Source organism: Apium graveolens, chromosome 3 (genome assembly GCF_009905375.1).
Source record: "Apium graveolens cultivar Ventura chromosome 3, ASM990537v1, whole genome shotgun sequence".
In the NCBI taxonomy this organism is placed as follows: Eukaryota; Viridiplantae; Streptophyta; class Magnoliopsida; order Apiales; family Apiaceae; genus Apium; species Apium graveolens.
Window position 1 is genome coordinate 82,812,838 of NC_133649.1, and position 72,089 is coordinate 82,884,926.

The 72,089-nt window shown below is 35.7% G+C and overlaps 3 protein-coding genes and 1 non-coding gene across 4 annotated transcripts; 1 reads left to right on the forward strand and 3 right to left on the reverse strand.

The window, feature by feature from the left end:
- Positions 1 to 3,891: 3,891 nt before the first annotated feature.
- Positions 3,892 to 3,998, reverse strand: LOC141715974 (small nucleolar RNA R71). Its single transcript, XR_012572712.1, has one exon. It is a non-coding gene; the product is annotated as a small nucleolar RNA R71 (small nucleolar RNA).
- Positions 3,999 to 24,045: 20,047 nt separating this feature from the next.
- LOC141712515 (S-formylglutathione hydrolase-like) lies at positions 24,046 to 29,469 on the reverse strand. Its single transcript, XM_074515485.1, has 7 exons — positions 29,150 to 29,469; positions 27,592 to 27,709; positions 27,154 to 27,201; positions 25,404 to 25,600; positions 25,074 to 25,172; positions 24,902 to 24,967; positions 24,046 to 24,387 (listed from the first exon to the last, which is right to left on the reverse strand). The coding sequence occupies exons 1-7, from the start codon at positions 29,309 to 29,311 to the stop codon at positions 24,208 to 24,210; spliced, it is 870 nt and encodes a 289-aa protein (XP_074371586.1). The 5' UTR covers positions 29,312 to 29,469; the 3' UTR covers positions 24,046 to 24,207.
- Positions 29,470 to 35,254: 5,785 nt separating this feature from the next.
- Positions 35,255 to 36,046, forward strand: LOC141714393 (zinc finger BED domain-containing protein RICESLEEPER 2-like). The gene has a single exon (XM_074517914.1). It carries the CDS (start codon positions 35,255 to 35,257, stop codon positions 36,044 to 36,046), a length of 792 nt encoding a protein of 263 aa, XP_074374015.1.
- A 1,818-nt stretch (positions 36,047 to 37,864) lies between these two features.
- On the reverse strand, positions 37,865 to 43,304 carry LOC141712516 (S-formylglutathione hydrolase-like). Its single transcript, XM_074515486.1, has 7 exons — positions 42,999 to 43,304; positions 41,441 to 41,558; positions 41,003 to 41,050; positions 39,237 to 39,433; positions 38,907 to 39,005; positions 38,721 to 38,786; positions 37,865 to 38,206 (listed from the first exon to the last, which is right to left on the reverse strand). The coding sequence occupies exons 1-7, from the start codon at positions 43,158 to 43,160 to the stop codon at positions 38,027 to 38,029; spliced, it is 870 nt and encodes a 289-aa protein (XP_074371587.1). The 5' UTR covers positions 43,161 to 43,304; the 3' UTR covers positions 37,865 to 38,026.
- Positions 43,305 to 72,089: the final 28,785 nt, after the last annotated feature.

Here is a 72,089-nt window from a genome sequence, read left to right on the forward strand (position 1 = left end):
CAGTACATCTGTGAAAAACCCTGTAAGTGGAGGATTTATGCATCTCCAAAGGGTAGGTCAACAACTTATCAGATCAAAACCTACATCAAGGAACATACTTGTATTCCAACTTTCAATCAGAAACAGATTAACTCTAAGTGGCTAGCTGATTATTATGAGCAAGATATACGCATGAATCCTACCTGGCCTATTAGTGCATTTCACAAGAAAATTGTGAATGAACTGAAATGTCATGTCAGCAAACATGCAATTTATAGGGCAAAGACAAGAGCCCTTGTGAAGATTAATGGGACTCATGCGGATCAGTACAAAATATTGTGGAAATATGCTTATGCAATAAGAAATGTGCTCCCTGAAAGTACTGTGAAGATATTGACTGAAGATCCTGAGCCTGGTGAACAAAGGGGTAGATTTTTGAGATTTTATGTATGTCTTGGACCATTATAGAAGGCATTTACTGAGAATTGTAGGAAGATTGTAAGGCTTGATGGGTGCCACCTAAAAGGACCCTATGGTGGTCAGCTTCTGGCAGCAGTGGGGGTAGATGCCAATGATGGCATGTACCCTATTTCCTGGGGGGTTGTTGAGTCTGAAATAACTGATTCTTGGACTTGTTTTCTTCAATATTTAAGTCAAGATTTAAAAATTGCTAATGATAGAGAGTGGGCCTTCATATCAGATAGACAGAAGGTATGTTCCTCTCTTTTAATATTTTTATTATTTACTTGCATTAAATTCCCAACCTACCATTATCAGATAGACAAAGGTGAAGTGTGGCACTTGTGGGAAAGAAGGTCATAATACAAGGATCTGTGGAAAGAAGGTAAAGTCATTTCAGTTTATGTTTGAGTTAAAATTGAATTATACCTGTGGAAAGAAGGTATAATTTTGCTTCACTTTAATGTTTCCAGAAGAGAAGCACCACTGCAACTCCAATAGGCCAAAGCAACCAGGGTCAGGAAGAACATCAAACTTTAACAACCACTTTAACCAGAGGAAAAGTAGCACAAAAGGAAAAAACTCCAGTAGCTGAAGATTCTGATTTTCAGGAACCAAGCTCAAAAAGGAGTAAGGCACAACACATCAAACCTCCATCTGTTCAAACAAGTAGAGGAGTAACTCCACCAAACCAAACTTCTAAGACTCTAAAGAAGTTAAAGGCTGCAGCAAAAAGGAGTAACAGAGCTGCTTCTAAACAAGGAAATGGTGTTAAGAAAGCACCTTGGAAAATCTAGACTTAAGTCATTATCAACTTGATTATCTTCAACTAGTATTATGTTCAACTAATATTATGTTCAAACTTGATTATCTAGACTTAACCTTGCATCAGTAGTAGTATTTTCAAACTTGATTATCTACTTTTGTTGAGACAGTAGTGGTATGTTGTACCACTTGGTAACTTGGACATCTTTTGAATGGTATTGCAAGGATAATTTGACATCTTTTTATTGTTATCGCACTGATTTATTAATCTTCATTTGATCATACAGAATTAATCGCAAACTCATTACAAAAGTACATAAAATAATGTAGAGCAAGTGGTCATTAGAATGAAGACATGAAAGACATTACATCGACTTTAGGAGCTATTACAATGAAGACATTACATCGACTGTCAATTCATTTTTCACGGAATACACCATAAACAAATACCAGAGCTAGACCAAAAAACAAATATTTCCACTTCATTGCTTCTTTCTTCCAAAACTTCACTTCTTCTTCATGAAGTACAAAAATTTTCTTCTCTTCATCAATTCTTCGAAGTGATAAGTGGCATTTTATACCACTTAGAACGTCTTAAAATGGCTTAAATTGGTGTCTTGAAATCAAGTATTTTGTGTATTTGATGCGTTTTTCTAGTGTTTATGCATTTTAGGGTATTAGTTGCATTTCGGAGAAGGAATCATCAAGAATAAGCCTTGGCATGTGTTCACCATTGCGAGAGGAAAAGAACGGGCAGATTACGGCGAAGAAACGGAGTAAACCTGGAAATTTTCCAGTAGGGTCCTGCGCGCCCGCGCAGCAATGCTGAGCGGCCGCGCAGCAGCCTTGCGCGCCCGCGCAGAAATGCTGAGCGGCCGCGCAGGGTCGGGGAAAAAACTGAATTATTTTAGACTTCTACTTCTGTTTGGCTTCCAACTTCTATGTAATCTGAGTTTTATGGGACTATTATATAGGTAGATTTGAGACGTTTTTCACATAGTATTAAGAGGAGATTATGTTTTAGATTGTGTTTTGCAAGAAGCGAAGGAGATAAGGAAGAAGACCGATTTAGCACACCGCAACGAAGAGGAAGCATATATTCTTGTGATTCTTGTTTCGTTGTAACGTTGGATGCTAGTTTTCTTGCTTTGACTTATTTACTCTTGTGACGTACTCTGTTTAAATATAATTAGTTTAGTTGTTATTTTCTTGTGTTTGTTTATCATGATTTCATATGAGCCCATGATGGCGATAAGTTCTATTATGGGCTAATCGTGATCATGGGGTTGCAACGGATTTATTATGGAATTCTTTAGTTAATTGTTTAATACTTTAGTATGTGATGATTGCATGATATCTAGTATTGGTTGTGCGTATTCGTCTTATGTGCGTCGCGAACATATAAGATAGGGTGTTAATCTCTTGTGAAGCGACGGTGGATCTTGAGATTTAGAACTTGCCATGCTAGCATAGGTTCATGTACGTTGTGCATGATTAGTGGGTAACTCTAACAGTTTTATTTGCCCTATATAATCAAAAAGGAATAATTTGTGCTTAAATCGTTGTGTTGTCAATTTCTGTAGACATATAGGAACTCAACATAATTGATGATTATTCAACTTCTATCTTAATTGTGGATGCTTGATAGAATGGTATTAGTACAATGAAAGTTGGCTTTTATCAGTTTCGTGTTATTCGATTAATATCATCACTGTCACATGCTAAAGGTAATAATAATGGCTATAGACGGAAGTAATAATGAAGTTGTGATCTCATGAGTGTTTTATTATTGATAAATTGAAGTGTTAGTTAAGTGGTTAATTAAGTAGTTAATTATAGTTAATATTTAATCAACAATTTTAAGTGTTATCTTAACATTGAGAAGTAATCATACATTGGTGAGTGAGTTTAATTAGACAATAACTTAGTCTGAGTCTCTGAGGGAACGAACTAGAAAGTATTCTATATTACTTGCGAACGCGTATATTTGCGTGAATATTAGTGCGTGATTTCGCCCTAACAAGTTTTTGGCGCCGCTGCCGGGGACTCGGCGTATTTGTTTAGTTTATGTACTTACCATCATTGGTCATTAGGACTCGGTGATTAGGACGTAGTAGTTAATTACTCTTTTCGGTTGTGTTTCAGGTACTTTAGCAAACGTTTATGCAAACTCGTTCTCGTGCTCGCAAGAGGACCTTAGATACAGCTGAGGAGAAAGACGAAGTTCTTGATACACCGGAGAAGTTAGATTTTGAGGATTCGGATTCAGGAACTGAGCAGAAAGAACCAGTAAACATGGAAGATCGTATTGTTCAAGCTGATCCAGCTCTTATGGATTTTTCTCGGCCTAAAATTGATGACATTCAGTCAAGCATCCTTCATCCGGCTATTCAAGCTAACACCTTTGAAATCAAGCCGGGCACTATTCAGATGGTGCAGAATTCTGTTTCTTTTGGAGGAGCGGCAACTGAAGACCCCAACATGCACATAAGGAATTTTGTCGAGATCTGCAGCACTTTTAAGTATAATGGCGTGACGGATGAGGCTATCAAGTTGAGGCTTTTCCCATTCTCACTGAGGGATAAGGCTAAAGACTGGTTACATTCTGAACCAGCTGGGTCAATCACTACGTGGCAAGATCTTGCGCAAAAGTTTATGGTGAAGTTTTATCCAATGGCAAAGACTGCTGCTATGAGGAGTGCTCTTACTCAATTTGCGCAGCAACCTACAGAATCTATGTGCGGGGCTTGGGAACGCTACAAGGAAATGTTGAGAAAATGTCCACATCATGGAATGCCGGATTGGATGGTAATCACTGGTTTTTATAATGGTTTGGGAGCCCAATCTCGGCCCATGCTCGATGCAGCAGCTGGAGGCGCCTTATGGGCTAAAAGCTATACTGAGGCGTATAATCTTATCGAGACGATGGCTGCAAATGAGCATCAAAACCTAACTTAGAGGATGACGTCAGGCAAGGTAGTAGGTATTCTGGAAGTTGTTGCAGCCACCGCTATTGCAGCCCAGCTCCAAGCGCTATCAATGAAGGGTGATTCTCTGGCTACGTATGGAGTTAATCAAATAGCTATGGTTTGTGAGCTTTGTGCAGGTTCTCATGCTACGGATCAGTATTCTCTTGTCAATGAATCTGTTCAGTATGTGAATAATTATCAGCGACAACAGCAGCCTGTGCCAGCGACCTATCATCCTAACAACAGAAATCATCCAAATTTCAACTGGGGAAATAATCAGAATGCTATTCAGCCACCATATCAGCAAGGAGTAAGTAAACAGTTTAACCCACCTGGATTCCAGCAACCACAGCAGTATGCTACAAGGCAATCATATCCTCAACAGGGAAGTGCAGCTGCACCTACTAGTGCTGATTTTGAGGAACTTAAGCTGTTGTGCAAGAGTCAGGCGGTTTCTATCAAGACCTTGGAAAATTAAATCGGTCAATTAGCCAATGCAGTGCTCAATCATCAACCTGGCACTCTTCCCAGTGACACGGAAGTACCAGGCAGGAAGGAAGCCAAAGAGCAAGTCAAGGCTATTACCTTAAGGTCTGGAAAAGTAGCTGATGCTGAAAAGGCAAAAGAAGTCAAAGTTGAAGTTAGGGATGAAGAATCTAAGCAAAAGGAGAAAGCGGTGGAACCAAGGAAGAGTACTGTTGAACACACTCTGCCTGAGGCTAATATAGGGGAGAAACAGCTCTATCCTCCACCACCTTTTCCTAAGAGATTGCAGCAACAAAAGCTGGATAGACAGTTCGGGAAGTTTCTGGAGGTGTTCAAGAAACTTCACATCAATATACCTTTCGCCGAGGCTCTGGAACAAATGCCTAGTTATGCGAAGTTTATGAAGACTATTCTTTCAAGGAAGGTGAAACTGGATGACCTTGAAACCGTTGCTCTCACGGAAGAATGCAGCGCTGTTCTGCAGCAAAAGTTACCACCAAAACTGAAAGATCCAGGAAGCTTCACCATTCCTTGCACCATTGGCAATCTAACTTTTGACAAGTGCCTTTGTGATTTGGGAGCAAGCATTAATCTGATGCCCTTGTCGATCTTTAAAAAGCTGGATCTGCCTGATCCAAAAACCACATACATGTCGCTACAATTGGCTGACCGTTCCATTACTTACCCAAGGGGCATAGTTGAGGATGTACTTGTCAAGGTGGATAAGCTCTTCTTTCCTGCAGATTTTGTAATTCTGGATTTTGAGGAAGATAAGAAGATTCCCATAATCTTGGGGAGGCCTTTCTTGGCTACTGGCCGTACCTTGATAGATGTGCAAAAAGGGGAACTTACTATGCGGGTCCAAGATCAGGATGTGACCTTCAACGTATTCAAGGTAATGAAATTCCCTACAGAAGATGAGGAGTGTTTAAAAGTGGATGTGATTGATTCCGTAGTTACTTCGGAACTCGATCACATGCTAATGTCTGATGCATTGGAAAAGGCCTTAGTGGGGGATTTTGACAGCGATGATGAAGATAGCAACGAGCAATTACAATATCTGAACGCTTCTCCATGGAAGCGAAAGCTCGACATACCATTTGAATCTCTTGGTACTTCTGACCTTAAGAATGCTGAAGGGAAGCTCAAACCATCAATAGAGGAAGCACCTACCTTGGAGCTTAAACCATTACCTGAACACTTGAGGTATACTTTTTTAGGTGATTCATCTACGTTACCTGTTATTATTTCAGCTGACCTTTCAGGTAGTGAGGAAGATAAGCTCTTAAGGATTTTGAGAGAATTCAAATCGGCTATAGGATGGACCATAGTAGACATCAAGGGGATAAGTCCTTCATATTGTATGCATAAAATTCTGCTAGAGGAAGGAAGTAAGCCAACTGTGGAACAGCAACGAAGACTGAACCCGATCATGAAGGAGGTGGTGAAGAAAGAAATTCTGAAATGGCTAGATGTAGGCATCATTTATCCTATTTCTGACAGCTCGTGGGTGAGCCCCGTGCAATGTGTACCTAAGAAAGGAGGTATCACTGTGGTCGCAAATGAAAAGAATGAGCTCATCCCTACTCGAACAGTTACAGGATGGAGAGTATGCATGGATTATAGAAAATTGAACAAAGCCACAAGGAAGGATCACTTCCCTCTCCCATTCATTGATCAAATGCTTGACAGATTGGCGGGACATGAGTATTTTTATCTTCTGGATGGTTATTCCGGGTATAATCAGATTTGTATTGCACCAGAGGATCAGGAAAAGACTACCTTCACTTGTCCATTTGGCACATTTGCTTTTCGTAGAGTTTCGTTTGGGTTATGTGGCGCCCCGGCCACCTTTCAGAGATGTATGATGGCTATATTCTCTGACATGATTGGAAATAACGTCGAAGTGTTCATGGATGACTTCTCCGTCTTTGGACACTCATATGATGAATGTTTGAATAATCTGCGCGCCGTACTCAAAAGATGCGTGGAAACTAATTCGGTACTTAATTGGGAGAAATGTCATTTTATGGTGCGTGAAGGCATTATCCTTGGGCATAAGGTCTCTAGCAAAGGTCTGGAGGTGGACAAGGCCAAGGTGGGAGTCATTGAAAATCTTCCCCCACCTAATTCGGTGAAAGGAATCCGTAGTTTTCTCGGTCATGCGGGTTTTTATCGGCGATTCATCAAGGACTTTTCAAAGATATCTAAGCCGTTGTGCAATTTACTTGAGAAAGATGTGCCTTTTAAATTTGATGATGAATGTTTGGCAGCATTCGAAACTCTCAAGGAGAGTTTGATCACGGCACCAGTTATTATAGCACCAGATTGGACAGAACCGTTTGAGATGATGTGTGATGCGAGTGATTATGCGGTAGGTGCAGTTCTGGGACAGCGCAAGAAAAATCTCTTCCATGTGGTCTACTATGCGAGTAAAACTTTAAATGGGGCCCAATTGAACTACACCACTACTGAGAAGGGGCTTTTGGCTATAGTCTTTGGCTTTGAGAAATTTCGATCTTATCTGCTTGGTACGAAAGTGACAGTATTCACTGATCATGCAGCTATTCGCTATCTGATTTCTAAGAAGGATTCGAAGCCGAGACTCATTCGTTGGGTGCTTTTACTTCAAGAATTTGAGTTAGAGATCAAAGATAGAAAAGGTACTGAGAATCAAGTAGCTGACCATCTCTCTAGGTTGGAGAATCCCGATTCTACTTCACAAGATAGAACGTTAATCAATGAATCTTTTCCGGATGAGCAGTTGTTTGCAATTCAGGAGGAAGAACCATGGTTTGCAGATATTGTAAACTATCTTGTCAGCAATATAATGCCTCCTAATTTGACATCCACGTAAAAGAAGAAGTTTCTGCATGAGGTGAAGTGGTATATGTGGGATGAACCATATTTGTTTAGACAGGGAGCTGACCAGATCATCAGGAGATGTATCCCGTTCTGTGAGACGGAGGGGATATTACGAGACTGCCATTCCACGGTTTATGGTGGACACTATGGAGGTGAGAAGACGGCAGCTCGTATTCTGCAAGCAGGTTTTTTCTGGCCTACCTTGTTCAAGGATGCTCATCAGTTTGTTTTAAGGTGTGATCGTTGCCAAAGAGTGGGAAATTTGTCAAGGAAGTATGAGATGCCATTAAATGTGATGCTTGAAGTCGAGGTCTTTGATGTATGGGGAATCGATTTCATGGGGCCTTTTATCTCGTCTTGCAATAATCAGTACATCTTGCTGGCAGTCGATTATGTCTCAAAATGGGTCGAAGTTAAAGCTTTACCGACAAATGATGCAAAGGCAGTGCTAAATTTTCTTCATAAGCAAATTTTCACAAGGTTTGGAACACCTCGGGTAATCATAAGTGATGAAGGATCGCATTTTTACAACCGTAAGTTCACTTCTATGATGCAGCGTTATAATGTGAATCATCGAGTAGCTACTGCCTATCATCCGCAAACAAATGGTCAAGCGGAAGTGTCTAACAGAGAGATAAAGCGCATTCTAGAGAAGGTTGTTTGTCCATCAAGGAAGGATTGGTCTTTAAAGCTCGATGAAGCTGTTTGGGCTTACAGAACAGCATACAAACCTCCACTTGGGATGTCACCGTTTCAGTTGGTGTACGGTAAGGGATGTCATCTACCGGCGGAGCTTGAGCATAAGGCCTACTGGGCATTGAAGAAATTGAACCTGGATTTAGATGCAGCTGGTAAGAAAAGAATGCTTCAGCTTAATGAACTTGATGAATTTCGACTTCAAGCGTACGAGAATAACAAAATGTATAAGGAAAAGGTGAAGAGGTGGCACGATAGGAAGCTACATCCTAAGTTATTTGTGCCAGGGCAACAAGTTCTGTTATTCAACTCTCGGCTCCGACTTTTTCCTGGGAAGTTGAAATCAAGGTGGTCTGGACCTTTTATTGTCAAAACTGTGTTTCCACATGGAGCGGTGGAAATTTTTGAGAATGATTCGGACCAAGCATTCAAGGTTAGCGGTCAGCGGTTGAAGGACTACTATGGGGACATGGCAAACCGAGAGGTGGTTAGTGCCATGTTGTTGATTACATGAGAAAGGTACGGAACGTCAAGCTAATGACGAAAAAGAAGCGCTGCGTGGGAGGCAACCCATGAATTGTTGTTACAGGAACCCTTAGAAGTTAATAACCTATCCAAAAACACAAAAAAATCAGAAAACAGGGGCTGAAAAAAAAAATTCCAGAGACCCTCTGCGCGCCCGCGCAGCTATGCTGAGCGGCCGCGCCTGCGCAGAAATGCTGAGCGGCCGCGCAGGGGTCGAGTTCCAGAAATTTTTTTTACAGTTCAGAAAAAAAAAACAAAAACACACAAAAAAACCCATCACAGCCCATAAACCCACGAATTTTTTTCCCATTACCCCATGATTTTATCCCTCAACCCCACTCCTAATCTAATTTAACCTACTCCACACCCTATATATACATACACCTATCCCACATATCTCCCACAAACTTCCTACACTTAAACCCTCGCATAAACATCAAAAATCAGTTCTTACACACTTTTATTCACAAATCAATGGCACCCAAGAGAGCACGCACTATTGACAGCAGCAGCACAGTTCCTACTGCTGATTCATCAAGGGGTACTGCTGCAAGGCCTCAGTTAACTGACAGAGCTGCGGAGGAGGAGTACACTAGGCTGTTGGGGAAGCCGATTCTGAAGGAGAGGGGGTTTTTACCATCAGGGAGGGATGGTGAGTTGTTGCCCATGATTGCAGAGAAGGGGTGGATAGCTTTTTGTGAGTCACCCGAAGCAGTACCGATGAGTGTTGTTAGCGAGTTCTACGTGAAGGCTGAAAAGAATGGGTTTTCTGTAGTTCGTGGGCTGACGGTTGATTATCATCCTGCGACGATTCGCCGTGTGATTGGACAGCGAGAAAGGAAGCCCAAGGAGGAGAACTGGAATGAAAAGACTGCTGAGGACTTTGACTTGAATTTGATTTGTGCGACTCTCTGTCGACCGGGCACAGTTTGGAACCGCAGTACAGCCAATAATGAGTATCGTCACTTTCCGGCGATCGCCATGAACAGGTATGCCCGTGCATGGAATGCATTTATATGTGCTAATATTTTGCCTTCTTCACATGCACACGAGGTCACAGTTGAGAGAGCACAGTTGTTGTGGGGAATTCTGAATGAGGAATACTATGTGGACCTTGGTGAGTTTATCTACCAAGGAATTCTGAAGTTTTTGAGGGGAGCAAAGCATATGAACATCCCTTATGCATCCACGGTTACAAAGCTATGCCGAGCAGTAGGAGTGAACTGGCCGGCTCATGAGCACCAGCAGCTCCGATAGATTCTGGCACTCTGAATGGGATGCAGGAGTGGACCGGTGGTGAGCCTGAGGAGCATGGGCTGGGTTATCGTCTTCCAGGAGGGCGTCCAGCACGAGGTGCTACTATGGCCAGGCCAGGGCGTGGTGAGGCTAGTTCTTCGAGAGCTCAGGAGGGTGCTGGGATGGGTGATGCCCAGTATAGGAGGCTTTCACGGCGGATGGATGCCATGTATGAGACGCAGAGCAGGTTTGCTCAGGAGCTCACCCTTGCGTTAGGGACTGCTTTTCGAGGCCTTGGAGCTGATATCCAGTGGCCAGTTTTTGGTGAGGACTCTGCATACCCGCCGCCTGATACTCCACCCACTGAGGGTGATGATGATGATGACTCCGAGTAGGTATACCCTGTGTTCCTTTCTACTACCTTCACTGGGGACAGTGAAGATTTTAAGTTTGGGGGTGGTAGTTAAGGAATATTTTGTGTGTGTCATATAGCTGCATATTCATGATAGTTAGTTCATATAGTTGCATAATTTTTGTCATATAGTTTTTTTTTATATATAGCTTTATTTGTTTGTCATATCATATAGCTCATGCATATACCATGATCCCTTTTGCAATAATTTTTCGACTGAATTGTGATATTGATACGAGTGTAGTGATAGCATTAAAGTGATATTAAGTTGTGTAGGTTGGTATGCATGCTAGAAGCACTTGTATTGTCACTAAGTCTTAGAGAATGCTTAAGGACTAGATTGTTGTTATGATCTGATTATTTTCGAGGATAATCTATTTATTATGCTTAGAATTGGATAATAGGTTCTTAGTGGTAAAGGCATGAAAAAGAAAAAAAAATGGAGTAAAAATGGAATTTGTTGCTAGTGGTGGCTAGGCGTCAAATGGCTAGTAGCCGGCTCGCATGTTATGCGAGTAGTCTAGGGTTGAGCAAGATGGAGCGAAACGCACTTGCTCAGAGTTATTAAAAAAAAAAAATTGCATAATTGATCAAGAGTGGGCTCTTTGGTATTCGAGTTATTAAGTTCTTAGGGGACTTTGTGCCTAGTGACCTAAGGCTTTTAGAGTCTGGGATCCGCTAACCTAACGCTCGTTACATGGATACCATTGTATAAGTCTTTTGTGGACCTCACTCATTGCACGGTCAAATAAGCATTTGAGTTGTAAATAAAAAGCACGATTCCGTAGTAAGCTCCAGAGTTCTTGTAGTGTTGTATACCACTTTGTGCCTAGAATTTTTATTCTTTGTATAATCGTAGGATTGTTTTGAGGATAGTCTAGTCATAGTAATTGGTCTAGTTCCAAAGCATATCTGTTAAGCATTTGCACACACCACGTTTCTGGCGGTATGTCCGTTTGCATGAGTTTATTGATCTTTAGTGTCTAACTGCATTCGTTGAGACGTGGCAATTTGGTTGGTTAATTGTAGTAAGGGGGATCGTTGCATTTTCATATAGATTGCATTCATGCATATTTTTATTTGTTTTTGAGTCTGTGACGCTTGAGGACAAGCATCGATTTAAGTTTGGGGGTGTGATAAGTGGCATTTTATACCACTTAGAATGTCTTAAAATGGCTTAAATTGGTGTCTTGAAATCAAGTATTTTGTGTATTTGATGCATTTTTCTAGTGTTTATGCATTTCAGGGTATTAGTTGCATTTCGGAGAAGGAATCATCAAGAATAAGCCTTGGCATGTGTTCACCATTGCGAGAGGAAAAGAACGGGCAGATTACGGCGAAGAAACGGAGTAAACCTGGAAATTTTCCGGTAGGGTCCTGCGCGCCCGCGCAGTAATGCTGAGCGGCCGCGCAGCAGCCTTGCGCGCCAGCGCAGAAATGCTGAGCGGCCGCGCAGGGTCGGGGAAAAAACTGAATTATTTTAGACTTCTACTTCTGTTTGGCTTCCAACTTCTATGTAATCTGAGTTTTATGGGACTATTATATAGGTAGATTTGAGACGTTTTTCACAAAGTATTAAGAGGAGATTATGTTTTAGATTGTGTTTTGCAAGAAGCGAAGGAGATAAGGAAGAAGACCGATTTAGCACACCGCAACGAAGAGGAAGCATATATTCTTGTGATTCTTGTTTCGTTGTAACGTTGGATGCTAGTTTTCTTGCTTTGACTTATTTACTCTTGTGACGTACTCTGTTTAAATATAATTAGTTTAGTTGTTATTTTCTTGTGTTTGTTTATCATGATTTCATATGAACCCATGATGGCGATAAGTTCTATTATGGGCTAATCGTGATCATGGGGTTGCAACGGATTTATTATGGAATTCTTTAGTTAATTGTTTAATACTTTAGTATGTGATGATTGCATGATATCTAGTATTGGTTGTGCGTATTCGTCTTATGTGCGTCGCGAACATATAAGATAGGGTGTTAATCTCTTGTGAAGCGACGGTGGATCTTGAGATTTAGAACTTGCCATGCTAGCATAGGTTCATGTACGTCGTGCATGATTAGTGGGTAACTCTAACAGTTTTATTTGCCCTATGTAATCAAAAAGGAATAACTTGTGCTTAAATCGTTGTGTTGTCAATTTCTGTAGACATATAGGAACTCAACATAATTGATTACTATTCAACTTCTATCTTAATTGTGGATGTTTGATAGAATGGTATTAGTACAATGAAAGTTGGCTTTTATCAGTTTCGTGTTATTCGATTAATATCATCACTGTCACATGCTAAAGGTAATAACAATGGCTATAGACGGAAGTAATAATGAAGTTGTGATCTCATGAGTGTTTTATTATTGATAAATTGAAGTGTTAGTTAAGTGGTTAATTAAGTAGTTAATTATAGTTAATATTTAATCAACAATTTTAAGTGTTATCTTAACATTGAGAAGTAATCATACATTGGTGAGTGAGTTTAATTAGACAATAACTTAGTCTGAGTCTCTGAGGGAACGAACTAGAAAGTATTCTATATTACTTGCGAACGCGTATACTTGCGTGAATATTAGTGCGTGATTTCGCCCTAACACGAAGCCTCCTTAACAACCCGACAATCACCCCTTTACTTTGATTGCAAAATGGAGCATCAACCCACCTAAAAAATCCACAACCATTTTCACCTTCAACACAACCTAAAAACCTTCTGTCAGCGTTGGCATCTGTCCAAGCTGTCCTTTCCACCGCCCATCTTCCACATAAACAGATATTTGCCATCAATATTTGAGTATTTTTCTTCAATCTTTGTTTACAATGCACCTGCTACAAGCTGTTGATTTTATACACACAATATATCCGTTCAAATATGTATAGACGGATATACCCTTGGCTCTGTTAAGACTTCACGGTGAAAGTCACGGAGAGGACGCGGAGCCCCTTCGATATAAAAAAAAATTAGCCATTAAACTGGCTAAATATTTAATTTAGACAACTCCGTGCAATTATATTATACTTCAGGTATATAATCTGCAATTAAGTCTATTTTTTTACAACTCAATCGATATTACTTTCTCTCTCATATTTTCTCTCTCTTCTCTTTAACTGCTCTCTCCTCCCTCTTCCTCTCTCCCCCTCTCCTCTCACTTCCTCTTTCTCTCCCAACTTTAACACAATAAATACAAATAAATTGAATTCTTTCTTCTATGTAATTTTTATTTTGCATGAATTTAAATTTGAAATTTTCTTAGGTAGCGTTTTTAAATATTGATTTCTTTGATTTCAATTCTAGAATTTGAAATCTGAAATTTAAATTTCAAATTTTTTGTTTGGAAATTCAAGAAATTGAATTTCAAAACTTTATTTTTAGGGTTTTTCTAAAACTTGAAATATTTTTTTTATTTTTTTCGGAGAATTGAAATATTAATTTTAATTATATATATTCCAAGATAAATTGCCGTAAAAAAATCCTTGAAAAAATTTTCGAAAAACGATCCTTGATAAAATTTTTGAAAAATTTCTTGGTGAAAAAGTTCTCGTAAAACATTTTTCCAGAAATTTTTCGTTATAGAAAAATATCCTATAAACATTTTCATCCAGAAAAAAGTTTTCACGAAATTTTTTTCTGGAAAATATTTCTCGGGAAAAAATTCTAGAGAAAAGTTTCACGGGAAAAAATTTCTAAGAAAACGTTTTTGGAAAAAAATCCACGAGAAAAAAATCCCGAGATTTGTTTATGGAGGAAAATTTTCCTAAGAAAAAGTTCTCGGGAAAAATGGCTCAAGAAAAAATTCCCGAGAAAAGTTTCTCGAGAAAAAAATTACAATTTCGGTAAAAAAGTTCTCGAAAAGTGTTAGATATATTTGTGATGTCATGTCTAATATAATTTGTGTTTAGTTTCCAGATCTTACTTAACAGGACAAATCAGGACTTAACTGGAAATCAGTACTTATACTGAATTCAGAACTTAAATTACGAGGACTTAAGTTATCAGGAGATATTTATCAGGAGATAATATCAGGACTTAAGGAGACTTTCAGATAAGGAAGGCGGCTGATTTAAAGGAAAGAAGATCAAGACAAACATAAGAAGAGATATGCATGGAGAAGAATTCTATAAATAATAGAATACTTGGAAGAAAAGATAACTAGTTGATATATATTTGGAAGCAGAATTATATTCGATATCAATTAGAAGATTATCTTGTAACTGTGTAGTATATAAACACAGACATATGATTTACACTATATGTGTTATCTTAATCGAGATTATTATTCATTGTAACCCTAGCAGCTCTCGTGATAATTTGTTCATCACTGAGAGAGAACAGTTCTTTGTAACAGAGTTTATTGAGTTGAATAAAATCTGTGTTCTGTTACTTGAGTTCTTATATTCGATTTGATTGTAGTAAACACTGTATTCAACCCCCTTCTACAGTGTATGTCACCTAACAAGTGGTATCAGAGCAATATGTTAACATACATACAGTAAAGATCCAAAAACAATCATGTCTGAAAAAGCACAAACTCCAACCAAGCCCACCAAAACTGAAGAAACTCCAAAGACTCAAATCCATAGTCGATATGAGACTATTAGGGTTCCCATACTGAAACCTTTTGAGTATCCCATATGGAAGGTGAGGATGTCTATGTTTCTGGAAGCTACAGATCCAGAATACCTTGACAGAATTAATGAAGGACCACATAAGCCAACCAAGCTCTCTGTTGTAGTTGCAGATCATTCAGCACAGACTGTACCAAAGGAGAAAAGTGAATATACAGCTGAAGATATCTCATCTATTGTAAAGGATGCAAAGGTAAGACATTTACTGCATAGTACCATTGATAATGTCATGTCAAACAGGGTAATTAACTGCAAGACTGCAAAGGAGATATGGGATGCCTTGGAGACAAGATGCCAGGGAACTGATTCAATTAAGAAGAACACGATGACTATACTCACTCAAGAGTATGAGCACTTTGACTCAAAACTTGATGAGTCATTAACTGGTTTATATGATAGATTTGTCAAACTCTTTAATGATCTGTCACTAGTGGATAAGGAATATGATCTTGAAGATACTAATCTCAAATTCCTTTTAGCTATTCCTGAAAGTTGGGATTTGAAGGCCACAACTATAAGAGATAACTATGCTCTTGATGAAACTACTCTTGATGAAATTTATGGTATGCTCAAGACTCATGAACTTGAGATGGATCAAAGAAGCAAGAGGCATGGGAGAAAGTCAAGGACAGTTGCTCTTAAGGGTGAGGAGGAATCCCCTAAAGTGGCTATCTCAAAGAAAGGCAAAGGAAAGGCTCTCATCACAAAGTCTGATACTGAGTCATCAAATCCAGATAGTGATGAGGATTCAGAAACTGAAAGTCTATCTGAGATGGACCCTGATGAAGAGATGATGAAGCTGTGTGCTCTTATGGTGAAAGGAATCACAAAGATTGCATACAGGAAATTCAGAAGGGGAAAGAAGTTTTCCAGGAAAGGTGATAAGAAAGGTTTCAGAAAATCTGAAGACAAAGGAGGAAAGTCTGACAGAGGAGATTACTCAAATGTTAAATGCTACAACTGTGGTGAGAAAGGCCACATATCTCCTGATTGTAAGAAAGGAAAAAGTGACAAAGGCAAGGCTCTTGTCACAAAAAAGAAAAGCTGGACAGATACTTCAGCATCTGAAAGTGAGGTAAACTATGCTTTGATGGCAAATGCTGATAGCAGTTCTGAAACTGCTGAGTTAAGATATCTCAAACAACTTATGATTTTCATACTGATGATATTACTGAGTTGAGAAGATATCTTAAAACCATGTTCATTAGTTATAGAGATCAAACTTTAACATGTGAAAGATTAACTTCTGAAAATCTTACTTATAAAAAGAGGAATGATTATTTAGAAAAAGAGTTAGTTATGTTCCATCAAACTCAGAAAGATAGAGATGATGCTTTCTATGTTAGAGATGGAGTGCTTAAAATGAATGAATCTCTAAAAACTGAGTTAAAAAAGGAAAGAGAGATTATCAGGACTTGGACTAACTCTGGCAGAACAATTCAGAATTTGTTAAGTAGTGGAAACTGGAAAGAGGGCTTAGGTTATGGAGATGATAAGAATAATAAAGGAACCGTAGAAATTGAGACTATAGTTGTTAAACAAAAGTCTAAGGTAAATCCTGTTAAGTTTGTAGATGTAAAGTCTGATATTGATAAATCAGAAGTTAAAGATAAATTACCTTCTGACAAACCAAAATAGGATAAGCCAACTGAAGTTAACATAGGCTTAATGACAAAGAAGCAGCTTAAGCATAAGCTGAAAGATGTTAAGAATGTAAACAAGGTAAAGCCACCTACGAAAAATAGGAATGGAAAGGAAAGTGTGAATAAAAGCAATGATTATAAGCCTGTTCCTAATGCTCCTAGAAAGATATATTATAACTGAGGAAATTCTAACCATCTGGCTTCTTTTTGCAGGAAGAATAAGAACATAAACTCCGTACCTTCAAAATCAGGAGTTAAGAGTCAGTCTATTAGATATAAGCCACAAAATCCTTGTTTTCATTGTGGTAGTTTATGGCATTTCATTTATACTTGTAAGAAATATCATAGTTTGTGCTATGATTATTATCAAATAAAACCTTCTTTAAAGAAAGTTAGCATTATTCCTTCTAGTGTAAGTTCTGATGCAAAGTCTGATATTGTAAATTCTGATAAGAAAATTTTTAACATAAACTTTTATGTTAAATCCGCTGCACATGTTAACAAACTTAATAAGGCCAAAGGATCCAAGCAAGTCTGGGTCCTTAAAACTAATCATTAGTGGTCTTTGTGATTGCAGGGCAACAGGAAAAACATGGCAATATGGGAAAAACTCTAGGATATGGAAATATCAATCTTGTGAATGTCATCATTTAAAAAGTAGCTCTCGTCTCATGACTTAAACACAATCTGCTGAGTGTTAGTCAAATCTGTGACAAAGGTTATCATGTGGATTTCTTTGAAGAACACTGTGAAGTTGTAAGCAAATCTACAGGCAAAGTTGTTCTGAAAGGATACAGGCATGGTAACATTTATGAAGCCAAGTTTCAACAAGTTCTGATAGTTCTGGAATCTGTCTGTTAAGTAGAGCATCAATTGAAGAAAGTTAGGATTGGCACAAGAAACTCTCTCATTTAAAATTTCAGCAATATAAATGAACTAGTCAAGAAAGATCTTGTGAGAGGACTGTCAAAATCAGTATTTGCTCCTGATGGCCTTTGTGACTCATGTCAAAAGGCAAAACAAAGAAAATCTTCATTCAAGAGCAAGACTGAATCTTCAATTCTTGAGCCTTATCACCTACTATATGTTGATTTATTTGGTCCAGTCAATGTCATGTCTATTGCAAAGAAGAAATATGTTATGATCATAGTGGATGAGTTCACTAGATACACATGGGTGTATTTCTTGCACACAACAAGTGAAACTGCGTCTATATTGATTGATCATGTCAAACAACTGGATAAATTGGTTAAAGACTCTGTGAAAATCATAAGAAGTGATAATGGCACTGAGTTCAAAAATTTGATCATGGAAGAGTTCTGCAAAGACCAAGGAATTAAGCAGGAATTTTCTGCTCTCGGAACTCCACAGCAAAACGGAGTTGTTGAAAGAAAGAATAGAACTCTTATTGAAGCTGCACGAACTATGCTTGATCAAGCAAAGTTACCAACCTATTTTTAGGCTGAAGCTGTGCAAACTGCTTGTTTTACTCAGAATGCAACACTTATCAACAAGCATGGAAAGACACCATATGAGATGGTGAAGAAAAAGAAGCCAAATCTGAAGTATTTTCATGTATTTGGATGCAAGTATTTTGTTCTTAAGACTCATCCTAAACAACTATCTAAATTTGATCTAAAAGCTGATGAAGGAATTCTTGTTGGATATCCACTTTCCACAAAAGCCTTCAGAGTCTCCAATTTAAGAACAAGGGTTGTCATGGAATCTATCAATGTCTCTTTTGATGATAAGAAGATTACAGGACTTGAAGATTTCAATGATCATGACCAACTGAGATTTGAGAATGAAGTTTTAAATTCTGATACTGTAAATCCTGACAGTCTAAATCCTGATACTGCAAACTCTGATGGGTTAAACTCTGATATTATTGAAACTGTGGTGACTACGCCAAAGGAAAATATACCTGTGCAAGGGGAGCATATTGAAGATCCAACCACATCTCAAGAAGCATCAGAACCAAGAACAGACTCCTCAAGTTCTGATTCAATAAGTTCTGATGGGGCAAGTTCTGATATTCTGGACACTCAAATTCTGATTCATCAAGTTCTGATGGGACAAATTCTGATAATTCTGGAAACTCAAATTCTGAAGGATCCAACTCAGAGAGCATAATTTCAGGGAGAATATCAGAAAATGTTGATGGAGATAGCATGGATCATGAGGGAGCATCCAGTTCTAGAGATAACCTTCCTTCTGCAAGGAAGTGGACTAAAACACATATACCTGACTTGATTATTGGAGATCCTGAAACAGGTATAAGAACTAGAACAACAACATCAAATGAATGTCTCTATCACTCTTTTCTTTCTCAGACTAAACCAAAGAAAATGGAAGAAGCTCTTCAAGATGCTGATTGGGTGCAAGCAATGCAGGAAGAGTTAAATGAATTTGAAAGAAATAAAGTCTGGACCCTGGTGCCAAGACCAAAGAACGGATCTGTTGTTGGTACAAAGTGGGTGTTCAGAAACAAAACTGATAGTGATGGCATAATTACAAGAAATAAAGCAAGACTGGTTGCAAAAGGATATTCTCAACAGGAGGAAATTGATTATGATGAAACATTTGTACCAGTTGCTAGATTGGAAGCCATAAGTATATTTTTGGCTTATGCTGCTCACAAAAAGTTTACAGTCTTTCAAATGGATGTAAAAAGTGTTTTTCTTAATGGAGAATAGGAAGAAGAAATATATGTTGAACAACCTCCAGGTTTTGTAGATTCAAAATTTCCTCATCATGTCTACAGACTTGATAAAGCACTTTATGGCCTTAAGCAAGCTCCAAGAGCATGGTATGAGACATTAGCTTAGTTTCTTCTGGAAAGTGGATTTAACAGAGGGACTATTGACAAAACCTTATTCTATCTCAACCATGGAAAGAACTTACTTTTGGTATAGATATATGTTGATGATATCATTTTTGGTTCTACAAATGACAGACTTTGTAAAAGGTTTGTCAAGCTAATGCAGTCAAGATATCAAATGAGTATGATGGGAGAACTTAGCTATTTTCTGGGCCTTCAAGTCAAGGAGAATGAAGAAGGAACTTTTATTTGTCAATCTAAGTACACCATAAATTTGTTGAAGAAATTTGGAATGCCAGACTGTTCAATTGCATCCACTCATATGGCCACTGCAACAAAATTGGATAAGGATACTGGTACATCAGTAGATATTACTGATTACAAGGGTATGATTGGCTCACTACTCTATCTAACTGCAAGTAGACATGATATCATGTATGCTACTTGTCTTTGTGCAAGATTTCAAGCAGATCCAAGAGAACCTCACTTAACAGCTGTGAAAAGAATTTTCAAGTACCTTAAGGGTACAGCTGATCTGGGATTGTGGTATCCTAGAGAATCAGACTTTAAGCTAATAGGTTACTCAGATGAAGATTTTGCAGGATGCAAAATTGACTGGAAAAGCACAAGTGGAAGCTGCCAATTTCTTGGAGACAGATTGGTTTCTTGGTTTAGCAACAAACAAAAGTCAATTTTCACATCAACTACAAAAGCAGAATACATTGCTGCAGGAAGCTGTTGTTCACAGATTCTTTGGATGAAGAATCAGTTACTGGATTATGGGTTAACATATTCTAAAATTCCTATTTACTGTGATAATCAAAGTGTTATTGCTATGACAGGTAATCTAGTTCAACACTCAATGACAAAGCACATCAGCATAAGGTACCACTTCATAAGGGAACATGTGGACGAAGGTACAGTGGAATTGCATTTTGTTCCGACAGATCAACAACTAGAAGATATCTTCACAAAACCACTATGTGAAGCTACTTTTACAAGATTGGTAAATAAACTTGGAATGGTTTCAGGTTCTTTCTCTAAATCTGCTTAGTTTATGTTCTGATACATCAGACTTTATGATCAGTATTTACAGATATTACCATCTTTGTGTATTTTGTGCTTAAATTGAAATTTACCTAAGTGATGATTGTTGTCTGATGTGAATTTCTAAACTATGACAGTGATATGAATGTTTCTGAGACTATTCAATCCAATGAGGATAACTGTGCTAGATGCTGACCTAGTAGTCTTTAATATACTAATAATCCCATGTTTGAAGTAATTGTTTATGTGGAAATTTTTAACACAAGCAAATTCTGATATTGAGCTTGGTTACAGTTTACTTTGTGTATCTTATTACTAGGTCAAAAACTAGAATAGTGCTTCTTATCTGTTAAGTTCTGATGTTAGTAAATCTGATGGATGTACTAAGTGCTGATAAGCCTCACTTATTAAAAGAAAAAGAAAAGAAAATACATAAATATCAGGTACTCCTTTGAGATCTAGAGTAAAAATGTGGAAGGGAAGACCCAAGTACATTGCTGATATTAAGTAATATGCATTAGAAAAGCAAAATAAAATTTTCTTGGTGACTTTTCACATTCTCTGATTACTGGAGAAATACACTGATAACAGCATAAATTCTGATAAGCAGTCGTGACTCACTTACACTGAGAAGCCACTGTAAAAAGGAATTTCAAAAGATGTATAAAATGAGCACAAAATAGTTGAGGTGGACTCATGCATGAACTCATTCTATATTAGGGTTCAGACTAATGACAAATTTTGAGCAAAATTCTTAGTTATGCCTTATTTTTAAGATGTACTGAAGTGAATCAGACTTTACTCTTTGTCTGATATTTAACTTATTACACACACATACACTACATATGAATGATAAAAAGTACTGTGGTGATAAATATTATTTTAGATGAACAGTTTAAGTGAGTTGCATAAATTCTGAGGACAAGTTCTGATGGAAGTTCTGATATACTCATATCAGTATTTGTGTGAAGAATTACAGAAATAAACATTCACTTTTCGAGTTAAGGAGTCATATTCTGATGACTTTTAAATTCTGATAATAATCAAGTTCTGATGCTGACGTGACAGTATTTATTTACTTGATTTATTTTTGATCATTACTTGAACAGTCATATTTTTACAGAATATTGGTTTATGTGAGATAAAGCAGTAATAATCATTTGTTTAGTGGGAACAGTTTTTTTTTAAAAACTGAACGTGCAATGTAATTATTACTTATTTACCGTGTCTATTAACTTTTGCCTTGACTGCTGCATGGCTGACAGGTGTAAAGGTCTGTTCCACTTCTCATTAACTGCTGTCACGTGGGGTGTCTAAGTAAAAGAGATAAAAGATTTTCAAATCTTTTATCTTCATTTTTATTCTACTCTCTCTCTCTCTCTCTTTTCTTATTCTCTCTCACATTTTATGACAGTTTTCTATAAACTCAACAGACTCAACCTTTAAAGACTACATCAAGTGGTTTTGAAGTAAAAGTTGTTACAGGAAAGGAAGTAAGAGACAAATCAGGAATGGATAGTTCTAAAGAGAAGAGAATAAACAATACTATCAATGATCCAACTTCCTTAAGTGAACCAGGAGTAGGAGCAACTCCTGAGAGATTGAATCAACTTGAATCTGTACAAATGGTTTACCACTCTGTTTTGAAAGAAGATATCATGTTATACTTTATGACAGATGGGAGGGTATTCCAGATCAAGGAGAATGCATTCTATTGAAGTATTTTGAAGAACTGGAACATGTTTTATTTCTACTTCAAGTGAAAAACAGATCAACAGATGGTGTTGCAGGTTATTTAAAATCAAATATTCAAAGACAGAAGAAGCTTTACTCTGTAAAGTCTGACAGCCCATACTGTCATAAGTGCATATCTCACAGTGGAAATATTGTTGAAATGAAGCCTAATACTGTAAAAATCATCACTACATTTTCTGGTATAAAGGGACTTGAATTCAATCTAGAGTCTGATAAAGCCTATATCATCAGACTGGATCAGGATATAAGAAAAGTTAAAATAAATGATCTCAGGGCTGCTATCTTTCAAACTGGTGAAGATACAGTTGAACTGAAAAATGCTAAAAGGAGGATGGTCAATGAACTTGAATATGCTGAGAGAAGTCTATTGAAGAATTATCTCTGAACAACTCCTGACATCAAAGAGATCAGAAACTGAAGCCAAGTCAAAGATCTACAACTGCTTAAATTCTGAAGGATCTAAAGACTGAAGCTGATATCAAACTTTAAGGATGGTAAAAGCTACAAGGACTGTAAGTTGTAGTTATCTAGTCAAATTCTCATGCATTTGTACTTAATGTTTTTGACATCATCAAATATCTGTTGAACTTGTATATTATGCTAATTTACAAGTTGTGAGAGATTGTTAGATATATTTGTGATGTCGTGTCTAATATAATTTGCGTTTAGTTTTCAGATCTTACTTAACAGGACAAATCAGGACTTAACTGCAAATCAGTACTTATACTGAAGTCAGGACTTAAGATATCAGAACTTAAGTTATCAGAACTTAAGTTATCAGGAGATATTTATCAGGAGATAAGTAGACTTTCAGATAAGGAAGGCGGCTGATTTAAAGGAAAGAAGATCAAAACAAACATAAGAAGAGATATGCATGGAGAAGAATTCTATGAAGAATAGAATACTTGGAAGAATAGATAACTAGTTGATATATATTAGGAAGCAGAATTATATTCGATATCAATTACAAAATTATCTTGTAACTGTGTAGTATATAAACACAGACATAGGGTTTACACTATATGTGTTATCTTAATCGAGATTATTATTCATTGTAACCCTAGCAACTCTCGTGATAATTTGTTCATCACTGAGAGAGAACAGTTCTTTGTAACAGAGTTTATTGAGTTGAATAAAATCTGTTTTTCGTTACTTGAGTTCTTATATTCGATTTGATTGTAGTAAACATTGTATTCAACCCCCTTCTACAGTGTGCGACCTAACAGAAAGTTTTCAAAAAAAAAATCTCGAAAATTTTTTTTCCGAAAAAAGAGTTTTCGGGAAAAAAATTTGCGAGAAAAAGTTCTCGGGAAAAAAATTCCTCGAAAAAAAGTTCTCGAAAAAAAATTCTCAAGAAAAAATTTCTGAAAAAAGTTTCTCGAGAAAAAATTCCCGAAAAAAGTTTCTCAAATATTAAATAAAAATCTTAATATTTTTCGAATTTTAAAACTTTGGATGTAAGTCTAATTTTGTTTTGATTTATATTAAAAAAAACATATTATCCAACCTCAACTCATAAGTCTCCATCCAAATCCAAATCCAAATGAGACAAGAGTTGAACCCCTTCTTCATCAACCCTCATATCCAAATTAGATAGGGGTTCAAACAAGCCTAACCCAACCCAACCCAATATATCCTATTCTAATCCAACCTAACCCCTCACTCCTGAACCCCTATCCAAACAAAGCCTAAAAGAACTCGCCCAGCTCTTTACACTGGGGGAGCTAGAGGGCTAGGAAAAAAGGAACAAGTCTAGACTACGGGAAAAATTAAAATGGCAGCACCAAACCCCTTTATTTATAATCGTGATCATCGCTCAAACGGCACATATTACATAGTTCACACATACTTAATTTGTTTATCCAGCAAAACATAGTTTCTACTACAATTCACCAGACAAAAGATCCAGCAGGTACAAGTCTCAAAGTTACAGCTTCAAAGCTTGAGCATGATGATGGATGTGATCATCAATGAAACTAGCAATGAAAAAGTAAGAGTGATCGTAACCGGCATGCATCCTCAATAGGAGAGGAACATTAGCCAGTCTGCATGCCTCCTCAAACTTGTGTGGGAGTAACTGATTAGGCAGAAAACTGTCATCTTGTCCCTGTAATGAAAAAGTATGCAAATCAAACTTGTACTCGGTGAAACGACATATAACTAAACTTGAATTCTTTCTGTTAATGACACTTTAAAGGACTTCTAATTGTGGCATCCATCTATTTTTTTAGGATTAGGTCATCCCTCATCAGTATATCCAAAAGAGAGACGTTCAGATGTAGTAGAACCTTCCATTATTCTTTTTGGCCATCCCGCTTAAGCACCTTTGCTTTGTATAATTCTTTTGGCTATTCATCAAATTCTATGATAGACCGTTTGTTTCTAAATTGCATCCATACAATGCAACATGACAGTTCTAAATACAGGTTATAGATATCCATTCTTAAAAATTTACATTTTATAACTGCATACACATCTCACAATTCTATCTATCACCTACGAGTCAACAATGATTTCACATTTCCACTGAATTAACATCATCATAAGCCAGGGTGATTTTGAACCATTCCAAAATTCAACTAAACTTCTAAATCATATATGAAAAGAAGCTAGAGACAAACCTGATCAATTAGAATGGTTGCAGAGACATCGTTGAACTTTGAGATCAAGCAAGTAGCGTCATACTCCTGAATGAAAATTGTTCATTATGCATAACTGCATAAGCACCTAACTTGGCAGCACTCTGTGTGTGTGTGTGTGTGTGTGAGAGAGAGAGAGAGAGAGAGAGAGAACCTCCCAATCAGTTTTATTTTCACCCAAATAGTTTGTAAAAGCTTTCTGGCCCCATGGGCAGCTGATAGGATTGACTATAGGTGCAAATGCTGACACTGACTGAATTCATAGAAACAAAACAACAGTAAAATAAGTTCAAAACCTGGCAGAAAAAGAGCCTTGTAGTTGTTAGAAAAGTTGGCTAATAAAGATGAACAAATAGTGGAACATAATACAGAAATTTATTATGTTGCGTATAAAAATAACAAATTATATTAGACCATACTTGAAGTGTTCAAACACTCCAAATATAATGCTTTAGTACCTGGTACTTGTATTATATATAGTTACCTTGTACTTGTCCAGGTTTTTCAGGTACACTGTAAGAGCTCCATGCCCACCCATAGAGTGACCAGATATAGATGCTCGTGATGCATCAAGCTGCGCAAAGTTTTCAGTCAGAAGGCTCGGCAATTCCTTGGTAACGTAGTCATACATTTTCCAGTTCTTCCACTTTTCTTGTGTGGCATTCAGATAAAACCCAGCACCTGGTTAAAAATGTCTTGGTTACATTTCTACCAACTGCATGTAATTCACAGCAACATAGCCGAACATCTCATCAAAAAAAATTGTGAACATATAAATTGTTCAGCTATGTGAAAGAATTTCATGTTTCTTCCAAAGCTCAAATTATTTGCCTTCACACTCTATATTCCCGATCTTATTGTTGATCATATTTTTCAGTTTCAATTTACCACATGCATATAATTACAATAAATTTCATTGAGAGGTAATGATTAATGTAATATGCAAAAAGTCCAAGTATACTGAGTTTCATAGAGTAGAAAAATAGCATGAGGCAAATTGACAACACAGTACGCAGTAATATAATAAATTGACTGGTATAGCACATTTAACATGTAAATCTAATGTATCTGTCAGGAGTCAGTGATTCCTGAACTACTTTTGTTACTGTTTTCAGTGTCTCTTGTTATTTAAGAGGATAACAGCTAGATACAACAAGAATCAGATAGAAACAGCAGAATATAGATAGAATCAGAGGGATAGAGTTCAGAAATGTAGAGAGAAGAGAGAAATCAGATAAAAACTTGTAAAGAAGACAGAGTTTTAGAGAGAGAACCCTAGAGAGAAGCGAGAGAGAAGTTGGTGGAACAAAGTTCCCTGTACGTATATTCACAATGCAAAAACTGAAAGACAAGACTCAATCAACTATTTATAGACTCAACTTCCTGTAACTAACTCCTGAAATGGAAAAGACACAACTACCGGTATCAAGACAGTGTTATTGCTACTTATATAATACTGATGCAATGATATTACAAACAGTGTCTAAAATAATAAGGTCCACGAAAAACCCAACATAATGTGATCATCATTTCACAACATTACCAGTCAAATGTAATACATTTAAGAAAAAATATTTGACAAAAATCTCAATTCCCCCATCACTCCATAATGTTTAAGTGATGGCTTGAATTCTCCAAGTGGTCGACTGCTAGCAATTAAGAAATCTCTTTAGTGAGGTAAGGGAGAGGAGAAGGGGGATCTCGCTCGCAAGAGAGAAAGGAGGAAGAGGGAGCTCACGAGGGGGTGAGCGGGAGAGGGGGAGAGAGGGAGAGAGGGAGAGAGGGAGAGAGAGGGAGAGAGAGAGAGAGTTGGGAAAATCAATATTTTAGCAAGTGGTAGACAGCTTAAACAAGTATACGTCTCAACTTAATCAAGGTTGTAGAACAACTTCTTTTCTTTTTTTCATTTACGTGGTAAACTAATTTACACTTAAAAAGGGATCTCCGACACTGGACGAGATTATGTTGTTCTCACCTTTTTGGTCAATGCTGTAGATGCCAAGAAGTAACCAAAACAAACTTTTGGTGCTAGGAAATTTTAAACCAGGATTCCAATCATATGTATAAAGGATACAAAATGACTAAACAATTTGTGGGTTATAGACTTGGACCCTGTAAATGTTTATTACCCAGATGCACAGGTTTTAGATGCAAGTGTATCGGATAACGATATAAGCTAATATCAATACTGAATTGGACAAGAAGAGAAATTCTATAAGCCTTGTCTTGCATACCTACACCAAAATCCCAGCTGTCTGCCTCTCCATCCACGTTTAAGCCTCCTATAAGTAGAAAAGAACAGATTGTCAGTGCAGCAGACACAACTACCTCCTACCAACCTGTGACTTTAAGCTGTTTATTAATAAATATTTCCAAGCCCGACATTTGGACAGATATCCATGTTGGACACTTTCGGACTCGTCTGAATAGGCTATGACAATCAAATATATCATTGACAAAGAAATTTAAGGTGTTTGATAAAAATTATCAGTCTTAGGCACTATACTCTTTTTTTAATAAATGTATATATTATGGCAAACAGGTACAATCTACAAACTCATTGTGACATTCAATATCTAAATTAAGGCTTCCGTATTATGCACAATCTACACAATATATTTAAAACGCAAATCTTTATCCAATTAATTTAGTACAAAGAATATTTGGCTCACTTGGAGATGTATCAGGTGCAACCAAAGCAATACCCTCACTAGCTGCAGTGCGCTGAGCACCAGACTTGATTATGAAGTTCTCATCAGTACATGAAAGACCAGAGAGCCAGTAAAGCACCTGGTGATTACAAAAATACAAAATATATAAATATAAAAAATCTCATATCCCTTGTAACCCAATTGGTTTAAACGTCAAATGAAAATGGCCCAACTTCTAAAATTCTAATAATGTTAGCAAGGTGAGGTTTGACCGCTTGAATTAACAATGTACGTATTGTGAAGAACAACTTAGCAAATTTAATCATGGCTAAAACTTGGTGCTAACACTAATTTATAAAACTAAAGTTACAAGTATTGAATCCAATGACATTGCCAAGCATGAATGAAAAATAGCAAAAATGCAAAGTTGGCTTTATATGTAGGACAAATGATAGCTACAACGTTCACGCCACGTCATTAAACAACTAAAAAGAGGAGGTATATAGAGACTAGTTCTAGCAGAATGTTACTGGATAAGAACTCCAAGAAAGTTGCTGAAATCACTCCCTCTGGGGTGAGCTTTAACTGACAAAATATTTGCCAAATAAAACTGAAGCAACTCAAGTTCCACGATTTATAATACTAACTTACTTAATACTCGTGTTCATTTGAAAAATATAAGAGTGGATTGTTGCTTGGATAAATCATCATATAGTAGTAGACAATACATTTTTTCAAAATGATCAAACGGCATGTGAATCTGCTGAGAATTTGAAGTCTACAGGCAAGTGAAATTTAAAAAAATAATCTACTTTCATATGTGAAAAGGAACTAAGAAGACAGTTTATATACAGTAGATTGCTTGAAGCTTCAATCGTTATAGTAATGACACCACTGGACCAGATTTGACTCAAGTATCTGATATAACGTAATCCTATAAAAACTATTAGCCAATTCACACAGGTGTCGCCACTACACACGCGTACACTTGTTTGAGGACTTAACTTCTTCCTATCCAGTCTCAAGATATGGCCAACATCAAAGCAACACGTGAAACTGATGACCAACAACATAAATCATGCAAAATTAACTGATTCCACTTTCAACATCTTTTAAAATAAGACAGATACATTTTAATTTCCTAATTCACCTCTTTAAGTTGCTCGAAAAGTTGATTAAATCTAAATTTGTTCAGTTCAGTTTTAGGACCTAGCATCAAAGCAAAAGTTCAATTTTACCAACAAAAAACCACTATTAAAAAAGAAAGGCAACATATACCAATAGCTAAAGCCAAATCACCATTAACATTGCATTTGCTCTCAAGAAGCATTTCAAAATTAGCCATCATAAAAAGTTGCACTTGTCCACCAGATTAACACAGATCGATATACTCACTGTCATGAAAATAATAAAAACCACAAATCTTCACATATATTTAACCAAATTTACACAAGAAAAATAACCTAACCCCAAAAAAAAGTCAATTTTAATTCCCAAAAAAAGAAATAAAAAGGGCAAAATGGGCTTGATATGAAAAAATATAAAGAATCAAGAAAAGGGGTGAGACGCAAATACTTACAGGGAATTTATGGGAAAGAGCAGAAGATGATTTAGGAGTAGGAGGGAAGTAAATGTAAAAGGTCATGGAACAACCAAGAGTAGGACTATAATGTTTATATCTCTTGTTGTATCCATCAAACATTCTAGTGCTACTTATTTCTTTGGGTTTTGTCTCCTCCATCCCTTGTCTTAAAAACACCCCTTTTTTCTTTGTTCTTCAGTAAGGAGAGGAGGCTGAGTGAGTGAAGAAGACAGGCAGACAAGTTGTTGGTGGTGGTGTTTGATCCTTTTTATGCAAAACTAATAATTGGATCAAATGCGTCCTCCTGCCCTTGTTTATGAGAAATCTCTTAAAAGCCCATTTTGGTTGAGGAATTAGTTACTGGCCTCAAATTTGTATGTATCCATTTGCCTTGGGCTTTTTTGTGCTTGGCGTTATTTGCTTCTTTTTCTTTTTTTTCTGTTAAAAGGCTTTTTTATAAAAAACAGGAGAAAAAAATACATAAGGTTTAAGAAACCTTAAGAAAGGCAGGAGATAAGCCTCCTCACCTAAGCATAAAATCAAGAAATAGACTAAGCAAGATTACAACTTTTTGCATCCGAAGTCAAAATAATAATTAGGCCGTTCCTGTCCAAATAGTAAGAGATGGGTCTTTGAAACATGCTGTATCGAACCACCGGGATGAATGGAATCTCCCTTTAATAATCTGAAGACAGTGAACAGCTATGCCAAAAGGTGTTTGGTGCTCCCCATTATGATATCTAGAATTTCTTTCTTGCCAGATTGAGTAGCTAGCCACCTGAAAACAAAGTGCCTTTAAAGTTTCCATAATGTCCTCCGAGTTGAAATTTTCCATTTCTCTTTGTCAATCCATCCAATAGTAAGGGAAGGAGAATTCTTTTTTGAGGTGATAAGCTTGAATATTCGCTGAGTGAAAGGGCATTCAAGAAAAAGATGCTGGCAGTTTTCTGTACCATTAATACAAAAATAGCATGACATGTCATTTACAATACCAAATCGGTGCAACACTGTTAAGGTTAAGACCCTGTCATGCATAATAAGCCAGTGTAGGAAAGAAAATCTTGGAACTCGGAGCTTGTTCCATACACTGGCAGCCCAAGGAGCCACATTTCCCCCGACTCGAATAGAGCCCCAATTCAAATTTTATCTTTATAAATGTCTTTTTTTTATATCGAATATTTGAAAAGAAAAAAGAAGGTCTTTTTGATAAAATTTAATTGTATCATATTCCTTTCCCAGAAATTTAAGTTATCTTTGTGGAAGCTTAATGATCTTTATGAGAAATAAGTGGATATTGGAGTTTAGATCATATGTTAAAATTAAAGATCGAGACAAAAGTATAAAATATTTTCGTCAGAAGGCTTTCTAAAAAAAGATGATAAATGATTTGTATGACAGTAGCGGAGCATAATGCATAAAGAAGGAAGATATTGAGAATATCGTCCAGCGTCTCAATGCAAATATATTAACATCAGTCAACCTTCAGATTTAACTTGTCTCAAAGTTGGAGACTCGGTTTCTATCTCGATAACACAAGAGAATGACGATTTTGTTACCCACCCATTATCAAAGAGGAGATTTATGCGATAATTTAATCATGTAAGGCCCAAAATGATATCTTCAGCAGTGTACATGATATCTTTAAAGGTTACATTCTCCTAAATCAGTAAATCATACTTAATTGCTAAGGTCAAATTGTTGAAAATAATGTCACACTTTTGCACAATATCTTTTTATAATGTGTTGTACAAGATTGCATCAAAAGCTATTCTAATAAAAATGAAGACCAATCTTCCAAAAATTATTTTAAAGACCAAAGTCCTTTCTTCCAGGTTGTTTGATTACATATAACGATCTTATATTTTGGAACTGTTCCATACCATTAAGGAAATAAGTAATGGGCGTAATGAAATTATTGCATTAAAACTAGATATGAGTAAGGCCCATTAATAATTGAAGTGTCTTTTCTTGAAAAATTGTTGAGAAAATTGGGGTTTGCTAATCAGTGGGTTAAAAATCGTGATGAATTGCATGACTATAATCTCGTAATCATGTATAATAAATGACTATATGTGAAATTTTGTCCTCTATGGAGGTCTCCGTCAAGAAAATTTTATTTATCTTTATTTATTTATCATGATAGCAGATGGTTTCTCAAGTTTGTTAAATAAAGTAGTTGTTGATGGTAATAGTCATGGTGTGAGAGTAAGCCGTACTGGTCCTAAAATTTCTCATCTTTTCTTTACGGATGATATTTTGTTATTTGATAGATCGAACTGAAATGTATGCTCAAGGATAGTTGATATATTCTCAAACATTTATGAAGCAATTTCTAGGAAAAATTTAATTATGAAAAATCGAAGGACTCTTTTAGCAAATGTATTAGTACATCGAAGTTGGATGAGTTGGTTGATTTACTAAAAATAAGACTGGTTAGTTATCATCAAAAGTACATGGGCATTCCCACCATCATCGGTGAGTCGAGAAAATTGGTTTTCACGGCCTTAAAGGACATGATTTGAAAAAAAAAACAGAAAAGATATACTCCTGCTTTGAGCCACGATGAAGATGTTAATTAAAACGGTAATACAATCAATACTGACATATATCATGAGTGTATATAAGATTCTCGCAGGCATTATAGACGAAGTTCAATCCATGATTTTCATATTTTTATAGGGACATTCAAGAATTCATCAAATAAAGGTTCATAATATGCACCCCCAGATATCTGGGAGGTCTTTGTTTTGAGACACAACAATATTTAGCGAGGCTCTCCCTGGTAAACAAACATGCCACTTGATCTCATAACATGACTCATTACTTGAAAAAGTTTTGAGTAAGAAATATTATCCAAGTTATAATTTCTTAAACTCGTCATCCTGATTGTCAAGTACTTAGTACTAACAAAGTTTATAATGGAGAGCTACTGATGCAAAAATAATATTTGAAAGGACTCGTGGGTTGCAGATAAGCATGAAAATCGTAATTCAACTCCATAAATAATGGCCTTAAATATGTTCACGAGCATATTGATTTTGAAAACTCTGAATCAGGTCAAAATTTTATTGAAGTCACTTTTAACAAGAGGATAAGAATTGTATTACGTCAATTATGTCAATTCCTCATAGCATCTGTATTAAGGATGAGATATAATTTTGTCAAATTAGCATATATGTTAGGCAAGTCTTGTAAATTTGTTAATCTACATCAAATATGGATTAACTTTTGAAAGTTATAAATAATCACGAATGTGCATCATTTTTTATGGCGGGCCTTGTTAGTCGCTAAACACGCGCTAATTATACACGCAAGTATACGAGTTCACAAGTAGTATAAGATATAAATTAGATTCGTTCTCACAGAGACTGGCTTGGTTAAATAATTAATTTACGCACTTAAGCAACAATGTATAATTATTATTCAATGCTAAGACGATAACAAATTGAGGTTGTTTATAACTAAGAATTAAACTAACAATTATAACTAAGGGAATAAGATTGATTGAATTAATATATATGACAAACATGAGATTCTAACTTCATTAAATACTTCATTTAATAGCCTTTTCGTTCTTAACCTTAGCATATAATGGTGATGACACTAATCAGATTAGGGCTGCACAAGAAAAAGTACTGGACCTGAAAACCGGACCGGACCGGGTCTGTCGGTCCAAAAACTGGATCGGACCGGATTGATCCGGGTCGGTCCTCGGTCCAAATATGTTAAAAAATTGTGTATTCGGTCCGGTCCGGTCCAAAACCGGAAAGACCGAAAAAAAGCCGGATTGGACTAGTAGCTTAATACTTCACTGAATTTAATATTCTTGAAAAATTAGAAATAGAGAAGTCGTGGACGACTGGAGGTGGTACAGACTCAGTACTACAAAAGTGTACAACAGACAACAGTCACAAATAAATAACAATTGTCATCTCTGTCTAGACTAATCTTATACTAATCTTATACATATGTTGCTGCTGGATATCAAAATCAAAATCACAACCACAGGAAGTTAGGATTTCAAATCAAATATTCAAGTTCAACCCTTCAATTTTTAAGTAACCCAAGTAAGTTTTCTCTTTTAATTTTTAGAAATTAGGGTTAATATTTAGGTATTTTTATCTAAATTGTTTGTACAAGTTTTACTTATTGGTATTATTTTTGATGTATTAGCCCATGAGAATTTTAATAATCAATGGTAGAATGAACCAGTGAGCAATTTGATGAATGAACGAGTGAGCAATTTGTTTTCGATGTGTTATTTAGTCTAGTTGTGGTTGTTGTTGTGGAGCTCGAAGTTGTGATTGCTTGTAAGTTGATAGTCAAGTTATTGTCGTTGAACACTTGTGCTAATCTTCTAATACTTCAGTACTAACTACAAGTACCCTTCACCCTCTCTAATTTCTGCAAACCCCTGGTCTAATTATATTTTCTGGAGTGTGCTATGTCTCTTGTACATTCTGACCAGAAGCTTGTTCTGTCCTATTATCAATGTCACACCGAGTTAAATTTTAAAAGGCAGGGGGTCGTCGGTGAACAATGATTGCCTCCGCCTTTAGGACTGAACAATCTCTTACTGCTACATCGATGCCCCATTTTATATATAGAAGTTAAAGTCTTGAACGTAACGACGAATACATCAGTCATTAAAATTGGATTTTCTGATCTGTTTATTTTGATTTATTAACGACTACTTTTTGGTGTTTTGCTTCTTTTTATTACTATTATTTTTTGGCAACTGAATTGTCCAACAATGTGAATCTATCAACATCAGTACTATTAGTAAATAAACTTGTAAGTTGTAAGTTGTATCTGCTTAAAATTAAAAATTATCCAGTAGTGGACTTTGTCAGCTATATGTTTGCGCAAATCCTTTTACTACTGATGTACAACAAGATACTACAAAAGGTACAATTTAACTGCAGTACAATTTCTAGTTGCTTTTGTTTGATTATGCTGAGTATAAGCAACACAACATAAATAATCCTTGTTGCTTCCAATATGAACATTGATGTGAACTTTAGAATTTAATAAACAGTTTATTTGAATAAAATTGCTATTGAGGTCCTTGAGGATATATGCTCAACTTCTCAGTTCTCATTATTACTTGTATTCATTACTTCTACACTAGTTGTCAAGCTCCATTCAATCCAACGGAAAAGAGACGATGCAGACCCCACTCAAAAAACAGTCAGTGCAACACAACAGCCTATTTCCGAGGATAATTCATGTGAAGAAGTACATGTACCACAAAAAAAAATAAAAGTCCAGGGTCTACTCAAGAAGCAGGAGATGGAGTTACGGAGGAACGTCAATATCTTACAGGTCCCACCAAATAAAAGGCAGAGTATTGGAAAGATTTTAAGATATAACTTAGCAAAGAAGGTATGCGTCGAGCCGAATGTGTGTTTTGTTATGTTACTTATGCTGCGATCCTAACAATAATGATACTAAAAATATAAGAAATCATTGGATTGCTTGTCATAAAAATCCCGCTAATGAAGGAAAAGGGAAATAAAAAAAAACTAATTTTAGAACATCTTGAAGATAAACCAGGGCAGGGGAGGTTAAAAAATTGGGTCTTAAATGCTAGTGAACTAAGGGAAGCATTATGTTATATGGTTATCATAGACGAGCTTCCTTTTCGCTTTGTGGAAAAACCCGGCTTTAATTACATGATGTCTAAAGCTTGTCTAGAATATGTATTACCTTCACGCATGACTGTAGCTCGCGGTTGTTTTCAGCTTTATTTGAAAGAGAAAGAGAAGTTAAAACAATTTCTTAAATCATCGTGTCAAAGAGTGTGTGTTACTACGGATTCATGGACATCTAATCAGAGGATCAATTATATGTGTCTTACTGCTCATTTTATAAACAAAGATTGGAAGTTACAAATAAGAATTTTAAATTTTTGTCCAATTTCTAGTCATAAGGGTGTGCGATTGCTAGAGCAATAAAAGTTTGTTTAAATGGTTGGGGATTAGATACTAAACTTTTCACCGTGACCGTTGATAATATTCCCTCAAATGATGTTGCTTGTGGTAAATTGGTAGAAAATTTACAAAAAAAAGTTGTGCCATAAATAATGGAAAGTACTTGCATATGAGATGTATCGCTCATATAGTTAATCTTATTGTTTGGGATGGTTTAAAATTGAAAAATAATCTCCAAGCCGTTGAAAGGGTTCGAGCTACTATTAAATTTGTGAAAAATTCTCCTGCTAGGCTACAAAGATTGAAGGATTTAGTATCGGTTCTAAAAATAGAAAGAAAATCCTTGTTGTCACTTGATGTACCCACTCGGTGGAACTCTACATATGAAATGTTAGAAACGGCTTTAAAATTTAAGTATGTTTTTAGCATGTTTGGGTTGCATAAAGAAATAGATCTCGGGGACGGGGAGACTAGTAATATAGGACCTCCTGAGGATAGTGATTGGGATCTTGTTCGCAAACTTATTATCTTTTTGGAAAGGTTTTTTATTCTAACCAATAATGTATCTGCTTCTTTGAGTGTAACAGCTAATAGTGCATTGTTTGACATTAGTACCGCTTTAGAAACATTAAAAGGTTTAGAGGAAGCAAGTGATTTAGACTTGTGTGTAATGGCTCACAAAATGAAAGACAAGTTCAATAAATATTGGGGTAATTTGGATAAATTTAATATGTTGATTTATGTGGCTGCCATTCTTGATCCGAATGTGAAAATTGTTGGTTTGCAATTTACTCTTCATGCAATGTATGGTGAAAATGATGGTGATACTTTGCTATGTCAAATACAACAAGTCACATATGAATTATTTGATGAGTATAAGGATTATATACGCCTTCTAGTGTCCCTCTTTTTGAGCCAGATAGTCAAAGTGAACCTAAAACTTGTGACATTAAATCAATGAAAAGTAGTATCTTGGATAAAGTCAAGAAGTTTCAGTCATCAACGGGGTCAAAGGGAAAATATATGAGTATTAGGCCTGAATTTGAGCGGTATTTAAAATCAAATATTCAAAGACAGAAGAAGCTTTACTCTGTAAAGTCTGACAGCCCATACTGTCATAAGTACAGATCTCACAGTGGAAATATTGTTGAAATGAAGCCTAATACTGTAAAAATCATCACTACATTTTCTGGTATAAAGGGACTTGAATTCAATCTAGAGTCTGATAAAGCCTATATCATCAGACTGGATCAGGATATAAGAAAAGTTAAAATAAATGATCTCAGGGCTGCTATCTTTCAAACTGGTGAAGATACAGTTGAACTGAAAAATGCTAAAAGGAGGATGGTCAATGAACTTGAATATGCTGAGAGAAGTCTATTGAAGAATTATCTCTGAACAACTCCTGACATCAAAGAGATCAGAAACTGAAGCCAAGTCAAAGATCTACAACTGCTTAAATTCTGAAGGATCTAAAGACTGAAGCTGATATCAAACTTTAAGGATGGTAAAAGCTACAAGGACTGTAAGTTGTAGTTATCTAGTCAAATTCTCATGCATTTGTACTTAATGTTTTTGACATCATCAAATATCTGTTGAACTTGTATATTATGCTAATTTACAAGTTGTGGGAGATTGTTAGATATATTTGTGATGTCGTGTCTAATATAGTTTGCGTTTAGTTTTCAGATCTTACTTAACATGACAAATCAGGACTTAACTGCAAATCAGTACTTATACTGAAGTCAGGACTTAAGATATCAGAACTTAAGTTACCAGAACTTAAGTTATCAGGAGATATTTATCAGGAGATAAGGAGACTTTCAGATAAGGAAGGCGGCTGATTTAAAGGAAATAAGATCAAAACAAACATAAGAAGAGATATGCATGGAGAAGAATTCTATGAAGAATAGAATACTTGGAAGAAAAGATAACTAGTTGATATATATTAGGAAGCAGAATTATATTCGATATCAATTACAAAATTATCTTGTAACTGTGTAGTATATAAACACAGACATAGGGTTTACACTATATGTGTTATCTTAATCGAGATTATTATTCATTATAACCCTAGCAGCTCTCGTGATAATTTGTTCATCACTGAGAGAGAACAGTTCTTTGTAACAGAGTTTATTGAGTTGAATAAAATCTGTTTTTTGTTACTTGAGTTCTTATATTCGATTTGATTGTAGTAAACATTGTATTCAACCCCCTTCTACAGTGTGTGCCACCTAACAGAAAGTTTTCAAAAAAAAAAAAATCTCGAAAAGTTTTTTTCCGAAAAAAGAGTTTTCGGGAAAAAAATTTGCTAGAAAAAGTTCTCGGGAAAAAAATTCCTCGAGAAAAAGTTCTCGAAAAAAAATTCTCAAGAAAAATTTTCTGAAAAAAGTTTCTCGAGAAAAAATTCCCGAAAAAAGTTTCTCAAATATTAAATAAAAATCTTAATATTTTTCAAATTTTAAAACTTTGGATGTAAGTCTAATTTTGTTTTGATTTATATTAAAAAAAACATATTATCCAACCTCAACTCATAAGTCTCCATCCAAATCCAAATCCAAATGAGACAAGAGTTGAACCCCTTCTTCATCAACCCTCACATCCAAATTAGATAGGGGTTCAAACAAGCCTAACCCAACCCAACCCAATATATCCTATTCTAATCCAACCTAACCCCTCACTCCTGAACCCCTATCCAAAGCCTAAAAGAACTCGCCCAGCTCTTTACACTGGGGGAGCTAGAGGGCTAGGAAAAAAGGAACAAGTCTAGACTATGGGAAAAATTAAAATGGCAGCACCAAACCCCTTTATTTATAATCGTGATCATCGCTCAAACGGCACATATTACATAGTTCACACATACTTAATTTGTTTATCCAGCAAAACATAGTTTCTACTACAATTCACCAGACAAAAGATCCAGCAGGTACAAGTCTCAAAGTTACAGCTTCAAAGCTTGAGCATGATGATGGATGTGATCATCAATGAAACTAGCAATGAAAAAGTAAGAGTGATCGTAACCGGCATGCATCCTCAATAGGAGAGGAACATTAGCCAGTCTGCATGCCTCCTCAAACTTGTGCGGGAGTAACTGATTAGGCAGAAAACTGTCATCTTGTCCCTGTAATGAAAAAGTATGCAAATCAAACTTGTACTCGGTGAAACGACATATAACTAAACTTGAATTCTTTCTGTTAATGACACTTTAAAGGACTTCTAATTGTGGCATCCATCTATTTTTTTAGGATTAGGTCATCCCTCATCAGTATATCCAAAAGAGAGACGTTCAGATGTAGTAGAACCTTCCATTATTCTTTTTGGCCATCCCGCTTAAGCACCTTTGCTTTGTATAATTCTTTTGGCTATTCATCAAATTCTATGATAGACCGTTTGTTTCTAAATTGCATCCATACAATGCAACATGACAGTTCTAAATACAGGTTATAGATATCCATTCTTAAAAATTTACATTTTATAACTGCATACACATCTCACAATTCTATCTATCACCTACGAGTCAACAATGATTTCACATTTCCACTGAATTAACATCATCATAAGCCAGGGTGATTTTGAACCATTCCAAAATTTAACTAAACTTCTAAATCATATATGAAAAGAAGCTAGAGACAAACCTGATCAATTAGAATGGTTGCAGAGACATCGTTGAACTTTGAGATCAAGCAAGTAGCGTCATACTCCTGAATGAAAATTGTTCATTATGCATAACTGCATAAGCACCTAACTTGGCAGCACTCTGTGTGTGTGTGTGTGTGTGTGTGTGTGTGAGAGAGAGAGAGAGAGAGAGAGAGAGAGAGAACCTCCCAATCAGTTTTATTTTCACCCAAATAGTTTGTAAAAGCTTTCTGGCCCCATGGGCAGTTGATAGGATTGACTATAGGTGCAAATGCTGACACTGACTGAATTCATAGAAACAAAACAACAGTAAAATAAGTTCAAAACCTGGCAGAAAAAGAGCCTTGTAGTTGTTAGAAAAGTTGGCTAATAAAGATGAACAAATAGTGGAACATAATACAGAAATTTATTATGTTGCGTATAAAAATAACAAATTATATTAGACCATACTTGAAGTGTTCAAACACTCCAAATATAATGCTTTAGTACCTGGTACTTGTATTATATATAGTTACCTTGTACTTGTCCAGGTTTTTCAGGTACACTGTAAGAGCTCCATGCCCACCCATAGAGTGACCAGATATAGATGCTCGTGATGCATCAAGCTGCGCAAAGTTTTCAGTCAGAAGGCTCGGCAATTCCTTGGTAACGTAGTCATACATTTTCCAGTTCTTCCACTTTTCTTGTGTGGCATTCAGATAAAACCCAGCACCTGGTTAAAAATGTCTTGGTTACATTTCTACCAACTGCATGTAATTCACAGCAACATAGCCGAACATCTCATCAAAAAAAATTGTGAACATATAAATTGTTCAGCTATGTGAAAGAATTTCATGTTTCTTCCAAAGCTCAAATTATTTGCCTTCACACTCTATATTCCCGATCTTATTGTTGATCATATTTTTCAGTTTCAATTTACCACATGCATATAATTACAATAAATTTCATTGAGAGGTAATGATTAATGTAATATGCAAAAAGTCCAAGTATACTGAGTTTCATAGAGTAGAAAAATAGCATGAGGCAAATTGACAACACAGTACGCAGTAATATAATAAATTGACTGGTACAGCACATTTAACATGTAAATCTAATGTATCTGTCAGGAGTCAGTGATTCCTGAACTACTTTTGTTACTGTTTTCAGTGTCTCTTGTTATTTAAGAGGATAACAGCTAGATACAACAAGAATCAGATAGAAACAGCAGAATATAGATAGAATCAGAGGGATAGAGTTCAGAAATGTAGAGAGAAGAGAGAAATCAGATAAAAATTTGTAAAGAAGACAGAGTTTTAGAGAGAGAACCCTAGAGAGAAGCGAGAGAGAAGTTGGTGGAACAAAGTTCCCTGTACGTATATTGACAATGCAAAAACTGAAAGACAAGACTCAATCAACTATTTATAGACTCAACTTCCTGTAACTAACTCCTGAAATGGAAAAGACACAACTACCGGTATCAAGACAGTGTTATTGCTACTTATATAATACTGATGCAATGATATTACAAACAGTGTCTAAAATAATAAGGTCCACGAAAAACCCAACATAATGTGATCATCATTTCACAACATTACCAGTCAAATGTAATACATTTAAGAAAAAACATTTGACAAAAATCTCAATTCCCCCATCACTCCATAATGTTTAAGTGATGGCTTGAATTCTCCAAGTGGTAGACTGCTAGCAATTAAGAAATCTCTTTAGTGAGGTAAGGGAGAGGAGAAGGGGGATCTCGCTCGCAAGAGAGAAAGGAGGAAGAGGGAGCTCACGAGGGGGTGAGCGGGAGAGGGGGAGAGAGGGAGAGAGGGAGAGAGGGAGAGAGGGAGAGAGGGAGAGAGAGGGAGAGAGAGAGAGAGTTGGGAAAATCAATATTTTAGCAAGTGGTAGACAGCTTAAACAAGTATACGTCTCAACTTAATCAAGGTTGTAGAACAACTTCTTTTCTTTTTTTCATTTACGTGGTAAACTAATTTACACTTAAAAAGGGATCTCCGACACTGGACGAGATTATGTTGTTCTCACCTTTTTGGTCAATGCTGTAGATGCCAAGAAGTAACCAAAACAAACTTTTGGTGCTAGGAAATTTTAAACCAGGATTCCAATCATATGTATAAAGGATACAAAATGACTAAACAATTTGTGGGTTATAGACTTGGACCCTGTAAATGTTTATTACCCAGATGCACAGGTTTTAGATGCAAGTGTATCGGATAACGATATAAGCTAATATCAATACTGAATTGGACAAGAAGAGAAATTCTATAAGCCTTGTCTTGCATACCTACACCAAAATCCCAGCTGTCTGCCTCTCCATCCACGTTTAAGCCTCCTATAAGTAGAAAAGAACAGATTGTCAGTGCAGCAGACACAAATACCTCCTACCAACCTGTGACTTTAAGCTGTTTATTAATAAATATTTCCAAGCCCGACATTTGGACAGATATCCATGTTGGACACTTTCGGACTCGTCTGAATAGGCTATGACAATCAAATATATCATTGACAAAGAAATTTAAGGTGTTTGATAAAAATTATCAGTCTTAGGCACTATACTCTTTTTTTAATAAATGTATATATTATGGCAAACAGGTACAATCTACAAACTCATTGTGACATTCAATATCTAAATTAAGGCTTCCGTATTATGCACAATCTACACAATATATTTAAAACGCAAATCTTTATCCAATTAATTTAGTACAAAGAATATTTGGCTCACTTGGAGATGTATCAGGTGCAACCAAAGCAATACCCTCACTAGCTGCAGTGCGCTGAGCACCAGACTTGATTATGAAGTTCTCATCAGTACATGAAAGACCAGAGAGCCAGTAAAGCACCTGGTGATTACAAAAATACAAAATATATAAATATAAAAAATCTCATATCCCTTGTAACCCAATTGGTTTAAACGTCAAATGAAAATGGCCCAACTTCTAAAATTCTAATAATGTTAGCAAGGTGAGGTTTGACCGCTTGAATTAACAATGTACGTATTGTGAAGAACAACTTAGCAAATTTAATCATGGCTAAAACTTGGTGCTAACACTAATTTATAAAACTAAAGTTACAAGTATTGAATCCAATGACATTGCCAAGCATGAATGAAAAATAGCAAAAATGCAAAGTTGGCTTTATATGTAGGACAAATGATAGCTACAACGTTCACGCCACGTCATTAAACAACTAAAAAGAGGAGGTATATAGAGACTAGTTCTAGCAGAATGTTACTGGATAAGAACTCCAAGAAAGTTGCTGAAATCACTCCCTCTGGGGTGAGCTTTAACTGACAAAATATTTGCCAAATAAAACTGAAGCAACTCAAGTTCCACGATTTATAATACTAACTTACTTAATACTCGTGTTCATTTGAAAAATATAAGAGTGGATTGTTGCTTGGATAAATCATCATATAGTAGTAGACAATACATTTTTTCAAAATGATCAAACGGCATGTGAATCTGCTGAGAATTTGAAGTCTACAGGCAAGTGAAATTTAAAAAAATAATCTACTTTCATATGTGAAAAGGAACTAAGAAGACAGTTTATATACAGTAGATTGCTTGAAGCTTCAATCGTTATAGTAATGACACCACTGGACCAGATTTGACTCAAGTATCTGATATAACGTAATCCTATAAAAACTATTAGCCAATTCACACAGGTGTCGCCACTACACACGCGTACACTTGTTTGAGGACTTAACTTCTTCCTATCCAGTCTCAAGATATGGCCAACATCAAAGCAACACGTGAAACTGATGACCAACAACATAAATCATGCAAAATTAACTGATTCCACTTTCAACATCTTTTAAAATAAGACAGATACATTTTAATTTCCTAATTCACCTCTTTAAGTTGCTCGAAAAGTTGATTAAATCTAAATTTGTTCAGTTCAGTTTTAGGACCTAGCATCAAAGCAAAAGTTCAATTTTACCAACAAAAAACCACTATTAAAAAAGAAAGGCAACATATACCAATAGCTAAAGCCAAATCACCATTAACATTGCATTTGCTCTCAAGAAGCATTTCAAAATTAGCCATCATAAAAAGTTGCACTTGTCCACCAGATTAACACAGATCGATATACTCACTGTCATGAAAATAATAAAAACCACAAATCTTCACATATATTTAACCAAATTTACACAAGAAAAATAACCTAACCCCAAAAAAAAGTCAATTTTAATTCCCAAAAAAAGAAATAAAAAGGGCAAAATGGGCTTGATATGAAAAAATATAAAGAATCAAGAAAAGGGGTGAGACGCAAATACTTACAGGGAATTTATGGGAAAGAGCAGAAGATGATTTAGGAGTAGGAGGGAAGTAAATGTAAAAGGTCATGGAACAACCAAGAGTAGGACTATAATGTTTATATCTCTTGTTGTATCCATCAAACATTCTAGTGCTACTTATTTCTTTGGGTTTTGTCTCCTCCATCCCTTGTCTTAAAAACACCCCTTTTTTCTTTGTTCTTCAGTAAGGAGAGGAGGCTGAGTGAGTGAAGAAGACAGGCAGACAAGTTGTTGGTGGTGGTGTTTGATCCTTTTTATGCAAAACTAATAATTGGATCAAATGCGTCCTCCTGCCCTTGTTTATGAGAAATCTCTTAAAAGCCCATTTTGGTTGAGGAATTAGTTACTGGCCTCAAATTTGTATGTATCCATTTGCCTTGGGCTTTTTTGTGCTTGGCGTTATTTGCTTCTTTTTCTTTTTTTTCTGTTAAAAGGCTTTTTTATAAAAAACAGGAGAAAAAAATACATAAGGTTTAAGAAACCTTAAGAAAGGCAGGAGATAAGCCTCCTCACCTAAGCATAAAATCAAGAAATAGACTAAGCAAGATTACAACTTTTTGCATCCGAAGTCAAAATAATAATTAGGCCGTTCCTGTCCAAATAGTAAGAGATGGGTCTTTGAAACATGCTGTATCGAACCACCGGGATGAATGGAATCTCCCTTTAATAATCTGAAGACAGTGAACAGCTATGCCAAAAGGTGTTTGGTGCTCCCCATTATGATATCTAGAATTTCTTTCTTGCCAGATTGAGTAGCTAGCCACCTGAAAACAAAGTGCCTTTAAAGTTTCCATAATGTCCTCCGAGTTGAAATTTTCCATTTCTCTTTGTCAATCCATCCAATAGTAAGGGAAGGAGAATTCTTTTTTGAGGTGATAAGCTTGAATATTCGCTGAGTGAAAGGGCATTCAAGAAAAAGATGCTGGCAGTTTTCTGTACCATTAATACAAAAATAGCATGACATGTCATTTACAATACCAAATCGGTGCAACACTGTTAAGGTTAAGACCCTGTCATGCATAATAAGCCAGTGTAGGAAAGAAAATCTTGGAACTCGGAGCTTGTTCCATACACTGGCAGCCCAAGGAGCCACATTTCCCCCGACTCGAATAGAGCCCCAATTCAAATTTTATCTTTATAAATGTCTTTTTTTTATATCGAATATTTGAAAAGAAAAAAGAAGGTCTTTTTGATAAAATTTAATTGTATCATATTCCTTTCCCAGAAATTTAAGTTATCTTTGTGGAAGCTTAATGATCTTTATGAGAAATAAGTGGATATTGGAGTTTAGATCATATGTTAAAATTAAAGATCGAGACAAAAGTATAAAATATTTTCGTCAGAAGGCTTTCTAAAAAAAGATGATAAATGATTTGTATGACAGTAGCGGAGCATAATGCATAAAGAAGGAAGATATTGAGAATATCGTCCAGCGTCTCAATGCAAATATATTAACATCAGTCAACCTTCAGATTTAACTTGTCTCAAAGTTGGAGACTCGGTTTCTATCTCGATAACACAAGAGAATGACGATTTTGTTACCCACCCATTATCAAAGAGGAGATTTATGCGATAATTTAATCATGTAAGGCCCAAAATGATATCTTCAGCAGTGTACATGATATCTTTAAAGGTTACATTCTCCTAAATCAGTAAATCATACTTAATTGCTAAGGTCAAATTGTTGAAAATAATGTCACACTTTTGCACAATATCTTTTTATAATGTGTTGTACAAGATTGCATCAAAAGCTATTCTAATAAAAATGAAGACCAATCTTCCAAAAATTATTTTAAAGACCAAAGTCCTTTCTTCCAGGTTGTTTGATTACATATAACGATCTTATATTTTGGAACTGTTCCATACCATTAAGGAAATAAGTAATGGGCGTAATGAAACTATTGCATTAAAACTAGATATGAGTAAGGCCCATTAATAATTGAAGTGTCTTTTCTTGAAAAATTGTTGAGAAAATTGGGGTTTGCTAATCAGTGGATTAAAAATCGTGATGAATTGCATGACTATAATCTCGTAATCATGTATAATAAATGACTATATGTGAAATTTTGTCCTCTATGGAGGTCTCCGTCAAGAAAATTTTATTTATCTTTATTTATTTATCATGATAGCAGATGGTTTCTCAAGCTTGTTAAATAAAGTAGTTGTTGATGGTAATAGTCATGGTGTGAGAGCAAGCCGTACTGGTCCTAAAATTTCTCATCTTTTCTTTACGGATGATATTTTGTTATTTGATAGATCGAACTGAAATGTATGCTCAAGGATAGTTGATATATTCTCAAACATTTATGAAGCAATTTCTAGGAAAAATTTAATTATGAAAAATCGAAGGACTCTTTTAGCAAATGTATTAGTACATCGAAGTTGGATGAGTTGGTTGATTTACTAAAAATAAGACTGGTTAGTTATCATCAAAAGTACATGGGCATTCCCACCATCATCGGTGAGTCGAGAAAATTGGTTTTCACGGCCTTAAAGGACATGATTTGAAAAAAAAACAGAAAAGATATACTCCTGCTTTGAGCCACGATGAAGATGTTAATTAAAACGGTAATCCAATCAATACTGACATATATCATGAGTGTATATAAGATTCTCGCAGGCATTATAGACGAAGTTCAATCCATGATTTTCATATTTTTATAGGGACATTCAAGAATTCATCAAATAAAGGTTCATAATATGCACCCCCAGATATCTGGGAGGTCTTTGTTTTGAGACACAACAATGTTTAGCGAGGCTCTCCCTGGTAAACAAACATGCCACTTGATCTCATAACATGACTCATTACTTGAAAAAGTTTTGAGTAAGAAATATTATCCAAGTTATAATTTCTTAAACTCGTCATCCTGATTGTCAAGTACTTAGTACTAACAAAGTTTATAATGGAGAGCTACTGATGCAAAAATAATATTTGAAAGGACTCGTGGGTTGCAGATAAGCATGAAAATCGTAATTCAACTCCATAAATAATGGCCTTAAATATGTTCACGAGCATATTGATTTTGAAAACTCTGAATCAGGTCAAAATTTTATTGAAGTCACTTTTAACAAGAGGATAAGAATTGTATTACGTCAATTATGTCAATTCCTCATAGCATCTGTATTAAGGATGAGATATAATTTTGTCAAATTAGCATATATGTTAGGCAAGTCTTGTAAATTTGTTAATCTACATCAAATATGGATTAACTTTTAAAAGTTATAAATAATCACGAATGTGCATCATTTTTTATGGCGGGCCTTGTTAGTCGCTAAACACGCGCTAATTATACACGCAAGTATACGAGTTCACAAGTAGTATAAGATATAAATTAGATTCGTTCTCACAGAGACTGGCTTGGTTAAATAATTAATTTACGCACTTAAGCAACAATGTATAATTATTATTCAATGCTAAGACGATAACAAATTGAGGTTGTTTATAACTAAGAATTAAACTAACAATTATAACTAAGGGAATAAGATTGATTGAATTAATATATATGACAAACATGAGATTCTAACTTCATTAAATACTTCATTTAATAGCCTTTTCGTTCTTAACCTTAGCATATAATGGTGATGACACTAATCAGATTAGGGCTGCACAAGAAAAAGTACTGGACCTGAAAACCGGACCGGACCGGGTCTGTCGGTCCAAAAACTGGATCGGACTGGATTGATCCGGGTCGGTCCTCGGTCCAAATATGTTAAAAAATTGTGTATTCGGTCCGGTCCGGTCCAAAACCGGAAAGACCGGAAAAAAGCCGGATTGGACTAGTAGCTTAATACTTCACTGAATTTAATATTCTTGAAAAATTAGAAATAGAGAAGTCGTGGACGACTGGAGGTGGTACAGACTCAGTACTACAAAAGTGTACAACAGACAACAGTCACAAATAAATAACAATTGTCATCTCTGTCTAGACTAATCTTATACTAATCTTATACATATGTTGCTGCTGGATATCAAAATCAAAATCACAACCACAGGAAGTTAGGATTTCAAATCAAATATTCAAGTTCAACCCTTCAATTTTTAAGTAACCCAAGTAAGTTTTCTCTTTTAATTTTTAGAAATTAGGGTTAATATTTAGGTATTTTTATCTAAATTGTTTGTACAAGTTTTACTTATTGGTATTATTTTTGATGTATTAGCCCATGAGAATTTTAATAATCAATGGTAGAATGAACCAGTGAGCAATTTGATGAATGAACGAGTGAGCAATTTGTTTTCGATGTGTTATTTAGTCTAGTTGTGGTTGTTGTTGTGGAGCTCGAAGTTGTGATTGCTTGTAAGTTGATAGTCAAGTTATTGTCGTTGAACACTTGTGCTAATCTTCTAATACTTCAGTACTAACTACAAGTACCCTTCACCCTCTCTAATTTCTGCAAACCCCTGGTCTAATTATATTTTCTGGAGTGTGCTATGTCTCTTGTACATTCTGACCAGAAGCTTGTTCTGTCCTATTATCAATGTCACACCGAGTTAAATTTTAAAAGGCAGGGGGTCGTCGGTGAACAATGATTGCCTCCGCCTTTAGGACTGAACAATCTCTTACTGCTACATCGATGCCCCATTTTATATATAGAAGTTAAAGTCTTGAACGTAAAGACGAATACATCAGTCATTAAAATTGGATTTTCTGATCTGTTTATTTTGATTTATTAACGACTACTTTTTGGTGTTTTGCTTCTTTTTATTACTATTATTTTTTGGCAACTGAATTGTCCAACAATGTGAATCTATCAACATCAGTACTATTAGTAAATAAACTTGTAAGTTGTAAGTTGTATCTGCTTGAAATTAAAAATTATCCAGTAGTGGACTTTGTCAGCTATATGTTTGCGCAAATCCTTTTACTGCTGATGTACAACAAGATACTACAAAAGGTACAATTTAACTGCAGTACAATTTCTAGTTGCTTTTGTTTGATTATGCTGAGTATAAGCAACACAACATAAATAATCCTTGTTGCTTCCAATGTGAACATTGATGTGAACTTTAGAATTTAATAAACAGTTTATATGAATAAAATTGCTATTGAGGTCCTTGAGGATATATGCTCAACTTCTCAGTTCTCATTATTACTTGTATTCATTACTTCTACACTAGTTGTCAAGCTCCATTCAATCCAACGGAAAAGAGACGATGCAGACCCCACTCAAAAAACAGTCAGTGCAACACAACAGCCTATTTCCGAGGATAATTCATGTGAAGAAGTACATGTACCACAAAAAAAAATAAAAGTCCAGGGTCTACTCAAGAAGCAGGAGATGGAGTTACGGAGGAACGTCAATATCTTACAGGTCCCACCAAACAAAAGGCAGAGTATTGGAAAGATTTTAAGATATAACTTAGCAAAGAAGGTATGCGTCGAGCCGAATGTGTGTTTTGTTATGTTACTTATGCTGTGATCCTAACAATAATGATACTAAAAATATAAGAAATCATTGGATTGCTTGTCATAAAAATCCCGCTAATGAAGGAAAAGGGAAATAAAAAAAACTAATTTTAGAACATCTTGAAGATAAACCAGGGCAGGGGAGGTTAAAAAATTGGGTCTTAAATGCTAGTGAACTAAGGGAAGCATTATGTTATATGGTTATCATAGACGAGCTTCCTTTTCGCTTTGTGGAAAAACTCGGCTTTAATTACATGATGTCTAAAGCTTGTCTAGAATATGTATTACCTTCACGCATGACTGTAGCTCGCGGTTGTTTTCAGCTTTATTTGAAAGAGAAAGAGAAGTTAAAACAATTTCTTAAATCATCGTGTCAAAGAGTGTGTGTTACTACGGATTCATGGACATCTAATCAGAGGATCAATTATATGTGTCTTACTGCTCATTTTATAAACAAAGATTGGAAGTTACAAATAAGAATTTTAAATTTTTGTCCAATTTCTAGTCATAAGGATGTGCGATTGCTAGAGCAATAAAAGTTTGTTTAAATGGTTGGGGATTAGATACTAAACTTTTCATCGTGACCGTTGATAATATTCCCTCAAATGATGTTGCTTGTGGTAAATTGGTAGAAAATTTACAAAAAAAAGTTGTGCCATAAGTAATGGAAAGTACTTGCATATGAGATGTATCGCTCATATAGTTAATCTTATTGTTTGGGATGGTTTAAAATTGAAAAATAATCTCCAAGCCGTTGAAAGGGTTCGAGCTACTATTAAATTTGTGAAAAATTCTCCTGCTAGGCTACAAAGATTGAAGGATTTAGTATCGGTTCTAAAAATAGAAAGAAAATCCTTGTTGTCACTTGATGTACCCACTCGGTGGAACTCTACATATGAAATGTTAGAAACGGCTTTAAAATTTAAGTATGTTTTTAGCATGTTTGGGTTGCATAAAGAAATAGATCTCGGGGACGGGGAGACTAGTAATATAGGACCTCCTGAGGATAGTGATTGGGATCTTGTTCGCAAACTTATTATCTTTTTGGAAAGGTTTTTTATTCTAACCAATAATGTATCTGCTTCTTTGAGTGTAACAGCTAATAGTGCATTGTTTGACATTAGTACCGCTTTAGAAACATTAAAAGGTTTAGAGGAAGCAAGTGATTTAGACTTGTGTGTAATGGCTCACAAAATGAAAGACAAGTTCAATAAATATTGGGGTAATTTGGAGAAATTTAATATGTTGATTTATGTGGCTGCCATTCTTGATCCGAATGTGAAAATTGTTGGTTTGCAATTTACTCTTCATGCAATGTATGGTGAAAATGATGGTGATACTTTGCTATGTCAAATATAACAAGTCACATATGAATTATTTGATGAGTATAAGGATTATATACGCCTTCTAGTGTCCCTCTTTTTGAGCCAGATAGTCAAAGTGAACCTAAAACTTGTGACATTAAATCAATGAAAAGTAGTATCTTGGATAAAGTCAAGAAGTTTCAGTCATCAACGGGGTCAAAGGGAAAATATATGAGTATTAGGCCTGAATTTGAGCGGTATTTAAATGAAGAAGGAGGTGAAGACGATGTAGAAATATTGAAGTGGTGAAAACTTAATAGCCCAAGAATTCTGATACTTGCACGCATGGCACATGATATCTTAGCAATGTCGGTATCTACAGTTGCTTCAGAAGTGGCATTTAGTACAAAAGGAAGAACCATTGATCAATTTAGAAGCTCTCTAACTCCCAAGGTCATATATAATAGATTAATATCTATATTTGGATTAAAATCTGTTTTATGCTTCTTCATTTGGTATATTTATTTGTGAAATTTTGTTAGAAAGTAAAGACAGTGCAAGGTCTTATTTGTAGGCAAGATTGGCTTCGTGCAAAATTAAAAAATGATAGGGACAAAGTAGTGAATGTCAAGGAATTGTTGAAAGAGTTAGAGGACTTGGAAGAAGGTACAAGTATTTCATATTAATGTGATATATAAAAAAATTATTATCTTGTAATATTTGTTCTCATTTATTTTATTTAACTACACATATATGCAAAAGAATGGAACTGATGAGTCCATGATCTATGTCTCGGACGAATATGAAGAGATGTAGGTATTCGGTAAAGCTGAAATAGGTAACTTTATATTTTACTTCATTTTTATTGTTGTCATATTTAGTCGTTTGAAGTATCAATCTCTTCCCCTGCTATTCACATTTCTCGCATAATTATAATTTACACAAATTGATAGGGTACACTGTTATTCCCTAACAATACAACAAGAATTACAGAAGGGGAGGTTGAATGTAAATCTGGCTCCTTTTTAAGATTTATGAAAAAAATTCTAACTAAATAATATATATGTGTTTGATTTGCAAAGTGCGGAATGAAAGAATTATATAAATCAAAACACAAGTCTTTAAAACTTTCTGGTGGATTTGAATGTATCCACTATATATATATATATATATATATATATATATATATATATATATATATATATATATATATATATATCGAGAGAACTCTGTGTAGCTCAAATAAGCTCACAACTGCTTTGCTAAAGGATACAGCTTACAAATGTTTCTCTGAGAATGTATTTTATTAGTCTAGTTAGCTGTTGCTCTACTTGCTTCACTTGTTTATATATCACCAAGTTTACATAGCAAAAAGATAAGATACTAAAACAAAACTATTAAGTCTAACTCTATGCTACTTCATTACTCTATTCCAGCATCTTTGAAAACCTTCATAGCTTGCATGAAAATAGTAATGCTTCTTTGTTCTCAAAACCTTGCTAAACATGCTACCACATTCCTTTTGCAAACAATCGACGCATATGAATGTGTTGTCACCGTCAACAGATATTTGAATTGATCATCCGTCGGGTACATGCTTGTTATCTGTCGGGTACCCTTGTTGATCATCCGTCGGGTAGCTTTGTTGATCATCCGTCGGGTAGCCATTTATTACTTGATTCCATTTCATTTGTGCAGAATTACAAGACATCTTATATTTACATTTAATCAACCTATTCTGCATATCTACTAGCAGTCTCCATGATTCATAAGCTACTACAGAAACTATACAAAGTTATTTCTCACCCGATGGATATCAATTAGTCATCCATAAGCTACATGACATATTGTTACATAAGCTACTCACCCGATGGATATCAATTAGTCATCCATCGGGACTATATTGAATCATCCGTCGGGACTATAATTGATTATCTGTCGGGTGCTACAAAATTCACTAAGTTAAATCTACTAAGGTGTTTTGTTTAGCTTATCATCAAGTACACAACATATTCCAAATAATCTCCCCCAATTTATGTCTACTGAAATTGTAGCCATAAATTAAGAGAAACTTAATGATAACAAAATATCATAAAGATACAGTTTAAAAAATAGTAGATATAACTGATAAGTGCTACAAAATTGCTGAAAATTGAACACTGCAAAGTACACAAAGAAATTGCTCATAATTGTTATCAAGATGCTCCTCTAGTCTGAGCAGATAGATCTATTTTCTTGATTATCTGGATTTCTTTCCAAGCCTTTTGTTGTTTTCTTCAATTTGATTCTGAAGTTGTCTGTGGAATTCTAGTTCATCAGCTTCTGAGAGATTTGGCATTTCCAGCATTTTCAAAAGAGTCTCATTGCTAGAGATACTCAATTGGTCCTCCAATCTGAAGAATCTTCTGACACCTTTGTCATCCATCCATCAGCCAATAGGGCCTTAGATGCACTGTCTTTCCTGTAAAGGGAATGGATAGAGTTTTTAGAAATGCATCTTTGGCTCCAATACTCCTTAGTTCCTCAATCCTCTTTAGAACTACTCTTCTTACAGTCACATTATATCCAAAGTTCTTCTTGAAGGATGAGTAGACTTCAATCAGAACAAATTGGCTTTCTTGGAGAATCCTGTGAAGAGGCCATGTCATCTCTTTCCCTCCCTTGTATTTGAATACCAGTCTTCAAGAAGATGTCTATAAGCATCAATTCCTCTCACTTCTTCCAATTCATTCAAGTAGATATTCAGTCTGAAAATTCCTTGATATCACAAATGTACATGAGATCTCTCTTATTGACTGTGGGTTGAGATTTGGTTAGAGCTTTGGATTTGAGAGATATAGGCTTCACTTTCTTGCTGGCTCTAGTCTTTGTCTTCTTTGTTTTGAAGATGGGCAAATTTAGCTCAGGAATTGATAAACTATCCCAGTCTACTGGCTCATCCTTGGGAACAATTGGTTCACCATGAATATATCTTGTTGGATCAACCACTTTGAATTCTTTAAATACCACTGAGGGTTTTGACGTCTGAGTTGTAGTTGTAGGCATTTTAGGAAACTGATCTTCCAATTCCTCTTTATCAAAGTTCACTTTTTTCTTGGAATGAAGTTTATATCTAAGCCTTTTTTTCTGCTGTGATTTTTCTTGCATTTTCAGATCCTTAGGTTCAGTGATTACAGTTGGTTGTACAGGAGGTTCTGTTATGGTTTTTACAGCTTGAAACTTGGCCAAGATAGCAGCTTCTTCTTTCTTTTGCTTTTGCTTTTTAGCATCCAAAGCAGCTTGCTTCTTCTCTAGCCTAATTCTTTCTTTCTCTTCCTTCTTAGCTTCCATAAATAGTGGATGTCCAACCACCACATAAATCTCCTTACCATTTCTGTAAATTTTGGCAATTCTTCTTTTCAATGCTGAATCTGCTGGATCCTTGTTGAATGCAATAGATCTTGACAGCGGTTTCTTTTCATCTGGCTTTGGTGTCTCAAACACTATATCCATAGAATTTTTGTCTGAAACCTTAGGATAGTTCCATTTGGCCTTCATGATGAGATCTTTCTTTGGAGACTTGACACAGGAAGTTTGACCCCTTTCCAGATAGTTCATACTGATATCATTCACAGAGATTTTCATGACTTTAGAGTGATGATTGAAAACTTTGTATGGATTCTAAATAGGGCCAAATATCTTCTGAATGTTCTCATCAATTTTCTCCCAATTGATTGGACTCAATTGCTTCTTCTCAGCTGCTCTCAAATTGGTTGCTGCTTTTTTGATTAAATCTATACTATCTTTAGCAGGTGGCATTGTGTAAACAATTGTTGGTACAATTGCTTTACTTACTTGAACATTGAGCACTTTTTACTCCCCATGACTTCTTGATTCCCCTTGATTGAATAAGACAATTAAGCTTTCTCCCTTAGAAGAGATTTCTTTCTCCCTTTTTTTGTTATCAGTAAGTTGAGTAGAAGAGGAGGTTTGTGCTGCCACTAGCCTTTGAAGTAAGTCTGTTTGTTGTGCTTGGTGGAGATGAATTGCTGTTAGAGAGGCTTCCATTGCTGTCATTCTTGTATCCAAGGCATCTATCTTTATGGCAAGATCAGAATTCTTCCTGAATTGTCTCTTAATGTCAAGCATTGTAGCTTCTGGAAGTTTAAAATCCAACCTTTAGGAAATGTCCATTTTCATTTGATCAATTTCACCTTTGATGGTGGTGACATCCTGAGTATGTTGAAAACCTTGGATTTGTTGCAATTGCAGAGAAGCAAGGTGTGCTTGAAGGAGCTTCTTAGTGCTGGCATTTATTGTGGTTTGAAGAACAGAATGTGTCTGATTTATAAGTTGAATCAGGGTTGTCTTGAAATAGTGTTCATCACACTGCTTTGAAAATGCCCAAGATGGCATACCTGATCTGGGACTAGGACCTACTTCTCCCCCTATGTCCAATGGCCCTTTTTCACTTTCTGCATTCTCACCACCAAAGAAATCTTCGGAACCACCAGTCTCATAGTCAATATCATCAGCTGTAGAGGGTAGAGCTGTGATTGTATCCTTTGCTGTTTGCATAGATTGTATAGTGTGCACCAAATTTAACATTCTTTCTGCATTGTCATTGCCCTATCCAGCTAGAAGTTGGTATGCTGGAACAGGGTGAGTAAATGCCTCAGCATCCCAGGAGGTTGAATCTATAACAGCTTGACTTTGCTGAAATAGTTCCTCTATGTTACCATCCTGGACATTCATTAACTCACTTGAAATAATATCCACCCTTATATCTCCTGTACCTGCATTTCTCTCTTTTATCTCTCTTTTCTTGCATCAAGGTTGAAGGGTTTTTAGCACATAAACGCAGCGAACACGTAAATTTAATCTTAAAAAAAACCGAAACCCTCCGCAGGATCCATGCGAAAAATAATATTTAATTCGTAGTTTCGTATGTTTACCTTAAGAAGCTTTACGTTAATAGAAAGATGGAGGTCTTTAATAGCGATCCAAGAGCGATGAACGGAGGTCCTTAGCAGCTGCTCCTCAAGTGTGAAGCACTCCACCGGTATCCACCAAGAAAACGATGTAATGAAGGAGGAGGAGATGGAGAGAATTAGGGTTTTATAAATCTTTTTGGTTGAGGCAAAAATAGGGTTTATAATGGTATATTTATAGGCAAAATTTTCAGCTGAAAATTTCCCATCAAAATATTATTATTATTAACCCTTTATTATTCTCACTAATAATTAAAACACCTTTTAATTATTAATCCTTTTTCTAAACTCTTTAGAAATAATTCTCTCACTTGATTTAATTTCCAAAAATTAAATTCTTAATTAATAATATTAAGAACCTTTTTTTAATTAATTTATAATCAATTAAATCTCATTTAATCAATTATTAAATTTGCCAATTAATTATTTATTTCATAAATAAATAATTATCAGCTATTATTAATTAATTCCTCCACCATTAAATCATTCTCTTTTATGGTGTGACCCTGTAGGTTCAATATTAAGCCGGTAGTAGAAATAAATAATAATAAAACTATTTTATCATTATTTATATAAATTCTCTAATTCATTAAATATGATTAATTAATTAATCATATTTATTCTACATCGTGAGGGATACTTCTCAGCATATCGCGACTATCCGGATAATACGAATTCACTGCTTAGAATACCAAGAACTTATTCAGTAAGTAGTTACCGTACAATTAATTCCTTCTACCCTGCAATATCACGATTAAATGCAAGGCATGGAACTTGTGTCAAGCCTATCTTATTTAATCACTTGCTTTCTCATTCACTATACTTAGTTTTATTTAATGTAAATTAGAAACTCCTTTCTAATTTCATTCACTCTGGTCAGAGATTCCTGAACTAACATAAGTGGATCAGCATTGAACATTCTCTTCCTACACTGGAAGGGGTAGATCTTTATTGATCATACACTATCTTCGTGTACAAATTCCTATACCAGTCTGGGTTGCTCCCAGGAAAAAGGAGAGGAAAAGAGTGAACTAATGCAGTTCATTTCTTCAGGACTGGCAAAAATAAGTTAGAGGAGTCCCACCTTAGATGGTGAAGGTGAGGGTGTGAGGGTGGGGAGCCAATGTGAGACCTTTGAAAGAGGTATGTCCTAAGTCCAATCATGTATGAGGATTTAGGAATAACTTTTATGTAATCTGTTTTGATTTCATTGATATTTATAAAAGGCTTGTTTTGTTTTTATTGCGGGCTCTATCTATTTAAATGTTTAAATAAGATATACCACAGTTTAGAGTAAAGCTTTTATGGATTGTGATGAGATCATAATAATGAGACCTAAAAGATGATAACTCTAAACTTAAATAGTTCCTGGTCGTAGGATTACTAACTAGTAATTAATAATCCGCAAAGATCGGTACATAATATGTTTGCTTCATTATGAAGGATGTCTGTTCTCATAGACATTTGTGTGGTGACACTATAGCTAGTATGTAGGTGTTTATTATAAAATAAGTTTACTGAACATGACTCACACAGCTGAACAACTGATGGAGTTCACTCACGTGTCAGCAGTTGTTCACATAGTGATAGTTGTACAAGTATCCTTAGACTTGAGATCATCATAGTCATCTTGTGTACACTGAACTATGCTTTGGTTTAGTTCTTAGTCTAAAGGGACAATTATAAGGGCTCTACCACTGAAATTGAAGTATTTATCATTAACTAGCATGTAAAGCATGTTAAGCATAGAAATGTTTATGGAATCAAAGTTACTAACTTTACCAGAAAATACCTTAGTTACTACATCACACAAATAACTCCATTCTTTCCTAAGACCCAACCTCATAATTTCACTTAATTTAGAAGTAGTGAGTGCATAGCCCATGGAATTAAGCATATCAACAATATCAGAATCTGTGTGTGAGGTAGTTACAATGTTATCAGGAATCTTGAGCATGCTTTAATAACATCACTATTTATGCAAAGCTGCTTACCTTTCAAAGTGAATGTGATGGTTTTGTCTGTTGAGTTGTACACTGCAGTTGTCCATATCTCTTCAACAACCTCACAGTAAATGGTGGGTGATTCCAGCATGGCATAGTTGAGTTTGCAGTTCTTCACAAAATCCATCATTTTGTGATAGTCACCAGACTGTTGAATCGCCTTGTTCACCAAAGCTGAGAAGTTGTTTTCTCATAGATATAACCAGTTTGACACATGATTTTCACTACAGGTGCCATTGTTAGAGATTTGGAATTGCAGAGAGAGAGTTTGCTTTTGAGATGAAAGAAGTTAGAGCAATTGAATCTTGAGAATGATAACAGAAATGAATAGAAGTGAAATTGCTTTTATACTATCTCAGAAAATAACTTTCAAAAATAATAAAGTAAAATAAAGTGACCAATAAAAAATTACCCAAAATAGCCGTTTAAAAATAAACTGTAAAAAAAATCCATCACTTATTCGTCATGCTATGCTTACAAACTGTAAGTATACTTGATGGTTAATGTTCAGAGAATTAACGGCTAGGATTAAGACAATTCGACGGATGAGGATAAATCAGTTATCCGTCAAGTTATAAAATATTCTAGAAAAATAATTGATTTTATTAACAAATTGTATTCCGACGGATGATCGAACTTGATGGATAATGATCATCCGTCGGGATGTAAATTTTGACTTAGCCAAAATTTCATCCAAAACTGAAAAATCGATTAAATTTCTGGCTGCATTATAACTTGCAAAATATCTGAAATGATTCAAGAATAATTAAGCATACCTAACTCACTTACCAACCTTGAGAAGGTGGATTCATCCAGTGGCTTGGTAAATATGTCTGCAAGCTGTTTTTCACTTGGAACAAAATGTAGTTCCACGATACCATTCATCACATGTTCCCTTATAAAGTGGTACTTGATGTCTATGTGCTTTGTTCTTGAATATTGTACTGGATTTTTAGTGATGGCAATTGCACTTGTGTTATCATAGAAAATAGGAATCCTATCCACTTGTAGACCATAGTCCAACAATTATTTTTTCATCCATAGTATCTGTGCACAGCAACTACCAGCAGCAATATATTCAGCTTCAGCTGTTGAAGTAGAAACTGAATTTTACTTTTTACTGAACCAGGACACAAGCTTGTTTTCTAGAAACTGACAGGTATCTGTTGTACTTTTTCTGTCTATATTACAACCTGCATAATCTGCATCTGAATAACCAGTTAGATCAAAACCAGAATCTCTAGGGTACCAAATGCCAAGTTTTGGTGTTCCCTTGAGATATCTGAAAATTCTCTTAATAGCTACTAAATGAGATTCTCTAGGATCAGCCTGAAATCTAGCACAAAGACATGTAGCAAATATTATATCTAGCGTACTAGCTATTAAGTATAGAAGTGAGCCAACCATGCCTCTATAACTTGAAATATCCACAGACTTTTCAGTAGTGTTTAATTCAAGCTTAGTTGCAGTGGCCATGGGAGTTTTTGCAGATGTGCAATCTATTAGATCAAACTACTTTAAAAGATCATGAATATATTTAGTTTGACTAATGAATATTTCATCACTAACTTGCTTAACTTGTAAACCAAGAAAGTAAGTTAGTTCTCTCATCATGCTCATTTCATACTTACTCTGCATCAATTTGGCAAACTTTTTGCAAACTTTTTCATCTGTAGAGCAATATATAATATCATCTACATAAATTTGAACAAGTATGCTAGAGCCATTAACATTTCTAAAGAATAAAGTTTTATCCACAGTACCTCTTGTGAAGTGATTTTCCAAAAGGAACTTTGATAAAGTGTCATACTAGGCTCTAGGTGCTTGCTTCAGTCCATAGAGTGCTTTCAAAAGATAGTAAACATGATTTGGGAAATTTGGGTCTTCAAAACTAGGGGCTGACTCACATAGAATTCCTCCTCCAAATCTTCATTAAGAAAAGCACTCTTGACATCCATTTGATAGACCTTGAAATTGGCATGGGCTGTATAGGCTAAGAAAATTCTGATGGCTTCAAGTCTTGTAACAGGAGCAAAGGTTTCATCAAAATCTATTCCTTCTTGTTGACAATAGCCCTTAGCAACCAATCTAGCTTTGTTCCTAACTACTATGCCATTTTCATCCATCTTGTTTCTGAATACCCATTTGGTGTCTATTGGATGCTTTCCTTTAGGCTTGGGTACCAGCTTCCATACTTTATTCCTTTCAAATTGGTTTAGCTCCTCCTGCATAGCTAAAATCCAATCAGGATCCAACAGAGCTTCTTCTACCTTCTTTGGTTCTTCCTTAGATAGGAAGCTGCAGTGACAAAGGGGTGATCCTTTGTCCATTTTCTTCGTGGAGGTAGATTAGCTCTAGATGAAGAGGCATCATTGTTATCTTGATGTGTGATTGAGTTTTGATTATTAGAAACTCCCCCTGAGTTTATGGATGTTTGATTTGAGAAAGGGAAATTTTCTGTGAGTGATCTATTCTGATTTTCAGCTTCTTTTGATGACTCGACGGATGGTGTATTTTGAGTTCTGACGGATGAAGCTGATTGTCTCCCGACAGATAAAGTAGATTGTCTTCCGATGGATGAAGCATTTTGTAACTCGACATATGTTGAATTTTGTGCTTCATTAGTAGTAGATTTTTCCGCAATATCCTTTGTCATTGTTTCTTGATCACTTTCACCATCACTATCATCACTAACCATCTCCACATTATCAAATCTGAGGTTCTCATGGTAATCTCCATCTTGCAGTCCTTCAATCTTCTTATCATCAAACACAACATGTATTGATTCCATAACAATGTTGGTTCTTAGATTGTAGACTCTATATGCTTTACCAACAGCATATAAAAAAAATCCCTTCATCTGCTTTAGCATCAAACTTTTCATTTTGATCAGTTTGATTTCTCAAGATATAATATTTGCATCCAAAGACATGAAGAAAATTTAGGGCTGGCTTCTTGTTCTTGAACAATTGGTAGGATGTCATACACTTTGCTTGATTAACCAAATAAATATTTTGAGTGTAGCATGCAGTATTTACAGCTTCAGCCCAGAAGTATGTTGGTAACTTTGATTCTTCAAGCATTGTCCTTGCAGCTTCAATAAGTGATCTATTCTTTCTTTCCACTAATCCACTTTGTTGTGGAGTTCTTGCTGCTGAAAACTCATGCATAATCCCATTCTCTTCACAAAATGATCTCATAACAGAATTCTTGAACTCAGTTCCATTGTCACTCCTGATTCTTCTAACTTTGCAATCAGGATGATTGTTGACTTGCCTAATGTGATTGATGATGATTTCACGAGCCTCATCTTTAGACTTTAGGAAATATGTCCAAGAGAACTTTGAGAAATCATCTGCAATTACTAGTCAAAATCTTTTCCTTGAGATGGACAACACATTGACTGGTCCAAACAAATCCATGTGTAGCAATTGTAGAGGTTCTTCAATTGTTGAATCAAGCTTCTTTCTGAATGATGCTTTGATCTGCTTTCCTTTCTGACAAGCATCACACAGTCCATCCTTAGAAAACTCCACTTGAGGAATACCTCTAACTAGTTCTTTCTTGACAAGCTCATTCATGGTCTTGAAGTTTAGATGGGACAGCTTCTTGTGCCATAGCCAACTTTCATCTTGACTTGCTTTACTGAGAAGGCAAGTAACATATTCTGCATTTGATGAGTTGAAGTCATCTAGGTACATATTTCCTTTTCTCACTCCAGTGAGTACCACTTTGTTGCTCCTCTTGTTTGTCACAACACATGCTTCTGAGTTGAAGGTTACTGAATTGCCTTTATCATAAAGCTGGCTGATACTCAACAAATTATGCTTGAGACTATCCACTTAGGCAACCTCCTCAATGATGACATTATCTTTTGAAATCTAGCCATATCCCACAGTATAACCCTTGTTTTCATCTCCAAAAGTAATACTTGGGCCAACTCTCTCCTTGAACTCTGTGAGCAGGGTAGAATCTCCAGGCATGTGTCTTGAACAACCACAATCCACGTACCACGGATTCTTTCTGTTTCCCTGCACACATCAAAACCAAATCAATTTAATTTTGGTACCCAAGTTTCCTTGGGTCCTGCCTTGTTAGCTTTCTTCTTTTGTTTCTTAGGTTTTATCTAATTTGACTTGGGGATATCAGATTCATCCTTAGTCATCTGAGTTGGACCTTTGAAACCAGTCATTAAAACAGAATTATCATGCACATTTTAATTAACAGGAAATGGCATGCTATTTGCAAACATATTATTCCAGTAGGGCATGCTAAATGGTATTTGAGGCATACTAAATGCAGCATAATAAGGATTATGTGCAAATGGCATATTAGCAAATTGTGTATTCATATTCTGTGCAGACATAGCATTCATAGGCATAGAAGGCATAACACTCATGTTGAGAAAAGAAGGTGGTACAGATATGGGAGTAGGCATGACAAGTTTGCAATTAATAGACAAATGATTAACACTACCACACTTAACACAAATTTTTCTTGGAGCATACTTATCAGGTGTGTAGTTGTTATGTTTGGTAATCCCTACTTTCCCATTTCTATTGTTTTTTCTTTTTAGCCTCTGTTTTAACCTCAAACTTTTCTAGTCTATCATTCAATTGCTTGATGAACAGATGACCAACATTCACTTTCTTCTCCTTCTTCACTTGACTAGATTCTCCTGAAATAAAGTTTTTGGAAACTGATCCATATTTTTTATTTAACTTGGCAAGTTTGGCTTTACTCACAGGTTTGCTCACAGTCGTCGGATGAGGATTTATGTCACTCGACGGATAATCTTTTGGATTATCTGATGGATGACTCTCATCATCCGTCGAGTCTACATCTGTTAACAATCCTTCAACAAATTGGATTCCAGCTTCTCTTTACTCTTTTTCCAGGCTGCATCATAGAATGACTCAATTCTTTGAACTTTAGTGATTTGAGCATGAACATCTCTAGATGAATTCCATGCCTTAATCACCTCCTACTCTCGTTCAAGCTGCTTCTTCAAAATCTCTTCTTTCTTCACGGACTCAGTTAATTCATCCTTAGCAATATTACATTCTATTCTCAATTTTTCAAATTCAATAAACTGAGACTCTATCACATTATTCCTCTCACTTAAAAACAAATTGTTTTCTTTGATTTTAACATTTTCCTTACTGAGGGACTTAAGTGTAACACGCAAATGATATAGTTCTGTAGACATGTCATTAATTGCATCATTACACTCAGCTTTAGATAAATGTGCAAGGTTAGTGGTGATTACCTGATTACTTGAAGAACTTGTCTCTGTTTCATCAGACTTGGCCATTAGGGCTAGATTGACATAGCTGACATCTTCATCCTCATCCAGACCATCTGCTGCTCAGTTATTTTCTTGTGTAATAAAAGCCTTTTCCTTTTGTTTGAGCAATTCAAAATACTTCTGTTTATAATCCACAGGCTCAAAATTCTTCTTGCTGGAATCTGACTTTTTACACTCACTGGTAAAGTGCCCTGCCAAGCCACATTTGAAATATTTGAATTTTGATTTATCCGCCAGGTTTCTATTTGGCTTAGCTGCTCCAAAGTTCTTCTTGAACTTGAGCTTGGAAAATCTTCTGGAAAGAAATGCAAGATGTTCATCAATATCATCCATATCATCTTGGCTCAAAGAATCTTCATTTTCTGCTACCAGCCCCTTGCCCTTGTTCTCACAGACCTTTGAAGTAGACTCAACGGCTTCTACCTTCACCTCTTTCTCTTTCTCCAACTCAGCAACTAGTGCTATGAACCCTCATTTCTTCCTTCCTTTCTCCATCCTCTCATCTTGCTTTATTTCAAGCTCATAAGTTTTCAGGATGCCATACAGTCTCTCCAGAGTAAACTCCTTGTAATCTTGAGAGTTTCTCATTGAGACTGTCATTGGTTTCCATTCCTTTGAAAGAGATCTAAGGAACTTGAGATTTGAGTCTTTTGTCTGATAGACTCTTCCATGCAACTTCAGAGCATTTAGCATTTTTTGAAACCTACTAAAAATGTCAGTGAGAGACTCACTATCTTCACAATGAAAGTGCTCATATTGCTGAATTAGCAGCTGCATCTTATTTTCCCTTACTTGCTCAGTACCATCACAGATAATCTGAATTGTGTCCCAAACCTCCTTAGTTGTTTTGCAGTTAATGATGTTATCAAACATATCACCATCAACTCCATTGAATAATATATTCATGGCCTTCTTGTCTTTCCTGACGTGCTCAATATCAGGGTCTGACCATTCATGCCTAGGCTTGGGAACAAATGGTTCATTCCCTGTTGCAGCTCTCATTGGTACATGAGGACCTCTTTCTATGCAATCCACATAGGCCTCATCTTGAGAAAGAAGATGTAGGTGCATCTTCACCTTCCAATGGTGATAATTGTCTTTGTGCAGAAATGGAATCTTCACTCCAACATCCTTCTTGTTCATCTTGTTGTTTTGTTGTGATCTTTAAACTCTTTGTACTTCAAGAGCTTGCTCTGATACCAATTATTATTCCCTAACAATACAACAAGAATTACAGAAGGGGGGTTGAATATAATTCTGGCTCCTTTTTAAGATTTATGAAAAATGATTCTAACTCAATAATATATATGTGTTTGATTTGCAAAGTGCAAAATGAAAGAATTATATAAATAAAAACACAAGTAATAAAAACACAAGTCTTTAAAACTTTCTGGTATATTTGAATGTATCCACCATATATATATATATATATATATATATATATATATATATATATATATATATATATATATATATATATATATATATATATATATATATCGAGAAAACTCTGTGTAGCTCAAATAAGCTCACAGCTGCTTACAGGATGAACAACTAAAACTTTCAGAGAAATGCAAAGGATACAGCTTACAAATGTTTCTCTGAGAATGTATTTTCTTAGTCTAGTTAGTTGTTGTTCTACTTGCTTCACTTGGTTTATATATCACCAAGTTTACATAGCAAAAAGACAAGATAATAAAACAAAACTAGCAAGTCTAACTCTATGCTACTTCATTACTCAATTCCAGCATCTTTGAAAACCTTCATAGCTTGCATGAAAATAGTAATGCTTCTTTGTTTTCAAAACCATGCTAAACAGGCTGCCACATTCCTTTTACAAACAATCGACGCATGTGACTGTATTGTCACTGTCAACAGATATTTGAATTGATCATCCGTCGGGTACATGCTTGTTATCCGTCGGGTACCCTTGTTGATCATCCGTCGGGTAGCTTTGTTGATCATCCGTCGGGTAGCCATTTATCACTTGACTCCATTTCATTTGTGCAGAATTACAAGACATCTTATATTTATATTTAATCAACCTATTCTGCACATCTACTATTAGTCTCCATGACTCATAAGCAACTACAGAAACTATACAAAGTTGTTTGCAGAAATGTGCTACATGACTTATTGTTACTCACCCGATGGATATCAATTAGTCATCTGTCGGGACTATATTGAATCATCCGTCGGGACTATAATTGATTATCTGTCGGGTGCTATAAAATTCACTAAGTTAAATCTACTAAGGTGTTTTGTTTAGCTTGTCATCAAGTACACAACATATTCCTAACATACACTGCATGTAATTAATCTTGCATGTAAATGGCTTGATAGAGCAACAACTAGCTCGTAGCCAGAGACTCGGAGTTTGGGTCCTGATCAGCACAAGAGACAGAGTATTTTTTTAACTGAATTATGAACTTGAAAGTTCTTATTGCAGCTGCAAAATTGCAACTATAAAGTCAGTTTATTTGGAACTTTAAATTTGTGATATGGTCCATGTTTCTTCTCATATAAAAAAAATATTTAGTCATTATTTGCTTGTTGACTGATTTACTAACACAGCAATCAAGTTTTATGAGATACCAATATGTTTTAACTAGAACATAAGAACAAGAGTTACAATGGAGGTTCTTTATATTGAAGTTTGTTCTTGTTGGAGTTTTTGGTTTGATGGTTATCATGTTGGGAACCACGGACTTAGGGTGTTACTACGTTTTACGATAAAGATTACGAAAAGAGGATTACCTTGTTAATGGTTGATTCCACGCTCTTCTATTGTATTCCCAAATTCCCTTGAGTGAAGTGTGGCCTCCGTCTTCTCAAGTTATCCTCTCTTCTTGCTCCTTGGTGGCTACAATATGTTTTCACACACTTGCCAAGCAAGAAGAGAATAAGAATATATATAGGCTACAATAGGGACCATGGATAATTAGGTTGGGCCTTCTAATTACATCTTGAGCCTAGTCCAATGTAATTAAATATTAATTCAATCCACTAAAGAATTAATATTTACACTACCTTTCCTAATACCGTAATTTAATTAATTCGGTTCCAATATTATTTGCTTATTAAATTCCCCATGTTTAAAATATCATATGTCCATTAATTAAATAAATTACTAATAATTTATTTAATTAATATCTTTTATCCTTGATCATCCACTCAACCTTTATTTAATTATGCCAGAATAAATTCCACCTGCAGGGTTTCACATAAATAAATCTTTTTGAGCTTTCAAGGGGACATCATTAACCCGAATATTATCAGGACATGGATTCCTTCAATAAATAATATCCACCATGTATATAATTCCATCACCCAAAATATAATGATATAATTCAAAAGAATTATTTCATATATAAATCAAAGCATGTAAATAATATACACGTGTCAATTACTATTTCCGGATTAAGAACCTAAGCATTAATAATAACATAGAATCTTAGTTCTCCTTCTTAATCAGTATTAAGGGAACAATTCTAAATTTGATCATGTTCAATATACACAAAGTATACTAGTATTATTTATTAGTCAATATAAACTAATCTAAATAATACTACAGCCATACCAGTGGATTGCCCAACACCACCTGTGCTGTGAACCTTATTATATTATATAACCGTATTTAACAATCTAATATTCTGTATCCCATTTGATACTAGATTGTTCACAATATATAATATTAGACAACGTGTAAATATTCAAATGATTCTCAAATAAACTAGCCAGAAATAAATGTACATACTTCAAATAAATATTTTCAGTATACACTAACAATCTCCCACTTATACTCAAAATATTCTATGTGTACATCAGTGTTTATTTAATCCACTATTACATAAAAAATTATGTGTCCATCCATCTGACTCCTATCGCTTCCACATGCTTGTCAAAAACCTTGGTTGGCAAGCTCTTTGTGAAAGGATCTGCTCGGTTGTCTTCTGATGATATGTGAGCCACAACTATATCCCCTCGCTTTACGATTCCTCGTATGAGATGATACTTACGTTCAATATGTTTAGCTGCTTTGTGGTCTCGCGGTTCCTTTGAATTTTCCACAGCATCAGTGTTATCACAATACACCGTCAAGCTCCTAGGCAAATTAGGTACCACATCTAAGTCCAAAAGGAAGTTCCTGAACCATACAACCTCCTTGGCAGCCTCAGAGGCCGCCACGTACTCGGCCTCCATGGTGGAGTCTGCAATGCATTTCTGCTTTACACTCCTCCATATAACGGCTCCACCTCCCAAAGTAAAAACATATCCCAAGGTTGATTTCCTCTTATCCCTATCTGATTGGAAATCTGAATCAGTATATCCCAAAGGAAATAGATCTGAGGCCTTGTAAATTAACATATACTCCTTAGTCCTTCTCAGGTACTTGAGTATAGTTTTTACTGCACTCCAATGTTCCTGACCTGGGTTCGACTGATATCTACTAACCATGCCTACAGCAAAGCAGATGTCAGGCCTCGTACATAACATAACATACATTAAGCTTCCACATGTTGAAGCATAAGGAACTGCTTTCATGCTCTCTATATCCTTAGGTGTCGAAGGACACTGCTTCTTAGATAGAGCAACTCCATGCTTAAAAGGTAAAAAACCTTTCTTGGAGTTCTGCATGTTAAAACGAGCTAATACTTCATCAATGTAGGGCTCTTGAGATAAAGCCAACATCCTTTTCTTGCGATCCCTTATAACTTTGATCCCAAGGATGTATGCCACTTCACCTAAGTCCTTCATGTCAAATTGTTTGAACAACCATGCCTTTACTGATGACAACATCTCAACATTGTTTCCAATGAGTAAAATATCATCTACATATAGTACTAGAAAAACCACTGCATTACCTTCACTTCTCTTATACACGCACGATTCACTTGGACTTTGATCAAATCCATATGACTGGACTGCCTGATCAAAACGAATATTCCAGTCTCTAGAAGCTTGTTTAAGTCCATAAATAGACCTCTTAAGCTTACATACCAGATGCTCTTGGCCTTCCTTAATGAATCCTTTTGGTTGCTGCATATAGATGGTTTCTTCAAGACTTCCATTAAGAAAAGCTGTCTTGACATCCATTTTCCAAATCTCATAATCGAGATGAGCTGCTATAGATAAAAGAATACAGATTGACTTAAGCATGACTACCGGTGAAAAGGTTTCCTCATAATCGATACCTTCTTTCTGAGTATACCCTTTCGCAACAAGTCTTGCTTTCCAGGCTTTCACCTTTTTATCTAATCCCCTCTTTTTCTTGTAGATCCACTTACATCCAATAGGTTTTATACCTTTGGGTGGTTCCACGAGCTCCCAGACCTGATTAGAATACATTGATTCTATCTCAGATTCCATCGCCTTTTGCCAAAGATCTGCATCTTTGTCTTATACTGCCTCTTCGTATGTACGGGGATCATCATCATGTTCACCAGGGACCAAGTCTGAAGACTCTCCCAAAAACATGAATCTATCAGGCTGTTGAACAACCCTCCCACTACGACGAGGCACTGATGCGGTATTAGTGACAGGTTGTACATTATGTTGTGGTTGTTCTACTTGTACTACAGCTTCATGGGTATTATTTGTCCCTCCCACTAGTTCCTCTAAAACGACACTACTCATGGGTTTGTGATTCATTATATAGTCCTCCTCCAAGAATCTTGCATTGGTGCTAACAATGACATCCCGATTCTTCGGACTATAAAATAAATATCCTTTCGTTCCCATGGGGTAGCCTACAAACAACCTTACTTCTGTACGAGATTCTAACTTAGTCGCGTTCTTGTTCAGCACATGTGCTGGACAACCCCATATTCGAATATGTCTTAGACTCGGTTTATCCCCGGTCCATAATTCTAAGGGGGTTCTAGGAACCGACTTAGAAGGTACTAAGTTCAGAAGATAAGCTGTTGTCTCTAAGGCATGTCCCCAAAATGACTTGGGTAAATTCGAATAACTCATCATCGATTTAACACTCTCTAAAATAGTTTGGTTCCTTCTCTCCGCTACACCGTTCTGCTGGGGTGTGCCTGGTGCAGTTAACTGGGATTCTATCCCATTTTCTGATAAATATTCCCTAAATTCTCCAAGCAAGTATTCGCTACCACGATCTGATCGTAGTGACTTGATACTTTTATTAAGTCGCTTCTCCGTTTTAGCTTTGTACTCTTTGAACTTATCAAAGCACTCAGATTTACGGTGCAACAAATAAACGTACCCATATCTAGAATAATCATCAATGAAAGTGACGAAATATTCATAACCACCTTTTGCTTGGATATTCATGGGTCCACATAAATAAGAGTGAACCAATTCTAACAGTTGTTTGGCTCTATTCCCTTTTGCCTTGAAAAGCCTATCAGTCATTTTACCTTCCAAGCAGGATTCACAAACTGGAAATGGCTCAACTGCCAATGAGCTTAAAGGCCCGTCTACTACCAGTCTTTGAATCCTCCTCAAGTTAATATGACCTAATCTAAAGTGCCAAAGATATGTTTGGTTCAAACTAGAAGGTTCCTTTCTTTTAGTAGAGTTAGAAGATGTGTTGTTCAATTCCCTAAATTGCAGTTGCAGTGCAGGTTGACTAGGATTAATTATATACAAATTGTCTTGCAATGTACCAGAACATATAATTCGTTTATTCATCATAATAGAAACATTACGATCCAAACAAACATTATAACCATCCAAAGCAAGTTTAGAAACCGAAATTAAATTCCTTCTAAAAGAAGGTACATAAAGACAATTGTTCAAAACCAAAATCCTATCAGAATCAAAAGATAAATGAATAACTCCTACTGCAACTACTGCTACTTTCGTAGCATCTCCCATGAACACGTATATCTCACCATCTCTAAGCATTCTGGATAGTTGGAACCCCTGCATAGAATTACAAACATGAACAGTGGCTCCTGTATCTACACACCAAGTGCTCGTAGATATAGCCGCTATAAATGTTTTTGTAACTAGAAAAAGAGACATACCAGTATTGTTTGTCTTCTTAGGAAGAGGACAATCCTGTTTCCAGTGACCTGACTGTTTGCATCTGAAGCACTTTCCCTTAGGCTTTTTCACACCACCCTGAACTCCCACTGCCTTCACATCTTTCTGTGTCTGAGCCTTTTTCTTCTTCTTAATACGTTTCGGCTTAGAGGAAGAACCTTTCTCAGCCACATTCACTTGAACACTCTGCCGAAATAATCCTTCAGTTGCCTGAAGTTCTGTCAGCAGTTCCGCAAGACTATACTGCCTCTTGTTCATGTTGCAATTCAAGCGGAACTGCTCAAAACTCTTGGACAAGCTCATAAGGATAATGTCAATCTGGGTTTCCCCGTCAAGTTCAGCACCAAGGATCTCTATCTCATTCAGATGAGACATCATCTTTAGAATATGATCCCTTACAGGTGTGCCTTCAGCCATCTGAGTGTTCATTAAAGCCTTCATGGCTACTTGCCTAGCAGCCCTATTCTGATCTCCAAAAAGTTCCTTGAGATTAAAAAGCATATCCGAAGCAGTGGCCATAGACTGATGCTGATGCTGCAAAACACCCGACATTGCTGCCAGAATGTAACATCGTGACATTTCATCAACCTTAATCCACCATTTATAATACTCTTTCTCATCTTCAGGAGCATCAACAGCAGGTTGTTCAGGCTTGGGTTCATAAGTGCAAAACTTGTACTCCTCAGCAGTCAACACAATATCCAAATTTCGTTTCCATTCAATATAGTTAGGTCCGGTAAGTTTGTTATCCTTACGTATGGTGAATAGTGGATTAAAACCCATTTTATCCTGAGAATCATGCATAAAAACATCACATAAATAAGGGTGCATTAATTATTAAGATCTATTGATTCCTCTAACAATTATTAAAATTTAATGCACTAACATATAAACACCATAAGCTTCTGGTACGCCACGATGTGTGACATGTATACCACCTAATTTTGTTTAAATGTTACTTCGGTCCTATTACTAAACAATATGCCACGTTGGGGTGGACTATATTATTTTTCATAGCTAAGTGTATACCATCATCAAATCTTAAATTATTTGAAATCTATGGAACTTGGTACGCCACGATGGGTGGCGTGTATACCTTCCAATATTCGTAATTTTGCCTTGAATAGAATACTTCAATTCAATATTCATCAATGGTTTGATTTCCAGGTAGTGGAGGAGTCACATCGGTCTCGCTTAAAACCCACAGCCTTACAAGTTCGATGAACCCGTTTTTGACAAAATCGCCCCAAATCAGAAATAAAGAAAATCCGTATTTATTCCTTTCAAAATTTATTAATTTAAGAAGTTTGTTCTAGTAATTTCTATAACATTCTAGACACCATAAATTACATGCCACGATGGGTGACGTATATATAATTTATATTCATCTTTATGTTAAATTACCTACAACCAATAATGGAGACCATGGGATTTAATTTCATATTAATTCCCTCTCCCAATTAGAATTTTTTTATTAAAATTGAGGAATTTTAAAATTAAATGGGGCCCTATGTTGTTATAATTATGTCTAATCATGCATTCAAAATACACACACAATTTTAGCAACATATAACATTTAATTAAAGCAATAAATAACATTTATGTCCATGTCGTCCTAATTAAGTTAAACATGCAATTTTAAAAGAATTACACACATAATTAACGACACACATAATCAATTAAATTAAAGCAATAATTAAAATTTAATGGAAAAATTAAAATAAATTTTCCACTATTATGGCCCTTGAAAAAAAAATCCAGCTCTAAAAAAAAATCTGCCCCAAGCGCGCCCCGACGCCCCCAGCAGCCCCAGCAGCCCCAGTAGCCCCAACAGTCCCAGCTGCCGCAGCAGCCCCAGCAGTCCCAGCAGCCCCAGCAGCCCCAGCAGCCCCATGTAATCACACAGCGGAACAAAAAACTACCGGAATTGATTTCCGATCACACATAACTATTACAAAATAACCGGAACAATTACAAAAAAAAATAGATCTAATACAAAACTAATTTTGTAAAATCTATTCTAACACGATCAACCCTCGTGTAAATTACAACCACGATTAAACCACGTGGAAACCAAAACAAAAATTAACCACGATTAAACCACGTGGGATCCAAACACATAATTAAAATATACATGGCCATAATAGTGGATTAACAACCTGCATCAAAACCAATACAAGCAAAACACTATATACACGCATATATAATTATGACATGAATATTATATCATAAAACGTAGAACCCATTACCAGGCTCTTGATACCAATTGTTGGGAACCACGGACTTAGGGTGTTACTACGTTTTACGATAAAGATTACGAAAAGAGGATTACCTTGTTAATGGTTGATTCCACGCTCTTCTATTGTATTCCCAAATTATCTTGAGCGAAGTGTGGCCTTTGTCTTCTCAAGTTATCCTCTCTTCTTGCTCCTTGGTGGCTACAATATGTTTTCACACACTTGCCAAGCAAGAAGAGAATAAGAATATATATAGGCTACAATAGGGACCATGGATAATTAGGTTGGGCCTTCTAATTACATCTTGAGCCTAGCCCAATGTAATTAAATATTAATTCAATCCACTAAAGAATTAATATTTGCACTACCTTTCCTAATACCGTAATTTAATTAATTCGGTTCCAATATTATTTGCTTATTAAATTCCCCATGTTTAAAATATCATATGTCCATTAATTAAATAAATTATTGATAATTTATTTAATTAATATCTTTTATCCTTGATCATCCACTCAACCTTTATTTAATTATGTCAGAATAAATTCCACCTGCAGGGTTTCACATAATTAAATCTTTTTGAGCTTTCAAGGGGACATCATTAACCCGAATATTATCAGGACATGGATTCCTTCAATAAATAATATCCACCATGTATATAATTCCATCACCCAAAATATAATGATATAATTCAAAATAATTATTTCATATATAAATCAAAGCATGTAAATAATATACACGTGTCAATTACTATTTCCGGATTAAGAACCTAAGCATTAATAATAACATAGAATCTTAGTTATCCTTCTTAATCAGTATTAAGGGAACAATTC

Coding starts and splice junctions, on each gene's coding strand:
- LOC141712515 (XM_074515485.1), bottom strand. CDS start 29,311: ATGGAGGAGACAAAACCCAAAGAAATAAGTAGCACTAGAATGTTTGAT. Junction 27,710..29,149: donor CTCTTTCCCATAAATTCCCT/GTAAGTATTTGC, acceptor TGTAATCACCAG/GTGCTTTACTGGCTCTCTGG. Junction 27,202..27,591: donor TGCACCTGATACATCTCCAA/GTGAGCCAAATA, acceptor TTCTACTTATAG/GAGGCTTAAACGTGGATGGA.
- LOC141714393 (XM_074517914.1), top strand. CDS start 35,255: ATGAGATGTATCGCTCATATAGTTAATCTTATTGTTTGGGATGGTTTA.
- LOC141712516 (XM_074515486.1), bottom strand. CDS start 43,160: ATGGAGGAGACAAAACCCAAAGAAATAAGTAGCACTAGAATGTTTGAT. Junction 41,051..41,440: donor TGCACCTGATACATCTCCAA/GTGAGCCAAATA, acceptor TTCTACTTATAG/GAGGCTTAAACGTGGATGGA. Junction 39,006..39,236: donor AAAACCTGGACAAGTACAAG/GTAACTATATAT, acceptor CTATGAATTCAG/TCAGTGTCAGCATTTGCACC.